The sequence below is a fragment of the Camellia sinensis genome, chromosome 5 (assembly GCF_055761805.1).
Source record: "Camellia sinensis isolate YWXY chromosome 5, ASM5576180v1, whole genome shotgun sequence".
Lineage (NCBI taxonomy): Eukaryota > Viridiplantae > Streptophyta > Magnoliopsida > Ericales > Theaceae > Camellia > Camellia sinensis.
Window position 1 is genome coordinate 7,929,499 of NC_138965.1, and position 72,089 is coordinate 8,001,587.

Genomic DNA, 72,089 nt, shown 5'->3' on the forward strand with positions numbered 1-72,089 from the left:
ACCCCACCCTAGGGCCGTCCTGAGTTGAAGAAGGGCTTTGTTACTATAAATGAGAAGATGGTTATAGAATGAGAGATGGTTATGGAACAGACAAGCAACCGACACACACATATACACATACACGATGTGAGTCTCGTCTCAACTCATCGAATAATGTTATATACATCAATTAAGATATCAATTAATTGATAACATAATATAATTTAAAAAGTCTTTAATATTTAAAATTTGTATAATAAATGAGGTCAATAATAATATAATAATATTATTTGTACTAATTAATGTATTAACTATCAATTGATGATGTGACATAATTTAAAAGATTTTGATATTTGTAATGCGATTAATGAGTGAATTAATAATAATATTATAACTAATATTGATACATTAATTAATACACTAATTTATATATATAATACTATCAATAATAATATCATAATATATACTAATATACTAATTGATACACATAATATATCGGATCTCATCTCATGTCCGTAAGACTCGGAAGGAAGGAAGGAAGGAAGGAAAAGAAAGTCGTGGGTAATATACAAAAGACAAGACACGTTCGTGCGAAGCCAACTAGCTGGTTCCAATTCATGCATATACACGCTGTGGAAATCCCAACTAGCTGGCTGGCTCCAATTCATGAAATACAACTCTGACCCAAATCAATGCATTGTAGTTACCTGGGGTGGCAATGAAAATTTCTAGTTGCGCACGTTTAACTTTTTTTTTTTGAACAGTCGCACGTTTAACTAATTAATTTATTTATTTTTATATAATTCCTTGCAGTAATATTTGCTAATTTATAACACAAATAAATCAAAAATAATTTAAAGAAATACTCTCATATCAGATCACAAATTTAAAAAAAAATAAATTAAAATCATATTAAATAGGTACATAATATTTATTTGGGTACACGATATTAAACTAATCTATTAATTAATTATGTTATAATTATTAGGACAATCTATTTTATAATTCAATTTATTAAACTGATGTGAAACAAAACCGGTAAAAGAACAAACTCAATTTTGTAGTTACATAAAATTTATTTATATAATGATAAAGATTTATTTTTTCTTCTTATTTAATAATTAATTTTATGAGAATATTTATTTATTTTTTATAGACAGAGGGTGAAGTATAATGATGACTTAGAAGAGATATAATACCATGATGGGAGATTTTAATATGCATTCTTTTAAAAAATGTGTACTATATATATTTTTAATTATTGTTTTCTTTAGTTATAATCAATTTTTATTTTTAGTTATGATATTTTTTTAGTTATGACTCATGAGTTCTTTAGTTATGTTTTATGTTGTTTTAGTTATGATTTTTTTTTTTTAAGTTATGACTTAGAAAATTAAACTTGTTTAATTTTTATTTATGATTATAAGGTGCATATGATGTACACGCTTTGAAAGATTTAGGGTGTGTGTCATAGTATTTCCCTACAATGATAAAGAGCATTTCTAATTTGCTCGTTAAAATTATTTGTTAGTGTTATATGACAAAAAATTGTAATTCATTTGTGTTAAGTGTTTATTAATTTGAAAAGGTAAGGTCTCGTTTGGGAATATGTTATTTTTAGTAATTTTTTAGCTAAAATATAAGATAAAAAAATAGTATGTTTGGAATGACTTTTTGATTTTTTACGAAAAAATGTGAAAAGTATAATAATAATAATAAAAAGAAAAGAAAATAAAAAGAAAACTTTGATTTTTTTATATATGTTATAGACTTTTTGATTTTTTTTAACAACTTTTAAACTAAAACTGTTACATACCGAATGAGGCCTAAGTATATTCACCAATAATATAACTACAATGTTGGTTAAATGGATATCTAAAAATTAAAAAATAGTAATCACTTTATTTGTTTCTAGTATTCAGAATTCATTTTTCAAAAAATTCAACTTTTTCGTTTTCTATATTTTTTTGTTTTTACTAATTTTTTTAAATATTTTAAGCAATTTTTTTTTAAAATTTTTAGACACACCTAATTAACATAAATATACTTAGAAAGTATAATATTTGTGAAAAAAATATTTTAAAAAATCACCAAATACAAAAAAATAAAAAATAAAAAACGAAAATTCGGTATATTTTTCCTATTTTTGTGTATTTATTAATTTTTTAACATATTTTTCACAAATAATTTACTATTTAGATGTATATAAGTAAAGTACATCTAAAAAAGTAAAATAATTATTTAAAATTTAAAAAATATTCACTAAAAACAAAAAAATACAAAAAATAAAAAACTTCAATTTTAAAAAACTAAATTCAAAAAATTAAAACTAAACGCACAGAATAATATTAAGGGTAAATTACACTGACACCCCCTGAGGTTTATATTTATTACAGTTCACCCCTCACATTTGGAAAATTACATTGACCCTCCTATTAATTTAATTTTATGTATGATGATCATTATGGTAAGGGGGGAACTGTTATGAAACTTTAAATCTCAGGGGATAATCTGTAATAAAACTTTAAACCTCAGGGAGGGGATGTAATTTTTAAAAGGTGAAGGGAAAAACTGTAATAAATATAAATCTCAGGGGGTGTCAATATAATTTACCCTAATATTAAACATCAACTCAACCTTTACACCATTCTCTCCCTCCTCTCTCCTCTCTTCTCTCATTTCCTCTCTATCTGGAGAAGTTATTAGTTGGTGTACACATGTTTTAATTGGTAAAGAGAGTAAAATTTATAATTTGTATTAAGTGATTGAGAAATGTAAAGAAATATAGAGATTTTAACATGTATTATGATTGATGAAGAAAAAATTTATAATTTTATATTAAATAATTAAAAAATATGAAAAAATATAAAAATTTGTGATTTACCTGGCATGACTACTAGTATGCACCAATAATTTTTCCTCCAACTATTCCTTTTTTCAGGGAAAATGCCCCAGACCCCACCACCTCCACTGTTTTCTGATTGGTTCAAAAAATTTTTTTTTTTTTTCACTCTTGCTCTCACAGCCCCTCACGTGGAGGTGAGGGTACTGGGGATCACCCCACATGGTTGCTCTTTTCAGTGGCTTGTCAGAAGCTCTCCCCATTCTCTCTATCTCTCTCCTCTGTATTGTTTGTTAGTTGGCTCTTTACAGTTACAGTTAGCATGAGTTAATAATAAAATTTGTAAGAGCATCTCCACTGATTGTTGCTATAATATCATTGCTATTGTTATAATTTGACAATGAATAGTATTATTTTGTCAAATTATAGCAATGGTGTTTCAATGATCACTTGCTATTTTGACAATTTTTAACCAACTTTTCCTTCAAGTTTGTAGGTGTTGTTTGGATATAGGTTTTTTTATGATTTTATTTTTGTTTATTTTTTTGTCTTTTGTGACCTTTTCTTAACTATTTGTAAAAAAAATTATATAGTTATATTATTCCCAACTAAGCAATTATAAAAAATAAAAATAAATTGAAAAATTAGAAAAAAAATTAAAATATAATTCGCTCCACCAAAAAATTTAAATATAATTTGAGGCAAACAGAGCACAACGGCTCTTTTCAATTCCAACACAGATCCCCACTGTTCACCTACTCTCAACCAACGGTTGAGATTATATCTCTAGAATCATCTTTTTAATTCCAAGACCAACAACGGCTATCTTCACTAGTTCTCTCTCTCACTCTGACTCTCACTCTCATTTTCTCTCACCTCCTCCATAAACGAAGCTTCTCTTTGTCTCTCTGTCTCTCTCTCTGTGTCTCTCTCTTCACTTTCCCTCTCACTCTCCTCTTCTCTTTTCCTCCTCATTTATGAAACCTTCTCTGTCTCTCTGTCTCTATGCTTGAGCTCAAGAGCAGTCAGTACTATCGATCTGTTTCTAATCTGTCTATAGTCGCCGATCTATCTATTTCTCTCTGTCCCCAAACATCTCTGACCTATTTCTCTCTCTCTCTCTCTCTCTCTCTCTCTCTCTCTCTCTCTCTCCTCAAACTAGTGTACTCGTCGATGTGTGTCTCTCTCTCTCTGTCCACAAACTCTCTCTGTCTCTGTCTTTGTCTCCGTCTCCCATCTGTCTCCGATCTCCCTCTGTCTTGAAACTGATCACCAATCTATGATCTCTACAACCAGTCATGTCGGCTAAATAAGATGCTCAATTCCAGTTAAGTCTTCAAACCCATTCTAGGTATTTATCGGTTAAATTCGTTTATGAAATTTATTTCAATTTGTAAACTCAAATTTGCTCTGTGTGATTTTGAAATTGATTTTGAGATTTGTGTGATTCTGAAATTCAGAAATTTATTCTGAAATCCTGAAATTGATTCTAAAATTGTGAGATTTATTGTGAAATTGTGAAATTTTTTGTGAAATTTGTGAATTTGGCTGTATATTCAAATTTTGGTTTGACTCTAGAAATTGGGAATTGATTATGAAAATTACTTAGTTTTCTACTGTTTCAATTCAGTTTTTTCAACTGAATTTGGAGCCACAAATCTGTTCATATTTGCTGATGTGACATGTTTGGTAATTGCTATTCTACTTGTCAAATTTGATAACAGAAATGGCATATGTCATCTTTGGCAAGTAGAATAGCAAGTCATTGGAGACCCACTTTTTGTCACTATTGCCAAATTATAACTTTGGCAAGTATTTTGAGAGCCATTAGAGATGCTCTAACTTAGTTAGTGCCTTAGCTTATCCATGTGGCATATGCCATCTTGTTTAGGAATTAAATATTTTAATTAAAAAATTATTATAAATTATAATATTATTTTTTTACATATTTTTTTATAAAAATTAAAAATTAGTAATAATTTATTTTCAAACGAGATCTTAAAAATTGACACTAATGAGTGTTTAACTCACCACTGGTGGTTCTCTAAGGTAGTTTGTTTTTACATATATGAAATACAACTTGTTTAGAGATTTTTTTTTTTTTTTTTTTTTTGCATACTTATGTTTTTTCTTCTTCTTTTTTTTTTCCATTGATTTTATTTTTATTTTTTATTTTTATATGAAATATACATTGTATATTAAATGCATATAAAAAATGGGGCCTCCTTTGGATGGAGCATTGGGCAAGTGCCAAACTTTCTGATCGAGTCACTGAATCGTCCATTTCATTTATTTATTGATGAATATTTTTGTATGTTATCTCTTAATAAAATTTCAACAAAAAAGGTGAAATATTTTGATCAATAACTACTTAATTTGATTTTGAATATTTTTATTTGAATAAATTACAAATACATCTCTTAAATTTTGTTTAAAATACAAATTGCCCCTATAATTTTAAAACTACAAATACATTTTTATCATAAATTTTTATTTAATAGAATTAATAGATAAAGTGAAATTCCTAACTGTTGTCTTATACAATAATAAAATAATTAGAATTGTTAATTGAAATGTATTTTTGACACTATTAAAAATTGTTAATTAATTTAATAATATATTAATAACATGAGTCATTTGTTATGGCATTATATATTTAAAAGGATAAGACATAATTTCTAAAATTACAGAGAATAACTGAGGGGTGTATTTATATGAGTGCTGCTATTAACATCTCATTAATTATTTTGGATCTCTCATTTTTTAGATTTTTTATTTGTTACAATAATAACCTCAAATAAAATTACTAAAAAAGACATCAATAATTTTGGAATACCCTACCTCACAATTAAGCTCACATGTCCACTATATTTTGAATTAGGATTTGTGAGAGAATTCACCTCCATCACCACTCATCTATTTCCCCCAAATCCCACCTTCAAAACCTACTTACTCTCAAAACCTTGAAAACTTTTTGGCGGCAATATTCTGGCGGTAATAATGGCAATTATGAAATCTCGTATTTTTTAGTTATTAATATTTTAGTAAAAGATATTGGTGGTAGTTTGGTGGTAAGATTTTTAGATGAAAAACTAACTTATTTTCTCTATTTATTTTATCTCTTTTTACCTCCATTTCATTATTATCGTTATCCATCTCTTTTATTTATGTACTAGGGATAACCCGTGCTTGAAGGCACTGTGAACAATTTTTGTTTAATACGTGCTACAAAATTCAATTATAATAAATTAATTTAAAATGATAATATCACTTCAATTTAAAATTTCACATAAAACAGGAACAAAAAATATAAAGAAAATTGAAATAAATAACTAATAAATTTCAAATTTTTTATTTTTTAATGAATTTATCATGAATGTAAGTTTCCTACCTCATTCACATAATTGGGGTGATGACTTCAAGAGTTCCCACCTCATTCTCTAACATATTTTCAAAATCAACCCTATTTAAGAAATAATTCAAATCAAACAAATAAAACATCAAATCAATAGGAATACTTCAAATCCTTCAATTTTTTTCACAGTTTCAACTAACTACTTATAAATAAATGAAATAAAACTAACCCAAGTTACTTTAAAGACTAACCTTATTGTTAATACCAGAATATCATGGATGATACAACAAATCCAAGCTAATTTCACAACCAACTGTGTTGGAAAGTCAGTGTCTTGAAAAGAAAAATGAATTCATAAACAAACCATGAAAATTCATAACCATGATAAGGGGAATGGGGAACTAAAGTATATAAAAATTAAGAGGCAATAATACTATAACATCCTCCTTCAACCCACTAATAAATTATTCATGCACAATAGACACTAAATTTTCACAAAAATCCATATCAAGCATATGTAACTTCCACCAAAATATGCAAAGATACTAAATTTAGTGAATTTTCAAGGGCACTTTACTGTCCACACTCAATAACCATCCATAAGATCCAATCTTTTACATTGATAAGACACTTTACAAAAATATTAGAAATTCAATGAAGTACATATTAGTAGGAAGCTTTACAAAAGTGGTTAATATCAAGGATATACTTTACAAAATATTTGTCAACTTTACAAAATGTAAGCCGTATAATATCTTCAAACTTGTTCTTTTACAAAAAGTACTTGGCCGCCTCTAAAGCGCTTGGACACCTTCTGTTGGAGAAAATACCAGAAACTAAACAATATTATTGATAAATGATGCAAAGAAAATGAGATACAAATAGATCAGGCTGAGGCACGGATATCTCGTTTTCTTTAAGGAGATCAAGCCCACTACGGTAGGAAGAATCCAAATACCGATGCAGCAGTCACAACACTATGACTTGTCCCCTCCAGGATACAACAGCCCGACTACTTGTCGTATGGTTCAGGCCAACTCTGCACAAGATGGTGAACCCAAAGCTCCACCAATAAAACACCATTCTTTGCTAGTAATCTCTCTTGTATAGAAAATAGTTGATCTCTATAGATAGAAAAGAGTAGACTATATATATAGGCTATAAGGACCTTACAGTTACACCAAAAATAATGACCATTAAACAAGAAAATGGTTACACCAAAATAATGACCATTAAACAGGTTCATGAATTCTATTTAACCTCCATTTATGACCAAGAGGTTACCAAAGTAATAAAACCCCATTTATGAAAAAGATAAACCAATAAATAAATATAAGATATTAAAATGGTCCAACAATCCCCCACTCATTTTAATATCAACAAGGATAAAAGAGATTACCAAACAAAGATAGACTAGTATGCATCATGAAGGTGTGCTCTGCATTGAACCTTCATTAGTGAAACAACAACCTCTACTCCAGAGTCAGTAGTGGTCTCAGACTTGAACTATGACTGCTTAGGGGAAATAAAGTATTACCGCTCACACATAATAATCCAGGTGTTGACATGAGCTTTAATAGCCAGCACATTACGGCCTTGTGCTAATCCCAGTTTTCATGAGCATATTTGAGAATAAGCCTTGTTCTCATAGAAAGCGGCCACACTTTCATGCTCACATAGGTGAAATCTGTCAAGGATGTTCCTGTAATTTACACACCCCACTCAACAAGAGCTACAGAATTTCATTAAGAGTATAAAAACTCAACCCTCCAACATTACAGGACAAATGCACTTACATCATAGGGATGGATAACAAAATATTAAAGGGTGCATTTTTACAACCACCATATGATTCGTTCTTCCCATTGAACCTAGTTACAAGATCTCTGGTCCCTAGGTTGGGTATCCTCATACATGGTTTTTGATTTTATAGGCTTCAAACCCATCCCCCTCGATGTATTCCAGACCCTATCTCTCGCCAAGGCCTTGGTTAACGGATCCGCAAGATTATCACAAGATCTTACATAATTCACAGTTATGATGCCATTACTCAAATAGGATCTCACATTACTGTGTTTCCTTCTAATAGGTCTGGATTTACCATTATAAAAATGATTGTTCACTCTACCAGTAGCAGCAGTGCTATCACAACGAATTAACACAGAAGGAATTTTTTCCCAAAAAGGAATTTCATGTAACAAATCTCTCAACCAATTCGCTTCCTCACATGCTGAAGCTAATGCTATAAGCTCAGCTTCCATTGTAGAATTAGCAATTATCGTCTGTTTTTTAGACTTCCAACATATAGCACCACCACCCAAGGTAAAAATAAAACCCGAGGTAGAGAGAGAATCACCTGACAAAGTGTTCCAATCGGCATCACTATATCCCTCAAGTACCGCAGGACACTTGTTATAAAACAAACCATAATTTTTTGTTCCAAATAAATATCTCATAATTCTTTCCATGGCTAGCCAATGATCTCGACTTGGTTTGCTAGTAAACCTGCTAAGTACTCCAACAGCATATGCAATGTCAGGTCTAGTACAGTCAGTAGCATATCTCAAACTACCAATCATGCTAGCATATTCCTTTTGATTAATCACTTCTTTGTCATTTGTTACAACAGATAAGTGTATGCTTGCATCAAAAGGAGTAGCAACATGTTTACAGTCTAGAAAATTATATTTCTTTAAAATTTTCTCAACATAATGCGACTGATCAAGAAAAATGTCATCCTTAGTCTTGGTAATTTTAATTCCCAAAATAAAATTAGCTTCACCAAGATCTTTCATATCAAAGTGGCTATTAAGAATATTTTTAGTCTCATTTATAATATGCAAATTAGAGCCAAATATAAGTAGATCATCCACATATAGGCTAATAATCACATGTGCATTCTCACAAGTTTTATAATATATGCACTTATCACATTCATTAGTCTTATAGCCATTCTCAAGCATGCATGAATCAAATTTCTCATGCCACTGTTTAGGAGCTTGTTTTAAACCATAAAGGGATTTAGTTAGCTTACACACTTTGCTTTCTTGGCCAGGCTCCACAAAGCCTTCAGGTTGGTCCATGTAAATCTCCTCATCTAGATCTCCATTTAAAAATGCTGTTTTTACATCCATTTGATGAATTTTTAAATCATGAATTGCAGCCACTGCAATCAATAGTCTAATGGATGTTACTCTAATAACCGGAGAAAAAGTATCAAAGAAATCAAAATCAACTTGTTGCTTAAAACCTTTAGCGACAAGCCTCGCTTTATATTTATCTATAGTTCCATCCGGTTTAAGTTTTGTACGAAGGACCCATTTACACCCAATAGTTTTACAACCTGGAGGTAAATCCACTAACTTCCATGTTTTATTTGAAAGTAGTGAGTCTATCTCATCATTTACAGCCTCTCTCCAGAAAATAGCATCAGGTGATGATAAAGCTTCTTGTACCGTATGAGGAATTTCTTCCACATTGTAAAGATAATAGTCAGGGCCAAAATCTTTTTCAACTCTAGCTCATTTACTTCTTCTTGGTTGGATTTGAAAATTTTCTTTTTCTTGAAAAACTTGAGAAGGAGTAGAAGAGTTAGGCATAGATAAAATATTTTCAGATATTATTTGACCCCCACCATTTCTAGATTTGAAATGAAATTTATTTTCATGAAAAATAGCATCACCTGATTCAAAAATAATATTATTTTCCATATCAAAAAATCTATAAGCTGTACTATGCAACGCATACCCAAGAAAAGCACAAGTGGTAGCTCGTTCACCCAATTTAGGTCGTTTAGGATCTGCAAGCCTCACAAAAGCTAAACAACCCCAAACCCTCAAATAACCTAGATTTGGTTTATGCCCCCGCCACAACTCATAAGGGACAATTTTAATCTTTTTGTGTGGCACTCTATTTATCACATGGCAAGCTGTCAAAATAGCCTCACCCCAAAAATTTGAGGGAGCACCTGAATCAATAAGCATAGCATTCGTCAAGTCAATTAACGTTCTATTTTTTCTTTCAGCTACGCCATTTGATGAAGGTGAATATGGTGGAGTAGTCTCATGAAAAATTCCCAATGACTGAACAAAAGAGTTGAATCCTAGAGATTCATACTCCCGGCCTCTATCACTTCTAATTCTTTTAATCTTTTTACCGAATTGATTTTCCACTTCAAGAAGGAATTCTTTAAATTTCTCAAAAGCATCACTTTTATTTTTTAATAAATATACGTTTGTATATTTTGAAAAATCATCAATAAAAGTGATAAAATATCGGTTACCACCCCGAGTTAAAATTCCTTCAAACTCACACAAATCAGTATGAAATAATTCTAGCAATTCGGTATTTTTTTCAACACTTTTATGAGGCCTCTTTGTAATTTTTGCTTTACTGCAAACTTCACATTTCTCAAAAATTTTTGTCACTTTAGGAATTAATTCTAAACTATTCATGATTCCCACATATTTACTATTTATATGACACAAGCGAGCATGCCATAAATTAATAGAAGACAACATGTAAACCGAATTAGTAGATGGTTTATTAATCTCAACATTCAATTTGAACATCCCATCACAAGCATAACCCTTACCCACAAAAATACCCTTCTTGGTAATCACATATTGATCAGATTCCATAGTTTGCTTAAAACCAGCCTTATTCAACAAATAACTTGACATCAAATTCTTCCTCATGGACGGTGTATAAAGCACATCTTTTAAAGTAAGCACACGTCCAGAGGTGAATTTTAGATTAACCTCACCACTCCCAAGTATCTTGGTTTGACTAGAGTCACCAAGCATAATTGTTTTCTCATCATCAAAGGGAGTATACACCTTGAACCAAGTTTGATCATAACAAACATGTCTATTAGCACCAGAATTTGCCCACCAACCGTCCACATAATTAACCATGCAAATGTCTGTAATCATAGCCACAAATGGCTCCTCGATAATGTTAGCCTTTGGGGCAGGTGCACGTTTTCGGAATTTGCAAGTTCGAGCAATATGCCCACTTTTGCCACAGACAAAGCATGTAAAATTTTGTGGAGGTGATGGACCTTGGTTCTTATCTGGATTAATCCACTTATTGTGAGGTTTACCATATTTCTTCATATTCTTTTTATAAGGCTTCAAATAAGCATTCTTGGAATTATGACCTTTGGGTAAGTTATTATTTGCAGAAACAAAGTTTACCTTTGTGGTAGAATTGCCATTACCCGCTTGTGTTATTAATGCATCTTGGCCTCTAGCCTCCTCTTCTACTCGGATGCGAGTGATCAACGTCTCTAAAGAAGTCTCCTTTTGTTTGTGACGCATACTCTTTTGGAATTTTCTCCAGGATGGCGGTAGCTTGTCAACAAGTCTTGCAACTACCAAGTTGTCACCAATCTTGATGCCTTCAGATCTTACTTCTGCAACTATCATTTGGAAATCTTGTGCTTGCTCCACAACGGATTTTCCATCTACCATTTGGAAGCGGAAAAACTGGCTAGCTGCATACTTTTTTGCTCCAGCCTCTTCGGTATCATACTTATTCTGTAAAGCTTTCCAAATTTTCTTTACGGAAGTGTAAGTGGTGTCATAGTAATCATAAAATTGATCAGCAAGGCAATTTAAGAGATAAAAGCGGCATTTATACTCATCTGTATTATAGGAAGCCACTTTTGCTTCATGTGCCTCATAGTCTTCATCATTCATCTCCTCGGTTGGGATTTTGTTCGGATTCTTTTCGGTAAGAACATATGCAACTTTCAAAAGGCTAAGGTAAAAAAGAACATTTCCTTTCCATCTCTTAAAATGAACTCCTTTGAACTTGAAAGGTTTGTTGAGATCTCCAATTTCATCATTGGTTTTTTCTGGTACTTGTTCCATGGTTGATCTCCTTAAAATTGTTGGAGAAAATACCAGAAACTAAACAATATTATTGATAAATGATGCAAAGAAAATGAGATACAAATAGATCAGGCTGAGGCACGGATATCTCGTTTTCTTTAAGGAGATCAAGCCCACTGCGGTAGGAAGAATCCAAATACCGATGCAGCAGTCACAACACTATGACTTGTCCCCTCCAGGATACAACAGCCCGACTACTTGTCGTATGGTTCAGGCCAACTCTGCACAAGATGGTGAACCCAAAGCTCCACCAATAAAACACCATTCTTTGCTAGTAATCTCTCTTGTATAGAAAATAGTTGATCTCTATAGATAGAAAAGAGTAGACTATATATATAGGCTATAAGGACCTTACAGTTACACCAAAAATAATGACCATTAAACAAGAAAATGGTTACACCAAAATAATGACCATTAAACAGGTTCATGAATTCTATTTAACCTCCATTTATGACCAAGAGGTTACCAAAGTAATAAAACCCCATTTATGAAAAAGATAAACCAATAAATAAATATAAGATATTAAAATGGTCCAACACCTTCAAACTTGTTCTCCATCACATTCTGAAATGTCTATGTATCAACTTCTGTGTACTTTTTTCAATGAGGAGCATGCACAATAATCTAATATTTAAAAAACAATAACATTAGCATATTGAAACAATACGAAAAATAAATATTGAAACAATATGGACCAAAGATACCTTATGACAATTCCATCGGAGCAATATAGACTTATTTATCCTCTTGAGCTCTAGCTTTTTCAACCCAATCCTATAAAAGTTTGACTTGATCATAATTTAAACACAATTTTAATTAAAATACACTTTCAATTTATTTCCTTCTTTCATCATTTGTGATCTTTTTTAAACTTTAGTTACTTCTCTCGTCTATTTGCAAAATTTTATATATCTTTGTAAAAGATCCTTTATAATTTTTTAAGGATGCATAATTTAGTCTGAACATCATTAAAATCACCATGTCCATCTTCACAAACTTTGCAATAAAAAAGAAATTACACAGAGATTATGCATCCTCCAAAATATCACATTTTCCCATGATTTTCTTTATACATGTTCCAAAACAAACTTGAAAACAATCATACCATTTGTGTATTTTTTATTCCCTTTCTTGAGTAGTTTTCTTTCCTTTGGGTAGGTGTTAAACTATCCTTTGGGTAGTTTTCTTTCCTTTGGGTAGGTGTTAAACAATCATACCATTTGAAAACACACATCAAACTATTCAAAAAAACACATCAAACTATTCAAAACAAAAAAAAAAAAAAATCACACAAAAGATTCAAAAATCTTCAAACTACAATCTGAAAAGAAAGATTTCATAAACTCACAATTAAGATCCAATTGAGAGCATTCAAACTATTTAGAAGTAATGCAAACAAAAAAAAAACAAAAAAATGCTAATTTTTTTGTCTTCCCCAACAATAAATAATAATAAAAATAATTAGTAAAGAGAACATCGTCCAAAAAATAGATAAATTCATAAATTCAACCTAATCAAGTAAAGGGAACTTTTTCCTCACCCTAGTCAAAAGTTTAGCAGAGGGGAACTTTTTTCAAACCAAAAGTTTAATCATTCAATCAATCTCCTTTCACCTTCCATTCCCTGTGAATTAACAAACACATCAAACAAATCAAATAGAGAAACAATTTATGAAGCATTTGGCGAACATATGAAATGGTTTTTTATCAAACAATTTATCAAGCATTTGGTGAACTTTGTAGTAGCAGAAATTATGTAGTGGCAAAACCAATTATTTTGAACTTCAATAATTGTAAAATTATACCCAAATCTTTACAATGGAATGCATAACAATAAATTTAATTAAAATAATAGGAAATAGGTTGTAATTTATGCCAAGTGACATGAAGAAGTTGGTCTTTGAACTATGAAAATCGAGTAAAAGATTAAATCATCAACTTACGACATGAATGTACAAAAAATAAAAAATAGAAGCAAAAAAATGATGGAATCTTCGTTACCTCTATTCGTAGAGCCTTTAGAACTATTCTCCTTACCAAATTCCAATGCCTCTGTTATCCTTACATGCATTGATAATTTCTCTACAACACTCCAACTCAACATAAAATTGTGCATTGATTTTAGAAGAAAAGATCTTTCGTACTTAAAACTAAAAAGAAAAATTAAAGTGAAAGCAATTTCAAAAATCAAAACACATTTAAAAATGAAACCCATTTCACATTTTAGAAATCAAGCATGTTTAATTTTTCCAACACAAATACAATTTCAATTTGGAACTTTGTATATAATATTCTTCATTGAGCTAATAATATGTTACCTGTAGATCAATGATCTGATTTTGATAAGAAAAATTATTGTACAATAGAGTTGAAAATGCAGATATCAAAATCTAAAACCAAACACAAAATTACTATAAATAATACTTGGAATTCGAAAATAACTTCATAATTGAAACAATAAAAAATGGGGGAAAAATTTTAAAATTTGAAATCATATTAATGGAGAATTCTAAGAAAATAAAAAGACCTTCGCTAATCAGTTAACTGAAAATAGCCAATTAAGTCATGAATTTCAAAATCAATTAACTGAAAAAGATTTAAATCCTAACAGTTAACAGAATAAAAATTTAAAGCCATGGTTTTTTTTTTTTTTTGGTAGGTGTTAAAGCCATGGTTGTTTAACTTGACTATACAAATCCTAACTATTAACACATTCATTCATCAAATGAATTTGTATTAATGATTTTTTTTTATTTCATCATTAACACATGACACATGACACACAAAAAAATATGTATTTTTATTGTGTTCAATCATATACCTACAAATCATACCTATAGCAAGCATGATGGATGATAAAATTCCTAGATTTGTATAGTGAAGTTAGACAATCAACCAAAGAAATAATCACTAAATAACAATGATCAATCACTGCTTCAGTAAGAATACAAATCAAATTCTTACCTCAATGTTTGGAAGTCCTCAAGCTGTCTAATGATCAATCATTGTTCTTAGGAAGTATCAAGCTGTCTAATGTGAGCCTATTAAGCAAACACAATGCATTTTTTTTTTATTTTTTTATCAGCAAAAACAGAACTGAAGCAACAAAAATAGAGCTACAAATTAATTCTGGTGTATTTCAGCCCTTCTAGAGAGTGTAGAAAATCATTCATGTTGCAATGATAGAGATTGGCCCACCCATTCACCTAAAATGCAATTCTAATTTTGATAAATTCCACGATTTCGCACCAAACTGGTTAAAGATTCATTTAGCAACCAAGGGTTAGTTTCACTTTTATCCCCCTTACAATGTCACTATTTTTCTACTTCATCTCTAAACTATCAATCTCATCTAAAGATTTCATCACATTCATTTCAATTTCAACAAACAAAAAAATTCTAATCTTTGTTCATATGGTCCAAACACCCATTAAATTTGTTGAGGGTGTAATTTGTTCAAAATAGTAGGAAAATTGAGTGTATCCCCACTCCCATATCAGTATTTCAAGAGTATTTAGCAAACTCAAAAGTATTTAGGACCCATTTCATGAATTAGCACCCATTTCCCATTAAAGAATCAAACATTTCATAAATCAAACCCATTTAAACTAAAATAAACACAGATTGGGGCATCTGTTTAAACACATATTGTTTAAATTGAAATAAACATAAATCAAACTGAAATAAACAGATTCCTGAATCTAAATTGGGGCATCTTCAGATTTAACTAATGAAACTCATGGAAACCCATTTAAAAAATGAAACCCATTAAAACCCATAACATCACAGATTTCAATTTCAACAAACAAAAAAAAAAACAACAATTAGCAACCAAGGGTTAATTTCACTTTTATCCCCCTTACAATATCACTATTTTTCTACTTCATCTCTAAACTATCAATCTCATCTAAAGATTTCATCACATTCATTTCAATTTCAACAAACAAAAAAATTCTAATCTTTGTTCATATGGTCCAAACACCCATTAAATTTGTTGTGGGTGTAATTTGTTCAAAATAGTAGGAAAATTGAGTGTATCTCCACTCCCATATCAGTATTTCAAGAATATTTAGCAAACTCAAAAGTATTTAGGACCCATTTCATGAATTAGCACCCACTTCCCATTAAAGAATCAAACATTTCATAAATAAAACCCATTTAAACTAAAATAAACACAGATTGGGGCATCTAAACTGAAATAAACACAGATTGGGGCATCTAAATAAACACAGATTGTTTAAACTGAAATAAACATAAATCAAACTGAAATAAACAGTTTCCTGAATCTAAATTGGGGCATCTTCAGATTTAACTAATGAAACCCATGGAAACCCATTTAAAAAATGAAACCCATTAAAACCCATAACATCACAGATTTCAATTTCAACAAACAAAAAACAAAAACAAAATTTAGCAACCAAGGGTTAATTTCACTTTTATCCCCCTTACAATATCACTATTTTTCTACTTCATCTCTAAACTATCAATCTCATCTAAAAATTTCATCACATTCATTCCAATTTCAACAAACAAAAAAATTCTAATCTTTGTTCATATGGTCCAAACACCGATTAAATTTGTTGTGGGTGTAATTTGTTCAAAATAGTAGGAACATTGAGTGTATCCCCACTCCCATATCAGTATTTCAAGAGTATTTAGCAAACTCAAAAGTATTTAGGACCCATTTCATGAATTAGCACCCATTTCCCATTAAAGAATCAAACATTTCATAAATCAAACCCATTTAAACTGAAATAAACACAGATTGGGGCATCTAAACTGAAATAAACACAGATTGGGGCATCTAAATAAATACAGATTATTTAAACTGAAATAAACATAAATCAAACTGAAATAAACAGTTTCCTGAATCTAAATTGGGGCATCTTCAGATTTAACTAATGAAACCCATGGAAACCCATTTAAAAAATGAAACCCATTAAAACCTATAACATCACAGATTCCTAGGGCTTTTTAAGTAACTATTTAAGTAATTCAGGAGAAATGTAGAACCTTTATATCTCTCAAGAATAGCTTTAGACATACCTAGATCAGGAATTTGTCTGGCAACATAGTCTTTATTCCCCAGTAAAGGCGATGAGGAAAGAGTATTCACCCAGTAGTTATTCCATAGCAGATCCAAGAGGTGGCAGTCAAGTGATGATTTGAAATACGTGATGTCCAATGAATAATACTGCAAAAAACAGCCAGCTTAAGTTATCCAGCTTTAAACCATCATTTCCAGAAAGGAGTTGATGGAAAACAAATTAACCTGTTTGCAATGTACACCAAAGTCTTCAATCTTGTTTAAAGGGATGGTTTGATACTCAGAAACAGGCTCGTCTGGAGGTTTATATCCTTCTGGGTGTGTTCTGAATGCCCCAATCTCAACTTTTCCAGCCGAAACAGTCCTTGTTAGATCAATAACAACCCATTAAAACCCATAATATAAACCCATCATATTTGCAACTCATTTCAAATTTATTTTATGAAATCCATCAAATTTTCAACCCATCACATTTTTTGAAATACATATAGAAATAGAAACCCATTTCAATGATATCAAAACCCATCATATTTGCAACCCATTTCATAGGTTAGAAGAGTGAAAGGGCAAAGGAGAATAGGAATGTCACCTGTGAAGAGTTATTGGAGATTGCAGAACCGAAATCGAGAGAGAAATTTAAGCTAAAACCAGTGAGGAAAATGGAGAGTTGCTGGAAAATTGAGAGTTGCTAGAGTTGCTGGAGTTAAAACCAGAGAGAGATATGAATCTATCTCTTAACATGGGAAAGGGAAATAAAGGAAGTGAAAAGACACATTTTGGGGGGAAAAGCAAAAACAAAGAAATTATCTTGACCCTTAAATACTTGCCAAGTATGATCTCAACCCTTAATTCAAAATGTATCTCTCATACATTTAAGACATTTTCAAAAAGTCTCTTGCCTTATTATATAAATTTTTTTTAGTTTGCTTGGGTTTCAAGCAAAGGTTCTTTTCTTTCCCTCCAAGCAACCTTTCTTTGTCTCCAAGACAATTATCTTTCTTTTCCTCCAAGTTTACTTGGAGACGACTCTTGATTTTGCCTATAAATTTGAACTCATTCTCTCAACTTACTTCTATGGTTTTTCTTCTTGGTCCATCTCTCTTTCTTTATGAGCCAACTTTTAGAGTGAGAGTTAGCATTTTATTTAAGAGGAGAATTGTAGATTTTGTTAAACTTTACATACCTTTCAAATCCACAACCTTTTGAGATTTATGGTAATATAGCAGATGATTACAGCATTGGTGTTTGTGGGACTTTGCATCAGGTGATCATGGAATTGTTTTGAGGTAATCCGGGTAATATACAATATGTTTCCTCCAATTCTCTTTGCAAAGAGTTTTTATCTTAATTACTTCACGTTTATACTCCTCTTGATTATTATGGTCATATGTTAAATTCTGTGGAATCATTCTTGTTGATACGTTTGATTATCCTAGTCATTTGATAAATTCTGTGAAGTTGTTCTGTGTAGTTAGTATTGATTTGTTTGGCTAAATGACGTGAAAATACTCTATACATGGATTAAGTGGATCTTGCCAATAGCCCAGATAAGCAGTTGTGCTTGGGTGAGGTGGGTGAGGTCGGTCACTAGTCATGTACTGAGTAGGACCAAGTATTTAGTCCTGGATAAATTATCATATGTCGAGTTGACTTATCTGTGCAATTTGGTAAATTGTTTGGTATCTCAAATCGAATTGTTTGTGCCATGTCGTAAATTGTTGGATCCCTGTTGATTTATTCTCTATCCGAGCATTGTTTTTCCTGTCATATTGTATACTTCTTGAATTAATTTATTTTTCAAGTATAGAGCAAATCTAGTGGCGATTGGAGTTGAAGCATTTAAAAGATTATTGAGTTGGAGATTTTTGGGCCCATCACTATATATTATTTTTTGTAGATTTGTATAAATTATAAATTATATACATTTGTGTAATTATTTTGGAGTCAACTTGTATTTTTGAGGTTATTAATTAGTTAGAATTTTAAATTTGGGGTCGATCTAATTTATTAACGGCCTGGAAGTTGGGGCGTTACAACAACCATTTGATTATTTACACTTCTCCAGCAATAATAATGAGTGGAAGTTTTTCCGACAACCACAACTCCATGAGCCGAGAGGAGTACAACAATAAAAGCTTAGAGGATGTTCATAATTTTGATGGTATTCTTAACTTAGAGAAGATTTACATTGTAAGGGTAAGTTTCTTGAAAAAAAAATAGCAAAAATAACAAAAATGGTTCGTAATTTTTTCCAGACTAAACTCCCGAAGATATGATCAAAATTCGGAAACACAGACCCCGAACATTGTTTATTTGTTCGGGAACAAGTAACCGAACATTTATTATTTGTTCGAGAACAGATAACTAACTCGGACAAAAGTCAAACCGAAGAAAGAATGAGGTGACATAAATCACAACCCAATCCAGTCTTGTCAAGGCAATTGACAGTAATCACACTTGGCTCTTCTTCTTCTTTTTCAAGTACAAAAATCTCAACCCAATTTCTTAATGACATATTCTAAGGATTGAAGATTAAAAACCCTATATTTATTTTCTCACTGAAAGGTCATGAATAAGTATGTGAGATGAAATAGTAATCACCTTCGCGGGTTTTGTTACGATTTTTAGAAGAGAGATTTTTTGGGATGCGAGAGTGTGCATTTAATTGAATGGATAAATGTTTTCACAAGGATAAGTTGGTATTATTTGAGAGGAGAAAAGAAATTTTAAAAGTTTTAAAATTTATAAGTGGGGGTCTAAAAAAATGGGGGGTCCAAAATTATTGATGGGGTGTTAATAGCAGCACTCATTTATATTTATGCTTTTTATTTTTATTTTTTTTATTATTGGTGCATTGAATATTGGAAAAATTCTTTATAAGTTCTATTTGAAAAACTTATTTAATGTGAAGTCTTATGAATATTCTTTTAGAGTTTGAAATTCTATTTAAATATGAATGTGTTCCATAAGGTCTTATGAGTTGTAAATGAATGATATTAGTGTACTTTTATATCTCTAATTTGTTTTCATATTGTATTTTATTTTCTCATTCATCATATCACGTTTGGGAAGATTTGTAGGAAAGATAAGTCCATAGGCAACGACCGTGCGAGTTTTTTTCGCCTTGATCGTGGGATTCCAGTACATTTTCAAAATGTTGCTTAAATGGATGTGGATATGGTCGATGATATGATGAAGTTTGAGGCTTATGTGTTGATTTCTTCGCCAGATTTCGACTCCATCGGTTGAGGGGAAGAGGTATATATATATATATTTTTGTGGTTAAAGTGTGTTGCTATTTGTTAAAGTGTGGATTGTTCATATTTAACAAGGCATTGACAATCTATTATACTCATTGATAGGCACACTTTGGCCAATTTCTAATTGAATGTGTGTATTTGGCATTGTGATGGTTGATGTGTTTTGATATGATCGACGTGTGGGGTGGTGTATATAGGTTTAAAGGTATTTAGTTTTGATTGTTAATTGGATGTCGAATGTGAACCATGTCATAGGATGGCAATTGTGCATTAGGACCTGGATGATCGTGTTACGATGCATGTTACATTTTGTGTGTAACGCTAATCTACATACACCATGTAGTAGATGACATTTGTGTGTTTGTTTGGTTGTATATGTGTTTGAATGTGCATCGTGTCTTTATTGTAATCAATGTTTATTGGGGATTTGGGTTTGTATAGATTGAATCCCATTGTTCGATATTGAAGTTATGCTGGGTTGGGGGTGATGGTGGTTCAATACATGAGTTGGGTTAAGATGTTACATGTTACATTTAGGAGGTTACATTATTCATAATTCAACGATGAAGCATTGTAATATCACGTTGGGTTTGAGATGAGAATCATATGGGAATGTTACGGTAGGTTTGTGATATTACATGTTACATTTATGTTGGGTTTGGGATGAGAAGCATATGTGAATGTCATGTTGGATTTGAGAATGTCACGTTGGGTTTGTGATGTTGTATGTTACATTTATGTTTTGAATTTCAAATTTTCAACCATATAGATATGATCACAATCTATGGAAACATTAGATTTCTCATATATAGTATTGTCATTAATCAAGTAATTTTGAATTTCATAAGCATATGAGAATGTCACGTTGAGTTTGACAATGTCACATTGGGTTTGAGATATTATGTTATATTTACGTTTTGAATTTTAAATTTCGAACCATATAGACATGATTACAATCTATGCTAATATTAGATTTCCCATATATAATATTGACATTAATTAGGTTATTTTGAATTTCGAATTTCTAACCATATAAATATGATTACAATCTATGATAACATTAGATTTTCGATATATGGTATTACTATTAATTAAGTTATTTTGAATTTTAAATTTCTAATCATATTAATATAATCATAATAATTTATGATAACATTAGATTTTTCATATATGGTATTATCATTAATAAGATTATTAATTAATTAAAATTAAAGGTAATTGTGTCCACAAGAAAATTATAGACGTATTGAGTTATAAATTTTTTATAAGACGGTATAAGTTATTTCGAAAACTTATAAATAATTTAGACTTAAATATTTTTATTTATTTATTTATTATTATTATTATTATGTGAAGTAAGGAGGAAAGTAGTCGAGAAGTGGAAGTGGAAAAAGGCTCACGGCTGTGCTCAAAGCACACTAGTGATTGTGTTACGTCCGTTTGAGGTGTATTATGATCTTATTTTTATGATCCAAATTGTTGTTTTGTAAGGTTTGTTGAGTACTTCATGCCTATCAAAAATCATATTAATCAGATATTAACAACTAGATGATCGATAACCAAAAAAAATAAATAATAAATTTTTCTTTTGAAAAATAGCATAAACAATATGCAATTCGATCATATAGTTATTGATATCCGATTAATATGATTTTTAGTAGGCATGAAGTACTCAACAAACCCTATAATATAAACGGTTTAGATCATAAAAATAACACCATAATACACCTCAAACGGAAAGCACAGCAGGGACCCTGTTCCAAAGTAATGGGGGGCCATGAATGAGAGATGAGGTGAGAGTGAGAGTGAGAGTGGTTGGCATTTGTGAGGCCAGCGCTCCCCAGGAAATAGATATCCTATGGCTATGCTATGGGGGGGATTATTCCAATCATTGGATTGGTGAGTCAGAGAGAGTAGTAAAACCGAGTCCTCTCTGTTCTCCCTCCATCTCTATTTATTTTATTCTTCTTGGTGGAATTCTGTTTAAAAGACCAATTTCAATATGGCGCTAATGTTGTATCCAATCAATACTAATACTAATAATAATAATAATAATAATGATAATAATATTAAGAATAGGATAGTCGTCGTCCCCAACAACAGAATCCTAATTCATCCTCCTCTGGGTTTTCCCTCTTTGTTCCAAAGAAAACCCCCCATCCATTCCCATAAATTCAAACTTGTTTATCACTATCACAATCCTAATCCCAATACCAATTTAAGTTCCATACATAATCATCGAATAATCCCCACCGTCTCTGCCATAACTTCCTCAGCATCAGCATCAGCATCAGCATCAGATGTCATTGAAATTGATGGGGACAACACCACCACCACCACCACCACCACCGCCACCGCCACAACCACCGTATCCTCCAGTAAGTGCTTTGTTTTTTCAGGGCTGGCTTCCACCTTTTATATATATGAAGAACACACACATGATTCATTTCACTGGAATTTACTTTTTTATCTTATTCTCAGTTTGTTGGCATTTTCATATATGGAAGTTCAGATGATTATATATATATATATATATATATTTTTTTTTTTCTGGGTTTCTTCTTATTTACTAGTATAGTAAATCAAATTTGCTTCTACATTTCCTGCACCCAATCTTGCTTTTCAAATTGATCCATGTAATAATAATACCCTTCTCTATGGTCTGCCCTTTGCCTCTACTAGTACTAGTACTAGTACTAGTCTTTGATTTGTGGATAAACAGAAACCAAATTAACTTAGACACGGCCTATCCCCAAAAACCCACAATATTCTATATGTATTATTCCAATACATGTAAACTAACATTAACATATATCCATTAATTCCAACACCCAAATTCACTATTCAACACTCTCAATCAATTCTTAGGAACTAAGCTGACCTCTGTACATAGGCCTTGCAGTGGCTGGATGCATCATCTGAATCAAGTTTGATGTCATCACTATGCTTTCCCTAGAATTTGCTTTCTTTTTTCTTTTTTTTGGGGGGGGTTGTTCTAATTATCTTCATTTTTGTTCTTCTCCATTTTATCTGGTCAAGAAGAGTGGCTGGAATTTGCGACAAATGTGTCAGGAGAATGGGATGGATATGGAGCTGATTTTTCCAGCCGAGGGAATCCAATTGAACTTCCAGAATCAGTTGTCCCCGAAGCTTACAGAGAGTGGGAGGTCAAGGTGTTTGATTGGCAGACTCAGTGCCCCACCCTTGCAAAGCCAGAAGATTCCATTTTTTTCTACAAATCAATAAAGCTACTTCCCACTGTTGGATGTGAAGCTGATGCTGCAACACAGTACAGCATTGATGAGAGGAATATAGGAGGTACAGATGACTCTGCCTTTGCCTTTGCATATCAATCCAGTGGATGTTATGCAGCAGTTTGGCTGATGGAGGACCATGCCACATACAGATTATTAGAGTTAGAGCATTGCTTGATTGATCCTCGAAATCGGGAGTCACGTGTGCGGATTATTCAGGTTGTCCGTGTTGAAAAGAGCAAGTTCATGTTACAGAACATCAAGGTCTTTTGTGAGCAGTGGTACGGGCCATTCAGAAACGGGGAGCAGCTAGGTGGATGTGCCATCCGTGATTCTGCATTTGCTTCCACGGATGCCTTGAAAAGTTCAGAAGTTACTGGTGTTTGGCAGGGCCTTCATGCTGTTGCCTGCTTCCAAAATTCTCAGACCGTGAGTTATGAAATTTATGTCTTGTGATATTGTTATCAGACATGAATTAGTATGTGATCCTTCATCTGCTTTTTGGTTATAAATTATCCTTATAGTTTTGCTCTATTGAATTTCTTATAGTTGGTGTTGTTCATTTGACAAAACTACTAGTTCAGCTGATCATGCCTTCATTTGCATGACTTTTCCTACTAATACGTGTCATCAAGTAACTCGTCACTTTGGGTTAGCCAGCAAATAAGTGATTTGGCCAAGTATACAGGTGATCCACTTAAACATTGCAATACATGACGGATAACTGGTCCTTGATATAGTCCCTTTCTCTTTTAGGCTCTCCACTTACGTAAGATAACTGGAGAAAAATAAAATAAAATAAATTTATATGCCAAATGATTCAATAGAGAGTGTTCGTAGTTGTTCATTTACACTAAAATTAAAGTTCTCAAAGCTGGTGGTATGTGGGAAAGTTAAAAGCTTTTAAATGTTGTTTTTATAACTTCTTAATTATTCTTTCTTCACTAGGATTTGAGTTGTATCTTGTATAGCCTAAAATTCTCATGTTAAAATATAAATTTTCATCCATGCAATTGATGCTCATGAATTTGATGCATATAAACATAACTCCATAGTCTGATTCGTTAATTGTTTTCAAATTTCAATTGTTTCAGAATGTGCTGCAAGAACTTTTAGATGACAGTGTGCAAAAGTCAGTGAGAGATGACCAAAATCTGGTATTGCTTCCAAAGCAATTGTGGAGTTCACTGAAGGAAAGAGAAGATGGACAAACTTGCTGTGAGGTGGGATGGCTATTAGATCAGGGGCAAGCTATCACATCAAAATGCATCTTTTCACCTGATGCAGGGTTAAAGGCAAGTAATACAAATACACACTCCCACATTTTTAATTTCTTCTGTTTTAATGTTGTTCCTAGTCAAGTGTGTTACTGGCTCCAAATTCTGAGGTGAATCATAAGTTAATCCTAAAGAAGTTTGACTGCTCTATCAGTAGCCGCATATACGGCAATATTCTCATTGGTTTCCATTCTTTTTTTGGGGCCATTTAACGGGTTTGCACAAATGACCGATTCTAGACTTTTTTTTTGGAGTGTCTTCATTTTGTTCTAGCTGTACAAAAACATTTAAGCACAATAGATGGCTTGGTCATCTGACCTGGTTAGTTACCCGGTGTTCCAGGACCCTACCGTTGAAATTTTTGCTTATGCTTAAAAATTCATATATCTCAATAGGGTATAGTGAGCGATCTTGGGAAGGTTTGAAATTAGGAGGAACTTGTGGTCGGTGATTGAAAATATGGTTGGAGTTGGATTATCCTTTAACCCATTTGTGAGCCCCAACTGTGCAACAAAAATTAAACATGTTAAGGGTTCTAATTTGAGCATGGTTTTAGTTATAGAGGGAATTACATCATATTTTCTTTAAAAAGTTTGGATTGTAGCAGTGGGATTGAACTTGATTTGATGGGTAACTCTGTAAGATTCTTGAAAGCTCTTCTGTATCTTGTATATTCAATGTGTGAATGATTACAATCAGACCTTAGATTATATAGCCCTAAATCCTAAACCAAAAGGGAGAATACAATTTTGCCTCTAATAGGACTCTAACACAACCATACCTCTAATAGGACTCTAATTTGTACAACCATAATCATGCCTAATTTGGAAAATAATAGAAAATACACAATATATTCTTACACCCCCGCTCAAACTCAAGGTGTTTTAGCAGAAAATACTGAGAGTTTGCTAAGAAGAAACTGAAACCGAGCGGTAGTGTGAGTCTTGGTGAAGAAGTCCACAAGTTGCAAAGCCCAAGGGATGAAAGGAAGCGAGATAGAGGCAGACTGCAGATGTTGGCGAACAAAGTGACAATCAATCTCAATATGTTTCGTTCGCTCATGAAAGACAGTATTGTGAGCAATCTGAACAGCACTGCGATTGTCACAATAGAGAGAGGTCGGAGAAGATTGAGAGACACCCAAATCAAACAAGAGACAACGAAGCCAAACAATCTCAGCAGTGGCATGAGCCATAGCACGATACTCAGCTTCGGCAGTAGAGCGAGCAACGATTGATTGTTTCTTGCTTTTCCAAGAGATTAAGGAATCTCCAAGAAACATACAGAAACCAAACGTAGACTTACAATTAGTAACATCACCAGCCCAATCAGAGTCAGCATAGGCCACCAAGTCCAAAGAGGAAGTAGAGGACAACAATAAGCCCTGAAAGATAGTACCCCTGAGATAGCGAAGAACGCGAACCAAAGCAGCCCAATGGGTAGAGCGAGGAGCAAAAATAAACTGACTAACCACATGAACAACATAAGCAAGGTTAGGACGAGTGACAGTCAGATAAACTAAACAACCCACAAGCTCGCGATATAAAGTGGGATCATCCAGAGGGACACTATCAGTAGAGTTAAGCTTCACATTAAGCTCAATAGGTGTATCAGAAACCTTAGTATCAGTAAGACCAGCACGATGAATGACTTCATTAGCATACTTAGCCTGAGACAGAAAATAGCCCTTGGGAGAAGAAGCAACCTCAATACCAAGAAAATACCGTAATGGACCCAGATCCTTCATTTCGAAGGTGCGGAAAAGATGCTGCTTGACCTCAGAGATAGCAAAAGAGTCCGAGCCAGTGATGATCATATCATCCACATAGAGCAAGAGAGCAACAAAACCAATTGAGGTATGCCGCAGAAATAAAGCAGAGTCAGAAGCAGAAGGATGAAACCCAAGCTCGGTAACAGCAATCTGAAATCGATCATACCAAGTACGAGGAAACTGTTTCAGACCATACAGAGCACGCCGAAGACGACAAACCTGTCCAGAGGGATGGTTAAGGCCAGGGGGAGGACGCATGTAAACCTCCTCAGTGAGATGGCCATTAAGAAAAGCATTCTTAACATCCATCTGATAAAGAGGCCAAGAACGAACAGCAGCGACATAGATCAAAGTACGGACAGTAGTCATTTTGGCAACAGGAGCAAATGTCTCCTCATAATCAATACCATACTCCTGAGAGAAACCTTTGGCAACCAAACGAGCTTTGTAACGCTCAAGAGAGCCATCAGAATGAGTCTTGACTTTGTAAACCCATTTGCAACCAACCAGGTTCTTACCAGCAGGTAAAGGAACCAACTCCCAAGTACTAGTTTTTTGTAAAGCAGACAACTCATCTTCCATAGTTTGAACCCAAGGAGGCCTGTGAGGATCTTGACAGGCCTCCTTGTAAGACTGAGGTTCTACAAAAGAGTGAATAACAGACAAAAAAGTACGATAGGAAGCAGAAAAACAAGTATTAGATCAACCCAACCTGTTTGGAGGATAACGTGCTCGAGGAGGATATTGATGTGCAGTAGGATCAAAGTCGTCAGAAGCAGGAGGATCAGCAGTAGGGGTGGAGACAACTGGTAGAGGAGGAGCCTTATGACGAGAATAAACTAACAACGGAGGAGGAGAAGAAACTGAAGAAAGAGAAATAGCCAGAGGTGAAGTAAGAGGAGAAGATGAAACAAGCTCAAGAGGAACTGTGGAGATGTACTCATCAGACGGTACCTCAGAAGGAAATGGGTCAATGTGAACGAAATCCTCTTTGGAAACTGGAGCAGTGACAGGAGGAAGTTGAAAGTAAGGCAGACGTTCGAGAAAAGAAACATGACGAGAGACATAAAGACGACGGGAAACAGGGTCGTAACATCGATAACCTTTCTGAGTAGGACTATAACCCAAAAAGACACAGAGGACCGACCGAACACTAAGTTTGGTCCTATCTTTGCGGGAAAGAAGAACAAAACAGGCAGACCCAAACACACGAAAGAGGGAATAGTTAAGAATTTGGGAGAACAAAGCCTTATAAGGAGACCGACCAGAAAGAAGGGGAGTAGGCATGCGGTTGAGAAGAAAAGCAACAGTAAGAACTGCTTTCCCCCAGAATAGAGCCGGAACTGAGGCAGAGAAAAGAAGAGACCTAGCGGTCTCAAGAAAATGACGGTGTTTACGCTCAGCTCGACCATTTTGGGCAGGTGTATCTGTACAGGAAGTTTGGTGAATGATACCCAAATTAGCCAAATACTCACATAACTCATTTTTAAAATATTCCCCACCCAAGTCAGACTGTAACACTTTAATTGTAGACCCAAGCTGAGTAGTAATCATAGACTGAAAGGTACGGTATATCTGATAGAAATTGGATTTATGAGTCATAAGATAAATCCAAGTGTAACGGGTGCAGTCATCAACAAATGACACATAGTATGCAGAACCCCTTTTGATGAGAACAGGAGAAGGGCCCCAAACATCAGTATGAACTAAAGAAAACGGTGTATCAGATATAGAAGTACTTTTACAAAAAGGTAAAGTTGTCATTTTGGCAAGTTTACACCCCCGATATTCAATAAGTTCACTAGGAGAAACTTTACCCAAAATACCTGACTGAGCTAAAGACCATAAGCGGTCAGCAAACAAATGCCCTAATCGAGAATGCCATAAGTAGAAAGGACTAGACAGAGAATCTAACTGAAAAGAGGAAAAGGTAGTCAAAGAGGTTGCTATAGGCAGATCTAAGCTATCCACCACATAGAGGTCTCCAATTCTACGACCGATCCCAATCTGCTGCTTAGACATTCGATCCTGTACAGAACAGATAGCAGAAGAAAAGATAACAGCAAAACCAGCGGCATCAAGCTGACTGATAGATAATAAACTGACAGATAACTGAGGAACATAAATGACAGATGGAATAGAGACAACAGACATAGCAGACGGTAGGATAGACCCAACAGATACAACAGACACAACAGACATACTAGATCCATTACCCACATTGACAATAATAGGAAAGGGAGGAGGAGTACAATTGTGAAGTAAGGAGAGATGGGGAGTCATGTGATAAGAGGCACCAGAGTCAAAAAGCCAGACAGACGAAGAGATACCTGAAGAAGACCCAAGCAAACCTGAATGAAGAGATGAAACAACGGAAGCAGATGGAGATGGCTGGGAGGTAGCCAATATATGCTGAAGTTAACTAATCTGAGCAGTCAAGGAAGCCAAGTCAAGATCAGGAGTCGGAGCAGATGCAACATACGCAAGTAGACAATATGTGTGAATGATTACAATCAGACCTTAAATCATATAGCCGTAAATTCTAAACCAAAAGGGATAATACAATGATGCCTTTAATAGGACTCTAACACAACCATACCTCTAATAAGACTCTAATTTGTACAACCACAATCGTGCCTAATTTGGAAAATAATAGAAAATACACAATATATTCTCACAAACTCAACATACTTCTGTAATAAATATGATATAGGTACATGGTCACATTCTTCCAGAATTCTGAAAATTTTAAAATAGGTACATAAGAATGTTTGGTTGCTTACCTCAAGCAAATGGATATGCACACCCCCTTTAATTTGGAAATTTTAGTAACATATATATATATATATATATATTTGGCCTGTGATATCAGTGTTCCAAGCTAATATGCAGAATAGCCGAAGCAATCCCTCTTATGTCAGGCCATTTAACAATATTTTTCATTTATGGGTGCTTAGTAATTCATTGTGCACAGACCATTATACATCAGGATGTGCTAGTTTTAACATCGGGTATTGTTTCTTTTGCAGGAAATTGCAGTAGCACGCGAAACTGCAGGTATGGCACAGTAGCACGTGAATCAGCAGGATTTGGACATCTTATTTATGCAGATTGATCGCCATTCCCACCAGCATAAAGCATTTGCTTACAAGTATAGAAAGGAAATAGAACCGTTACCCTGGCATGCCAACAACAATTTAATTCTGATTCAACTACAAGAAAATAGTTGTGATACAAAAAACGTAATATCATGGTTTGAGTAACTATGTACAACATATTACACATGTTAGATTAGGCTACAGCTTTGTTGTTCCCAACAAAATGTGATGTTGGTATGGAAGAGCACCTTCTACACAAATTTGCTGCCAGGAATATGCATTCTATCTTCTCAAATGCCTGCAGGTATTTGTTTACTTCACTTATTGCAGTTCCAATGCAAACATGTATTTTTGGTTGTTTTTTCGTTGTTTGTTTTAAAGGGTGTATCTTTATATGTTTGTCCAAACCTTGAAATCCGAACCATCTCACATCCTCATTTCCACATTGTCTCAGTAGATGTTTTGGTTTTATATTTACTGCCCATTTGATGGGAATACTTGTTAATGATAACATGTATTGTTGATTCTTCTGTTTTTTTTTTTTTTTTTTTTTTTTTTTTTTTTTTTTTTTCAGGGATATGGTTGATTCATTAGATGGCTGAAAAACTACTGAATCATATCAAACAGCATCACCATGCAAGGAATTAAATATACCACAATGATCAATGCAACTGGGCTTCTTTATCTTTAATTCTTTTTATTTTTTGGGGGGTTAATTTCATGTTCCCAATGACTTTGGTAAATAAACTTCCACATGCAGTCTCACAACTTTCATTCCTAGAAAAAAAACAAGCGCAGCTATTTTCAATCATCAAAGTGCTCTCAATTGACTAATCCATACAAACTAAAAAAAGTCAACATTTTAACAACACTTCGATCCTGAGTAGCAAATGCACAACCGAAAAAGCAGAGCCCAAGAGAAAGAAAGGCACAAAATAATTTGGCAGCTTAAATAGCTGTATTAGTTTACAATGCTCACAAATCACAACATTTCCAGTCATACAACAATTTAAAAGGAAGACGGACGAATGCTCAACCGTTAAAACCCCAAATTTCAAATAGTTGGGTAACAAATGTATCAGATCAAGGGAGCATCCAGAAATTCTCTGAAGAAGCTTTACCACTGAACCTCCTCTCCTTGCTTTGCTGTACAACCTGCAGATATGTAAGAATATGAAATCACAAGTCAATCACATAGCTCAACAACAAAAATCATTTGACGGGTGAAGATGGCCTTCCCAAATGACAACACAATTTACTGATGCAAAATTTCCCTCTAAAATTTGATTAGTTGCTAAAAACATAGGCAAAAAAATGCCGCAATGTTGGGGTAAGTTTGGAAAGATGTGGATTCCAAATCAATGGATTGGAGTTTAATTGAATAGAAAAACAATCAAAGAAGATAAGTTCAGATAGATTATATATATATATATATATATATTAGTAGGATCCTTTGTAATAGCTAGAAAGAGTATGCTTGGCATGATTTCAAATTACTTTTATGTGGTGATTTCACATCCATCATGATAAAGCTATTTAATTCAATCTTGAAATTCATGAGTAAATTATCATACCAAAATTTGAATTATTGTCCTCAAATGATTAAGGTTAAATCCCTTGATATGAAATCTACATCCATCCAAACAGACCCTGATCTTTGAAGCTTCAACTTTCAAAAATGGATGAACGTTTTTAGTTCTTTAGTACAGCTCAATGACACGGAAAGAAAGTTTCTTCCAATTATTTATTCTAACTAATATCCATAAATCATCATAATTTTACATTTTTCCCCCGGGGCCAATAGGATGCTTTCTAACACTCTGAACCTCCAGCCCCTCCCTCTCCTCAAATCAAAATACGGGTAAATAATAAATAAAATATAAAAATGTAAAAGCAAAGAGAAAAAAGGAAAACAACACTTACAGCAAAACTTACAAATATTATTTCAGAATTAATTGGATTTTCCAACAAAATTCTTCATTTTCAATCAAAGTATAAATTGTGAAGTAACAATTCCTAATAGCATCAAATGCATTGTAAAGGATCCTGAATATAGAATAAGCATCATAAAATTGAAGGAACCAAAACAACAAAGTACAGAGCCATTCATATTTTGATGCGTATGCCCGCCAATAATGCTCTACAACAAAATGCGGAAGAAGTAATTTCACAGCAATTTGTCCAAGCTCACTTTCAAATGCTAAAAGAGACCTGCTAATTATCCATCAACTTGTTGAATGGTCACAAAAGAGTGATGGAACAAACTGAGAGAACTTATCCACTGTATGTTGAATTACACCTTTATAGACCTACTAATTATCCATCGACTTGTTGAATGGTCACAAAAGCGTCATGGAACAAACTGAGAGAACTTATCTACTGTATGTTGAATTACACCTTTATAGGACCTCTCAACCAAAATAAAAAGGCAAGGCTGATTCGGAAAAAAAAGGCAACAAAATTGTTCGAACTAAGGTAACATTCTACAAACAAAAGGATTGCATCATTTATCCGTATTGCATCGGTAACATTCTCACCGCAATCCTTCATGATGCAAGACAATCTCAACACAAGTTTGGATTTGCTAAAGTTGAAGATCTCAACTTCATATGTGAAGTTGGCACATTGTGGGACCAATTTGTACCCGTCTCAGTGATCTAAACCGTTTATCTCATATGACAAACTGAGAATAGCGTACATGCAAAAAATTAGGTTGATCAGACGTAAGTAATCATATGATCAAATCACATATATATTATAACAAATAATGGTATGCCAATCGATGTTGGATCAACTTAATTTTTTGCATGAATAAACTATTTAGATCACCGAAGTGGGTCCAAATTAGCCCTATAATGGGTCAACTTCACCATGAAGTTGAGATAATAAACTTTAGCAAATCCGGACTCATCTCAACACAATGCATTACCAAACTTAAACTAGTACTCGTCTGACAAGCTGAGTAATTAACCAAACAAAATCATTAAATTTGTTGTGTCAAAGTTGGTATTAATGCATGGTTGACTTACTTCATTAAATGGTATCGTAAGTTAGAGATTAAACATTTTACCTTCCATCAAGTATGCAATGTATTTTTTTTTTTTTAATTAGTATCAAGTATGCAACTTCGTATTCTAACACAGTTCTATAATCTGAGAAGTCACTATTTTTCATAATCAGTCACGCCTACAAAAAATAAAAAATCATTAAATTTGTTGTGTCAAAGTTGGTATTAATGCGTGGTTGATTTAGTTCATTAAATGGTATCGTAAGCTAGAGATTAAACATTTTCTCCAAACTTAAACTAGTACTCGTCTGACAAGCTGAGTAATTAACCAAACAAAATCATTAAATTTGTTGTGTCAAAGTTGGTATTAATGCATGGTTGATTTAGTTCATTAAATCGTATCATAAGTTAGAGATTAAACATTTTACCTTCCATCAAGTATGCAATGTATTTTTTTTTTATTTTTTTTAATTAGTATCAAGTATGCAACTTTGTATTCTAACACAGTTCTATAATATGAGAAGTCCCTATTTTTCATAATGAGTCACGCCTACAAAAAATAAAAAAAATTATGGGGAATGGGGTGGTTGAAATGCATAAAGTTGAAAATTACCTGTACATTGTCTCAATTTAGAAGCTAATGAGCTCCTGGTGCATCTCTCATGCTCAAATTCACACTGTTTCGCATAGTTCGTCTTCCAATTCCTGCATTGCCTTTTTGCATCATAGCAACAAATTCCTGATAATCAATCCTACCATCCTGAAAGAACACATCCATCAGAATCTATTAGTTCAACTAAGGAGAGAAACAATTCCCCCATCCCATGCAACTATGTGTTTAATGGTTACACAATCATTTAACTTTGTGCAATATAAGAAGATATCAAGTTGTTTGCAAGCAATCCATATCAGAGTTATACACGCTTGAAACATACAATGCGCCATTGAGAGATGTTAAGAGTGAGTCCAAGCATCCTAGACATTGTTTGGGTCAATCAGTTTAGTTTGATCAGACATGAAGGGAATAATTGATGACTCTATTCTGTAATCAAAGAACAGCTTCTCAATAGTTGCCTAAATCTTTAGACAATATTACAGGAATTATGTGATTCCATCCGTAAGTATGAGGACTTACATTATCTTGATCACCTTCTCGAATAATATCTTCAAGTAAAACATCGGTCATGTTATGTTCTGCACAAGCCATCTGGAGCTCATCGACTGTAATATAACCGCTTCCATCTTTGTCAAAGTATCGAAATGCTGCCACGAGATGTTCCTCACGCTCTAGTTTGTTGAGGTGAACTGTTGCAGCAATGAATTCCCCATAATCAATGGTCCCACTGTTGTCCACATCAGCCTGGAAACAACAATGACTACTCAGAAATTTTAAAAGGGTTTAACATATAGAGCAAGCATGATAATGTGACAGGCCAAAAATCACGCTCATAACTAAAATCCTCAAGGCAATTTATAGACAAACATGAAAGGCAAATCTAAGATCCTTGAAAAAGGGGGGTGTCTATATTATAGAGCATAATCAACATGTTGGTTTTACCATGACATAAGAAAAAATACAGTAATTTCTCTTTATTTTTAATTCCTAGTCTATAAAATGCTTTCAACTCAACAAGACTTTATTCCAATTACTAGAAATTGGACACATGGATCAATTTCCTCTATTGATTCTATTCGAAGTCATATCCTAAGTTTAAGTATAAAATAATCATGTCATTTCTTATCAACTCATCCTATGTTCTCATTTGACTTGCTCTATTTCTTTTACCACCCTTCACATGGACCAAATCAGTCCTCTTCACGGCCTCATTAATCAGTCTACGATTCACATACCATACCATCTCAAACAAACTTCCCTTATTTTATCTTCAATTGGTGTCACTTTCTAACTTCTTCCTAATTGATTCATTCCTTATTCTATCTATCTATCTATCTATCCATTTCACTCATTTTAGGAACATTTGTTTTCTTAACCACTCAAGGTTTGGTACCATACATCAAAGTAGGTTTTAAAGCATTCTTATAAAATTTTATCTTCAACTTAATAGGAATCCCACGATCACGCAACACTCCCAATGCACTCCCTCCATCTCATCCATCTCATCCATCTCATCCATCTCAGTCTAATTCTATGTTGCACATCCTCTTCAATCTCTCCATCTAAGTGATCCAAAATATCAAAAATGGTCACCATTGGTTATCCCATCAACTTTCTAGTTTTGCAGAAGCTTCATTTCATCTATTCTGTTTTATTCCTACTTACCTTAAAACCTTTAGATTCTCTTCATAATTTTGGCTTAAATGCGCTTGTTTTGTCAACTAAAACTATATCATCTGCATACAACATACACCAGGGAATATCCTCTTGAATGTTTCTGGTAAGTTCATCCATGACTAATGCAAAATGCTTTAAAAGGATGAAAACCACGTCAGGAGGGAGATGGACAGGATCTTATTCAGGTGTGACCTAAACAGGCTCCCCATGGTTTACAAATGCATCATAACTCAGAAGATCTTCCCTATCCATATAAAATTATTGACTACATTGCTGACTAGATTTTTTGGTAACATCAAAATATTCTAAATCAAGAAACAACCAATTATTCCTACCACAATATCTAAGACTTCTCAGTAAGTTCTCCAATCTCCATTTATGCAACCTTTTCTAATCGTCTTATCTACATCATCACACCTGTTACCGTCCCAACCTTAAATTTTATTGAAGAAAGTTAAATAAAATGACACTGTTTCCAATCTTCCAAAATGAGAAGGGTTATCTGAAGGCTATGTGCACTTCATTCCAGCGAATCACATAACTTGACCTTGTCATCAAAAATATTTGAGCAATAAAATAATAAAGAGACAGAAAACTCACGAAAAAGAGAAAAGAAAGAAGGAAATAATATACACAAGCCCTACAAAACCTACAACAAAGCCCCATTACCTGACATTATCAAACTTATTATTGTCACAACTATAAATTTTATTGAAGAAAACAAAATAAATGATACAATTTCCAATCTCCCGAAATGGGGAGGGGTCTAGCTCAAGGTTTATGCACTTCATTGCAGCGAATCACATAATTTAACCTTATCATAAAAAATAAAAATAAAAATAAAAATGACCGACAAAATTGAGAGAGAGAGAGAGAGAGAGAGAGAGAGAGAGAGAGATAAACAAGTGAAACAGAGAAAAGAAAGAAGGAAATGTCAGACACATTCCCTTCAAAACTTACGACAAAAGAACACACCAAGCAAACTTTGCAACAATTGTCTTACCGCATCCATAAGGTCACGTATCTCCGTGTCCTTTAAGGTAGAGCCATATCTTCTCAAACCAGCTTTGAGTTCATCAAATGTGATAGCACCACTATTATCAGTATCCATTGCCTGAAACATCTCTTTCAAACCAGCAATTTCTTCCTCTGACAGGCTTTCAGCTATCACCTGGTGGCAGAAAGTATGCAAAGTTGGAATTTTTAGATGAAGAAAAATGCTACAAGTGTTAAAATCAAGTAAAAATTGCTTTCTACATAAATAGGGCAAACAGCCTGTTAAGTGAATCAAGCCTTTAAGAGCTCCTTCTATGGTTTTATAATTCCAAAGAATAGAAACATATAAAGAGTGAATGAAAAATCCAAACAGAAGAAATCCAATATTCATATATGTGTAATACATGCATGAGTAAATTTACAATATTCAATAAAAATTGTTGCTGTCAGCCACCATTTGGCTCTCCTATTACTTGCCATTTAGGAACATCATGCAAAAATAGATGCCAAAATACTGCTGCGAGATGTGTGATTAAGTTCATTTGACTGTCATGGCAATGTAAACCCTTCTTATGAGGTAAAAAATTAAGAACAAGTTGAAGAACATAGCATCCAAATCACTCAGAAGCATGGAGAGTGCGGCATTGTTCCATGCAGAGGGTAAAGCATAATGGTGGTTTGGTATTCCTACCAACTTTGGATCACCTTTATGCAAGACTCATAGAATCATCCTTGGACACAGACATGATGCATGCTTACAAACATTTGGAACGAACATAAAAACTATCCAATATATAAACATATCTTGGTATTTATGAATTTACTTTAGAAAACAGGTATATAATGTGTTTAACCATTTACAAGTAAGAGCCAGATGAGCAAAAAATGGAGTAAAAAATTTGTAAGCAAGTTAAACTTGTCCACCATTTTTGAAGAAATAATGGTGAACTCTGTTAAGTATCCAAATTAGTGTCAGAGACACATTAACAAAGAGTCACATGGGCTGATGCTGGCCTCCACCCCTCAAATGGTAAAAGTATCCTACATATCACAAAATGCATACTATATAACTATGTCATTAATGAACATACCCGTAAAGCCATCTTCTTTAACTTATTCATTGCAGAGAATTGTTTGAGGCGAGAAAGTACAGCAGGATCCAAAGCTCTATCAGGAGCAACTCCATTTTCACCAATCCAAGGATGACCTATAGGATTGTGATGAAAGAAATATAACTCAATCTGATCAGGAAATAACAAGGTCCATTGGAAAGTGCAAAAGCAAATCTAATTCAACATCCCTGGGGTGCAAATGTCATTCTAACCCATTGCCTGCACCTGAGAGCGCACCCATAATTTCACCACAATCTGTTATCTAAGTATAAATTTAGAGGTATTATCGATACTTTTTGCTTTCATTAGCCTACAGGAACACCCTAAATATTATGCTCCCTTGGAATGCATACACTGGCCTTCACGCAATTATGCTATTTCCAAGCATCATGCATGCAATAACCATAAATTGGTTACACAATGCATGGTTTGTATTTCAAACAGAATTTCATGCCCCATACTGAGAGGCAATCACCATATGATTCCAACTTCCACATATTCTTCCAAAATAGAGATGGCCAAAATAACAACCTAAGATAAATTAGGAAGGAAGGTAACATACACAATACTTCATGAGCAGTTAACCGTTCTGAAGGTCGAGAGCATAACATCTTTCGAATTAGATCCTTAGCACTGTCGGATATTAGGGGCCATGGATCTGAATCAAAGTCAATGTGTCCCTTCAAAACCGCATCAAATATCCCCTGTTGTGTTTCTGAATGCCAAATAGAATAAACTTTTAGCACAATGCATACACAAGTTGAACATTTGTACATATAGTTTAACAAAGCAAGCACACCTGCCCAAAAAGGTGGTACACCACTTAGCAGTATATATAGTATGACACCTGCTGTCCAGACGTCTGCTTCTGGTCCATAATGCTTCAAAAGCACTTCTGGAGCAACATAATATGGGCTTCCAACCACATCAGTGAAAATCTGACCTGAAGCAGTAGCAAGTACCACTAGTTTAAAAAAAAAATATATATATATATATATAAACTGAATCCATGTTTTGCTGTACATTCTATGATATCTGAAAACTATACACAAAAACACCACAAGAATTGGATTTTTCATCCTTTCTTCACAATCTAGGGACAGTGGATTTGACTTGAAAGGAGCAGCCGAACAGGCAGCGCAGTCTTACTAAAAAGTGCAGGCTCTGCTGTTAGGCATTCACAAATAAATTCAACAAGTCCTAAAGTAGGCCATTAAAATGGGGCATGTGTTCATAGAAACAAAACATTGGTCGAACAAAAAGGACTAATTTAAAAAATTGAAAATAAACAACAGAATTTGTAATTCGGTTCATTCGCATGCTTTCAGTTCATTTGGTGAGTGTAAGAACAAAAAGGTGGAATATTTGATTTTTTTATTAATTGCCCCAAATTTACCTGGCTTGAAGAAAACTGAAAGTCCAAAGTCGATGGCTTTGAGAGAGAAATCATCATCCTTGTTAACCAACAAGAAATTCTCTGGCTTCAGATCTCTATGCATAACCCCAAGTGAATGGCATGATTCAACAACCCCTACAATAATCTTTGTCAATTCAGCAGCCTTCCTCTCACTGTAATGTCCCCTGTGAATGATGCGATCAAACAATTCGCCCCCACCACAGAGCTCCATCACGATATGAACATACAAGGAGTCCTCGTACGCCCCCTTAATGGTCACAATATTCTTGTGACCCGCCAAATGATGCATAATCTGAATCTCCCTCCTCACATCCTCCAGATCTTCTTTTGATATCAACTTCCTCTTGGAGATAGATTTAGATGCGTATTCAATGCCGGTGGAAATCTCAGTGCACAAGTAAGTAGTACCGAACTGTCCTTGCCCTAATTTATGGCCCAAAGTGTAAAGATCGCGAATGTTGGCAGTCCTATGACCCAAGACATAAAAATTCTGGTTATCGGTGCCGCGTCTCATGGTGATTTCTTTTACAGGACCAACAAGAGGAAGATTACTGTTGTTGTTTTTAGAGTCTTTGTTAGGGTTATCCTTGGAGGGTTGTTGAGGGTTGAGCTGTTGAGAGTTGAAGGCAGAGGGTGAGTCAACAGAAGAAGAAGAAGTAGTAGTGGTGGTGGTGGTGGTGGTGGTGGTGTGCTGCTTGGAAAGGGACTGGTCTAGGGGCTGACTGTATCTGTAGCCCTGAAAAGTTTTCACTCCAAAAGATCCACGGCATGTGTTGCCCATGAAACCATAAACCCTTTCCCTCTATATACTTGTATTGTATATATTCAGAGCCCCTCTCTCATCCAGTGTTTCTTCATCAATTACACTGTAGTAGCAAATACCCAAAAAAAAAAAAAAATTAAATTAAATTAAAAAAGGGTGCCTGAATCTCATATCAAAAACTCAGAAACATCTCAGCATAATATTTTTCTAGCTATTAGAAAGAAAGAAAAAGAAAAGAAAAGAAAAGAAAAAAAAAAAAACACATACAGATCGGAGCAATTGGCAGCTACAAATTACAAAGGATTAATTGCAAACAACATTTCTAAGTAATCAGGAAATTGTAAACAGATGATGCAGGGAGATAGATGATAAACAAAAACAGGGGTGTGGTGAAGGTTGTGTGTGAGAGAGAAGAGAGAAACACCAGATCCAGTAGAGGTGGTGGTGATGGTGGGAAGGAGTAGAGAGAGAGAGAGAGAGAGAGAGAGAGAGAGTTTACATTGGAGGATAATGGTAAATGGATGATTGACATCAACTACTCCGCCTTCAATATAAATAAATCTTAAGATCTCCTTCTCTTTTTCTTCTCTTCTTCTGCGGTTCCTTTTTCCTTTTTTTTTTTTTTGTTTTTTTTTTGCCTTATTGCTTTGCTACTTCAGATTCCAGAGACAAGTGCTTTCAGCTTATGGCTCAGTCCCTGTTTGCCATTAGCTTTTTTTTAAGTTTGAGATTTTTTTTAATTTGAGATTAAAAAATTTAGGAAAATGATTGAGAGCCCTAAAAAAGTTGCCCCTAATACCCCTAATTTCCAATTTTAGAAACTGTTTTTTTTTTTCTTTCTTTTTTCTTTTTTTTTTTTCTTTCTTTTTACCCGAAATGGAATTTCGAGCCATTCGGGGCTTTCCATTTCGGGCCCTCAATCACCGCCCAAAAATTTATTTGGTTTGGTTTTTTATTTTTATAAAAAAATAAAATAAAATAATTATAATTTAGATATAATATTTAATTTTATTATTTTTTATTTTTTATTTTTTTAACCTAATTAAATTAGCAAAACCCTTCTTTTTATTTTGCATTATTATATATTTCCTTCAAAGATAAGATTATCGATTGGTAATCTACTTGCTTCAACGATGGAGAGGGTACGACCCACTTTTACGTAGAGGTCGCCATCGCTCAACTAGAGGTTTTATCAAATTTAAATTTGATAAAAGAATATTAATATCAACTTTGTCATTAAATTACAATCAAATAGACAAAAAAAATTAAATATTTCATCAAATGAAGAAGTATTTATCCTTCATTAAATTTGAAAGTGATTATTAGGTCAAACATCCTATCAAATGTCCTCTCGAATAACTGAGTTTTCATTATCTAAACCCAATTTTGCCCATGTTCAGACGCCTTCTCAAACAATCAAACGTTTGACGAAAATTTTAAATTAAACATTGGAATGTATTGTATCAGATAAAACTTTTCATCGAATTTTTACTTAAATTTAATGAAACATTAGAGATGCTCTAAAATACAAAGTTGGGTTAGATTGGACAAAAAATTCTACTCTGTTTAATTTTCAGATTAAGATTGGGATAAAAAATTTTAGTCCAGTTCAAATCGGCATGCCCATTTAAAAATATTAATTTTATATTTTATATTATTTAGTTACAAAATTTTTTAAAAAAAATCACCAATATATGCTCCTTTCTATATCTTAAACTAAAACATTTATTAAAAGATTATATTTATTTTTGGGTAAATTACATTTACCTCCCCTGAGATTTTTGACAAATACAGGAAATCTCCCCTATGATTTCAATAATTACAGTAACCTCTCATACTTTACCTGACAATGTCAAGATTCTCCCATTCTAACTATTTTGCACAAACGATGTTAGTAGCATATACAAAATGACTATATTACCCTTTGCTTTTGCCTACAAAAATGAGAAAACGCCTTTAGAAGAGAAACCAATCTAATAAGAGCTTTCACTCCTCATCAAATATGCCAAAGAAGCCGAATCCTTCAAGCCCGACTGTGTCGATCTCGCTAAGCAAGCCAACTTCCTCTCTCTCAAGCTCTGATCCGCCATTTGTCTTATGACCACGACCACGACCATGGCCCAGTTATTTCTCTACAAGCGCCCCATCCGTTGCATAGCCGCCAATATCTCCAAAACCTTGGAATGAGCCTTAACCTTATTCCGCAAGTGCAAGCGGAATGGCGTTCTCCAGCAGGTGTTTTCCATCACCACCAGTGCCGACGTCCACAAGGTCTCCAGCCTCCTGGAATCGTTTATCGCTGACATCAGCTAGCTTCTCTCCATCGCCAGTAATGACCCATCCTGGCCATGCTCTGGTCCTCCATCGCCTCCGTCTAAATGGGATGCCTCATCCGTGACCATCTTGACGCCACCAACAACTTGGCCTCCTTCACCCGCGACAACGATCGTAACAAAAAGATAATGGTTAAAGAAGGTAGAGTTGTACCCTTGCTGAAGGTTGTTGAAATAAAGGGCTTCTCTTGATGCTCAATTGGCCGACTACATTGTTTTTTTCTACTTGGTTAATGATTAGAACAAGGTCTGATCCATCGCCCGCGAGTTGGATGTACCCTTAATTGTTAAGGTTTACATTTAAAATGTTTGTGAATTTTGTGATTCCAATAAGAACAGATATATATATATATATATATATATATATAATATAAAAGGGTATTATGTAAGGTTTTTGGGGGATAGTGGATTCTGAAACTGAAAATAAAGCAGTGTGAAGATTAGGAAAAATTGTAGATTTTCCAATAAAATTTAGGAGAGGAAAAATTGAAAAGGAAATGAAAAAGAAAATCTACATAGAAATGAAAGGAGAAGATTGTGTATATATTGATATACAGTGAAACAAAGAAAACAACTCTGTCTCTTTGCCGTTCTCTCTCGCTGGCTTCTTCGTCTTCTTTACACAGATCAACCTTCTTCGCGTTGCTTACTGTCGTCTCTCTTTCTTCTTTCTCTCAAGAATTCAATGTGTATGAATGTAGCTGATTAGGGATTTTGTGAACAAAGGGCATTTTTGTTTTTTCACAGGCAAAAGAAAGGGTAATATGATCATTTTGTATAGGCTATTAACGTCGTTTGTGCAAAATAGACGGAATGGGAGAATCTTGACATTGTCAAGTAAAATAAGGGGAGGTCACCGTAATTATTGAAATCACAGGGGAGGTCCCTGTATTTGTCAGAAATCTCAGGGGAGATAAATGTAATTTACCCATTATTTTTTAATCAATTTTGTTTTATATTATAGTCTTAATTGGACTCCTTCAATTGGATTTCTTCAATTTTAAATAATGAATAACAATCCCAATCAATAACAAATCGATTTAACGTGGGAAAAAAAATCACAATTGGACTCCTTCAATTGCAATAAAAGTTATGCGTCAAAGTCACAAGATAATCTACTAAGAAGACAAAAAGAATTATACACGAGAACTCTCAATTACCTAGCGAATTCATGCCCGAATTGAATTAAATCCAATGTGTCTCTTCCACTTAGGGTTGTGCAAAATACCGTCCAATCCGCTAAAACCGCACCAATTCACATCAAGCCGCACCGCTTTAACTGCTAATCGTGGTTTAAACTTTAAAATTTATAATTCGCCAACCAAACCGCTCCACAATAGTTAATGCATATATATTTTTTAACCTCCAATGAAATATCAATGTAAAAATGAGTGTGAGAGATATTTAAGATATGAAATTTATTACAAATTAGTAGTTAATAGTTATATATATGAAACATATTATATAAAATTACTTTATGTTATATATCTAAAAAATATTATACAAATTAGTGTTATATATTATGCAACAACAATGATTCATCCCCCCTTTTCCTCCCACCCCCTTTGACCCTCTCTCTCTCTCATTGGTTACATTTTCTTTTGTTTTTTCTTTTTTTTCCTGCTCCTCCAATCACCACCCGCCACGTGGCAAAGGGGGGGGTGAGGGAGTGACCCCCAAAAGAGGGTCCCAAGCATTATTCTATGTATGATAATTAGTTAGAATATTCTTCAATCCGCTAATCCGCCAAAAACGCATTTTGTCAATGTGCTAATTCGACAACCCGCCATTTAGTTTGTAATTTTACTCTCAAACCACCTGTGCCATACCGCGCACATCTCTACTTCCACTACCGTCTTCACTTCAGAATTATTTTGTCTAGCATTGAATCCACAATGCCGATGTCGAATCCACGACGATGAGCCACTCTGGAACCTATCAAACTTTTAGGTCCAAGTTTCTCGGAATCTACCGATGAATACCTCACTCTTTTTGTGATTGAAAAAACAAAACAATCCTTGATGTTTGTCCATATGTAATTCGTTGATCTAGCGATTACTTTCTATACATCAAGAAAAACTCACATATAAACGCCCTCCAATATAGCACAATTAGTATTTTACTCCTATTTGAGAATCTAGATGGGTTCCACCCTAAAAACAGCAAACAACGCATTTTATACTAAACAGAGTCGTGAAAATCTCTTGAGTGCTCACTTTACCCCTCGAGTAGTGTGACTAAAGGCGATGCTCAAACCAACCATTCGAGCGCAACATCTACCCTTCAAGCGAGAAAACATGTTTCCCAAAAGTTCATAATGCAGACAAAGATATTTGATGAACAATTTCACCACTTGAGCACACGAAAGACCGTTTGAGTAGTCAAACTACATTGACTTCTTTTTGGCTTCGGGGCGCTGCCCCAAACCAGGTAGTTTGATCCCCGTGCTTAATTAGTGAAGTGGCAAATAAAGAATGCTCGAGTCAAGATACGAAATGTCAGCACAAACTTCTTTATACAGACACAACTCAAGCTGGATTCAAATTTAAACTCTCATAACTTACAGATATAATAGAATGAATAAAAATACAACTGAAAATAGTTTTTGTCCAATAAGATTCTCAATTACAAAAACCTATCACTCTTACTATATAATGCCGATTTGACCCAAACTCCCGCCCAATTCGATGGTAGTCTACCATTTTTCTACATACTTTGACCTTTGATTTCAAAAAAATATTTCACATATCTTGGTAACAACAGTGTACAAGAAAAAGAAAAAGACGACAAAAGAAAAAAGAAAAAAAAAGAAGACATTTTTTCATTAAATTTAAAAAAGTTCATAATTTTTTTATGTACATTTTTTTTTTCTTCTCAATCTTAATATTAATTCATGTGTGACGACATTAGCAATTATCATATTTCACCGACATTATTGTTTTTTGGTTGTATATAAAGAGAGTATGCGTTGGAAGAGTAAATTGGGATATTAATATTTGATTTTACAAATTGATACATTTAAAATGATTATTATTTTTTAATAAAATTATAAAATATAATATTATTTTTCTTTGTTGTTAATGTCATGGGCCAATCATCTGCCATCAATTGTTTTGTGAATTATCAGTAAGGCGAAAGTATTATATTTAAATACTGCCATGATTGACGAAAGTATATTATATTTAAATACTGTTTATATTCTCTCTCTTTTTTTTTTTAAACATTAATAGAAGATAAGTGATAAATGTATTTGTTCACGTGAGATTTTATAGAATTTTATAAAACTCTTAAAACTTTATTTGATTTAGTAATTTACACAAAATTGAAAAGTAACAAGCGATCATTTAACCAAATTGAAAAAATTGATTCGTGCTAAATTTTTTCAAAAAATATAATCAGATTGAATCAATTACGCTCCTAATTGTGAGTGGGATTCTAATGATTTGTTTCACTTTTTAAAATGGGATGAAAAATGAATGACACTTTGTTTTGAAAAACCAAATTTGTGACTATGAATTTTAGAGCTACTTTGGTCTACTCCCAAGTTTGGGCCGAATTTAAAAGCTTATTGAAATTCCATGTTGAGCTACAATTTTTAAGTCTTCAAATGCGTATTAGTTGTAATCCACATTCCATTTCTTTTATTTTTTCTTTTTTTACCAACCCTTTCAATGTCAATGTTGTTGACAATTCCAAGTTCCTTCATTGTCCAAAGAAAGAAAAAAAATTTGAGAATCTAAGACTTTTTGAAAGTAAAGTTATACTTTTAACAACAAAAATAGAATTTTCGAAATATGCTATGCACAAAAATGATGTATGAAGACCTTTAGTGGATTTTCTATAAACAAAATTTCATGTCCTAAGAAAATTATTGATTGTTCTTGGAGTATTATTTAACACTATTCATACATTTTACTTTAATTATAAAGTAATACGACATTTTACTTTGGATAAAATATGAAGAAGAAATATATTTTGTTCAAAAACACTAAATATCTTCCCATGCTCACACACGCATCATGAAACACATGCATTCAGTTCATTTCAAGCTTTGTTTTTTATTTTTTTGGAAACACCCATACCCTTCTTCCTCAAATGAACTTGCATTGCATGATGTAAAACACTCACCACACAAGACCTACAATGTGCTCTGGATTTTAATTAAGAAAGACAGGAGAATGACTTATTTGAGAAAGATGATTGAGAGTCTATTAGACTGTCTATATATATTACTACTAATATTTTTAGATTTTGAATTTAGGCAAAAAAATTATATTAGAAAAATGTGAATGAAATATAATATTTTCTTCACATTTTTTTTTTGCAATTTTTTTCCAAATTTAAATTTTAAATATAGCTTAATAGTTAAAAAATAAGGATTTAAGGAATAGGTTTATTTTTAGGCTACATGTGAGAAATTTTTTTTATTCTTAAAAAGAAAGGAAGAGATTTTGTCAAACCTTTGGCAGCCAAGACTTAAAGACTTTGAAGAAGATATTAGCAGCCATTGGGCACTGGTTGAGAGTTGAAATGTATTACCTAAAGTTGACCACGTCAACTCCAAAAACCAAAAAATAAAAATAAGAAAAAGAAAAGAAAATGGTGATGGTGGTGGTGTCGTGATTGTTGACTGGCTGACCAGAATGGAAAAGGGTCCATGTGGATGTGGATCATGTTAAAAAAATTTATATTTTATAATGAAAGGTATGAATGAAAAATAAAATAATGTTAGGATTCCTATATTTTATTAAATATTTTATATGGATATAAAATTTATTTGGGCCTTACATTTATGTAGAAATATTAGTAAAGCATTTAAGATCATTAGCATTTCTCTGAAAAATATGAAAAAGAATTTACGTATAAGTTTATTTATTGTCTAATAGGTCTTTTAATAATTAATGACATTTTTTATCAAATATTATTAAAAAACGTCACTAGTTATTAATATTCAGCGATAGTTTAAAGATTTTGTTACAAAAAATGTCGTTAATTATAAATTTTAGCAATAGTTTAAAAAAATGTCACTAATTTTTAACTTTCAGTAACAGTGTGAAAAATTCGTCATGAAAAAATGTTATTAATTGTAAATTTTATCGATAATTTATAAAAATCGTGACAAAAAAAAATTACTAATTGTCAATTTTTAGCAATATATGCAAAAAATAGTTACAAAAATGTATTTTTAGAGATTATTTTACTAAAACTTATTTTCAATAAGATTTAATGGAAATTAAATCTAACTATTAGAACCTATTAGTAGTTTACTCATAATATAATATTATGAAAGAGTAATTTTTCAATTCCGGCAGATGATTAGAATCTCTCCAACTTTACCAGTGAATTTTTTTATATCATTTTATCGGAATGAAAAAGCTTCCAAAAAAGAGATCAAACAGAAGAACAAAATTCAGAAATCTACCCCTCCATTAACAGAATTACAAAAAAAAAATGCTAATGTCAGCAATTTGATTATTTAAAATACCTATTTTGCGGTTGCATCACAAACCAAACTCATCACCTAGCCTCACAACCAAACAACCCATACCTAATAATTATTAACTCATCTAACAAGCCAAACGACCAAAGACCTGAGCCCACATAACAAACACAAATCATGCTCATTTAGATGGGGTGTAAGATCTCTCCTCTCACTAAAAATATTGGATTCGGTTGTTATATATATATAAAAACTTGTGATCAAGGCCATTCCTCTGTTACAAGTGTCGTACAAATTCATTCCAGTTACCTTGCTCTTGGAAAAATAGCACACTGCATATTTACGAACCAATATATGGATCGTTGAACATTAGCAGTTCTCATTCCTTAGCCAAACAAGTATTCTATGATAGCGATCATGGTACATTAGTTAAATCCTACCACTCATATCAGAGAAAACATGTACAATAAAAGTTTTTGACAGTGCTAATCAATAACTAGAGAATACTAACATATTTCCATGAAAAATGTGTTGTTTATAGTTTCTCTTACACAAAATCACTGCATATATAGTCACTAAAATCAATTTGCAGTATATCTATGTAGCTGGACTGCAAATTCACGCAGACAACAGCTAAACTAGACTTTACAAAGGAGCAAAAATAAAGGGAGGTAGATCTTGTAACAAGATATGAACTGCAGAACAAAAAATAAAGGGAGATAGATGTTACTAAGTAGATAAGCCATCAATTTCTGTTTGTGTTACCGAAATATACAATCACTTGCCATTATTTGATGCAGGGATGATGGATTTCCCATGCTCGCAAATGATTGAATTATTGTATTTCATTCCAGTACTTTGATCAGATAGCTTTTTCCAGATCCATGCTATACCCTCCACTGGTAGGCCTGAATATTTTCAAACATAAATCAATTTAGGAGAAAGAAAATATACTGAACTACAAATTTAGGGGGCATCCCTTAGAAAGAAGAAATTCCACTTCATTCAGAACAACAGGGTTAACTTTATCAGTGTTACTTTCAGAGGTAGAAATAACACTAAATCATATCCCACCAATTATCCTCTACAGGATAGTAAAAAATATCTTCACTGACATTTTCTGTGATCACGTCACAACCTAAGCCATATTCAGTTACTCCATTTTCATTTCCTAATGGATCCAATGTTTTTTTAAAGGACTTCAGCCATCAACTTTCATATAAACAAATGTATGATCTCTCACCATAGCAAACCAAACAACACTGGTTTGATCACTTGCCCAGAAAAACTTGTTTGATGGTTTACATGATTATTTTGAAACAACTTTAAACAAAAACAATGCAAGTTTGTGAACGTGTATTTTCATTTTAGATACCACACCTAAACAGTCATATGGCACTTATATTAATGCAATGGGAACACACATGCAGGCTCTACCACTATATATAAATTCCCACAACCCCCCCCCCCCCCCCCCGAACTGTCAGCAAAGATATTAGCATTTGAAGGTCAAAGCTAACACTTCAAGGATGATTAATGAATTACAAAATGAAGTGTTATTTTCACTGTGTGTGCATATGCAACTTTCTAAAGGATTGGGACGAGTGGTAGGAGCCAACAAATAGTATTGCTGGTTCAGCGAAGTCAAGTCTTTAAGTCTATAGGGGCTTTGGCTTCATTATTTTGATGGTGGAAGCCAATGTAGTCCCCCAAAATTCTGAGTAGTTAAGAGAGGAGCACTTACAATCCACTTAGAACTTTAATGGTGTCATAGAAAAACCATTGCATAGTTACAACAGGCCCCACAAGTGTGATTCGAATAGGAAGACTTCTAGTAAACAAATTGACAAACCCAATGTTCTTCACAGCCTGAAAGACAAAAATCAAACTAATGCAACAAACACTATGAAATTTAGATGACCTGAATTGAACCAAAGAAGAGCTTCAACAAAGGCAGTACCTGAAGCACAGTGTCGGCCTTTTTGTTGTAAAGAGAGGAAACAACATTATCAGCAGGGTTAGAGATAATGGTACCAACAGCCCCAGCTGCATAGCCTGCTAAACATGTCACACCAAGTTGCTGGGCTCTCGAGCAATCTTCCTTTCTTCTTTGGGTAACATTGCGATATATGAAGCCCACTGAGTGCTCAAATGTTGAAAACATTATCATAGAGACTGTCAAAGAAACGTTTAAAAATAAATAAATAAACAAGGAAAATGGGTTTAGAAGACTATGTAGGTAAAAACATATATGTTTTCGCTTAATGATCAATTATTACAACTGAAATATAAACACAATATTAGGAGCCAAACACACTGATTGCTAACCCCATTAAATGACAAAACATAATGTGCCTTGAATTTTCAGGGGTTGGTTTATAAATGAAAGATTATCACAAATTCCATGTTTTCAGCACTAACATTGACCCAAAATGCTAAGTGGCCAACCAGTAAGATATTTTCAGCATCACACCATTATCACATGGTTCTATGTGAAAATAAATGACATCAGAAAGATGTTTTACTGTATGGGTTAAGGCCAGAAGAAGAAGAAAAAAAAAGAAGAAGAAGAAGAAGAAGAAGAAGAAGAAGAAGAAGAAGAAGAAGAAGAAGAAGAAGAAGAAGAAGAAGAAGAAGAAGAAGAAGAAGAGAGTTTCCAAGATGGAACTTAATCAGTCATTTTCTCACAATTATAAATTAAATTCAATGATTTCCTGGCAGAAATTAACAAAGAACCACAGGGAAGAAAAGGACACAGAAACCATGGGGTTATGGACCATGACAAATGTAAGAATTTATGTAATTTATGTATTATTGATTGATTGATTATTTGAATGTTACAATTGATTCCTATATATAGAAGAGTAGGTGGTAGATGGAGTAGGTAAAGTGGAGGTGGTAGTGGTGTAGTGGGTTAGGTTTAGTGGAGTAGGTGAGGTGGTAGTGGTGTAGTGGGTTAGGTTTAGTGGGTGAAGTAGGTGATAGGTTTTAACAGCCCCCCGCAAACTCAAGGGGGATAGGAACTAACCAACTTGAGTTTGGAGAGAGTAACAAAACAAGAAAATACATTAATACATAAAATAAAAGAGGATAGGAGACACTGTATGGTGGTGTCAGACCGTTGGTGAAGATACTGTATGGTGGTGTCATAACGGTGTAGAGGACACTGTATGGTGGTGTCATAACGTTGTAGAGGACACTGTATGGTGGTGTCAGACCGTTGGTGAAGACACTGTATGGTGGTGTCATAACGTTGTAGAGGACACTGGATGGCGGTGTCAGACTGATGTAGAAGACAGTTTATGGGGTCATGTCGGACCGTTGTAGCAGACAATATTGTGACAGTTGTTGTGACAGTTTACAGAGTCTTGCTGGACCCTTGTAGAAACTAACCGGAATCAATGTCGGGACAGTTTACAGAGTCTTGTCGGACCCATAAAGGAGCTAACCGGAATCAATGTCGGGACAGTTTACAGAGTCTTGTCGGACCCATAAAGGAGCTAACCGGAATTAATGTCGGGACAGTTTACAGAGTCTTGTCGGACCCATAAAGGAGCTAACCGGAATCAATGTCGAGACAGTTTACAGAGTCTTGTCGGACCCATGAAGGAGCTAACCGGAATCAATGTCGGGACAGTTTACAGAGTCTTGTCGGACCCCTAAAAAGTCGCACCCTCAAAAGGTGTGCCCAATATTTCAAAAGGCGTGCCATCAAAAGGCGAGCCCAATTCATCAAAAGGTGTGCCGTCATGATGGCGAGGCACGTGGGCGCCTTGGCTTGCGCGCCCGTGTTGTCGGCTGGTGGTAAGAGGCGCGCGATGCGCGTGGCTGCCCCGGCTATAAGACAGAGGCTGAGGCTGAGGCATAGAAAAGCTGCGAAAAACCTCTGAAAAACTTCGTTGTGCTGAGAGAGAGTCTGAAAAACTCTTTTGCGAGAGATATTCTGTAACACTCTGTTGCCTAGAAAATGGCCTCGTCCTCGTCTTCCCGTGGACTGCTCACCCTCTTTCCCGACCTCAACGAGTCAACGAGAGAGAGAACTGGTGCGGTGGCACTGGAAACTCAACCAAGCGCCCCGGAGTTTGCTCCGTTGAACTTTCCGATGCGGTCGGTGGAGCAAAGAATGGCAGTGCAGTCAGATGTGGAGGCCAATCAGTATGCTTTGAAGGCATGTGTTGAAAGCATGACGGCGGTCACAAACTTGTCGAACCGGCTGCAGAGTAGGACAAATGAGGTGCAGCATTTAAACTCCCAGCTGGCTCTGCTCCAACGCATGTATAAGGATGCGCGAGCAGAGATAAGCGTGCTAAGGGCAGAAAACAAGGAGCTGAAGCGGAAGGCCACCGTGATGTTCCGATTTGGAGGTCCTCCATATGCTGCAGTGGAGGAGTATGGGGGAGTGATCATGCCCAGTGGAGTGGGAAACACGGAGGCAACACCGGCAAGGGCCGCCCAAGACGGAGGCAAGAAGAAAAGGCCGGCGGAATAGGCGAAGAAGTGAGGTCGATTGGTGGCCGGCTGCAAAAAAGAAAACAAAGCTGTTGGTTTTTTTTTTTTTTTTTTTTTTGGTGTAAAATGGTGATCGGGTTGAACCCCGACATGAATAAAATAAGTTTGGTGTGCAGTTCTTCCGCTTCTTCATTCGTTTTTTTTTTTTTTTTTTGGAATCAGAAAAAAAAAAAATATATATATATTCTATAGACTCTAGTGGAAGGAATGATGGGTGTGGTTGTAAAGTAAGGGAAACGTGGGTGGAAAAAGGGGAAGTGGCTGCAGAATAAAAAAAAGAGGTATGGGTAAGAATATAATAAACAAAGACAGAGAGAGAGAGTAAAAGAAAAGAAAGGTAAGGAAGCATCAAAGTGGCGGATACATCTCAAACCCTTTTAAATTACTAATAAAGACTGGGAAACTCTGAATCAAACCCAACCCAGTTCTTCACAATTCAACTGTCATTATCAGCAGAGGGCTTCGACGACCCACCAGTCTTCTTCGGAAGCAAAAGGGTGTGAATGTTTGGCATAACACCACCATTCGCAATGGTCACATCTCCAAGAAGCTTACTGAGTTCTTCGTCATTCCTCACAGCAAGCTGGATGTGCCGAGGCACAATCCGAGTCTTCTTGTTGTCCCTCGCAGCATTTCCAGCCAATTCAAGCACCTCAGCGGCGAGATACTCGAGGACGGCGACGAGGTATACCGGAGCTCCGGCGCCGACTCGCTCGGCGTACTTACCGGCTTTCAAGAACCTGGCGATACGACCGACCGGGAATTGCAGACCGGCCTTGCTGCTCCTCGATGTGGCCTTCTTGGCAGCTCCAGATCCTAGGGTTTTGCCTCGGCCGGCCATTGATGATGATGGTTTCAAAGAATAGGGATTTGTATTTGTAGAGAGATAAAGATCGGAACTTTAGAGAGAGAGAGAATCAGAAAATTTGGGTTTGTCCGGCGGACGGCCAAGGCGAGGCTGCCGCCCGCCGGTGAAGCGGAATCACTAAGTTCTTACCTTGCTCACCTTGCTCTGATACCATGTAAGAATTTATGTAATTTATGTATTATTGATTGATTGATTATTTGAATGTTACAATTGATTCCTATATATAGAAGAGTAGGTGGTAGATGGAGTAGGTAAAGTGGAGGTGGTAGTGGTGTAGTGGGTTAGGTTTAGTGGAGTAGGTTAGGTGGTAGTGGTGTAGTGGGTTAGGTTTAGTGGGTGAAGTAGGTGATAGGTTTTAACAAATATGAGCAAATCATCGTAACTAACTACATGACTACATAGCAAGCTTGAATGTCAGCATGCTTCCCAATCAGTATGTTATGCACACGATTAACAGGCCTGCACAAGTTTAGAGGATTAGTATTGTCTATCAAATAACATTCAACTCCAAACTGACTGTTTCTCCTGATATAATTCTAGCTTTGCAACCATGCATGCCATAGCAAAGTAGATTACCATATTATCCCGTGCATCAACCAAACAGAAAAATATATGAGCTAGGAAAGTCTTAAAACATGTAATGAGAACTTCAAAAATTAAATGCAGTTAGGTAGAGATATTACATGGGATATTACGACCCCAAAGTGGAATAAGTCCCCTATAAAAGCTGCAATAAAGTATAAATGCATTCCGGCTTTAGTACAATGGAAGGTGAGCATAATAAATAAAGGAAGAGAAGAAAAGAAAATCATGTTATTTGGTAATATACCCAGAAAGCCCTTCAGATGCATATAATTTTGGAAACCCATCAAGCAAGCCCTTCGCAAAATTGGGCTGTGTTTGAACACGGACTTTGACTGCTTCAAATGGACAGAGAGCCACATCAGCAAATACTTGAGCAGATGCACTGCTGGCAAAGAATATGACACTCTTGTTATGATCTACCAACACATTGGAGTATAGCTTCTTAAAGTATTCATAGAGACCAAATTTGCATCCGCCTTGAACACCATATCCACAGAATTTGCCAGACCAACCTCTCCAAAGGCCAGAAGGGCCTTGTTCCTTCCACAGAGTACTCAAACCTGATGAGATGCCGTGGTACTTCACTGGGTTCACCTGAAGCAAACATACAGTCAGATAAACAGACTACTAGAAAGATCCAATTGAAGAGAAACTCGGGTGCTCCACGGAACAACATGGCATGGGGCTGAGGTAACCAGCCCAAAATATAAGAATGCAAAATTGGAACAGTTAAATCGCAAAAGTAATAAATATGATAAATACATATTAGATTAACAAGAAAACGGCATATCAAATTCGAAGGGAACAAATCTTTCTCTTCCAATTTTTCAATGCAGAAAGAAGTAATCTTATTACCAAATATTGATGGACAAAGTGGGGATCATACCATATTAATAGTGGAACCTCTTGTACTGTATCTCACCTTGGGATGGTGAGAGACATTCCCACACAATGAAGATTGTGTGGAAGAGTTTGTTTTGAAATTCAAAACACCATTAGTCACAACAGTTTGTTGGGTCATGTTCATTCCCATAAGAGTTGTGGTTGTTGGAATAAGTTATCACTGTTGGAATGGTCAGAACATTTTCACTGTCCTTTTCTCTTGGAATAGTTGCACCTAAAACCATCAACCATTGGAACATTCAGTAATTTACTAATCTTCTTTATCCTGTCAGAAATATCTCCAAAATTCAAGTAATTTACTAATCTTCTCCAAAAGGAGTTCTTGCAAAGAGGCCAGGACAGGCTTCTTCTATCACTTGATCTGACGTCAAGACTTCAATTTCAATAAAGGGAGGAACCAGCAGATTTCGCTCATCAAGTTCTTGTTTGATCTGCCGCTATTAGAACACCACAATATTCGTCCTTTGGGGGTTAATGCTCTCAATGGTGAATCAATCATTCGATATTCTTTTACTGAAGAATATAAATTGATGTGCTCAATCCCATTTGATAACTTCAATGAATTCTCTCTCTCTCTCCTTGATCAATAGTTATTGTGAGTGATAAACACCCTAAGAGGAAACTCTTAATGATTGCCATTGTTTTACAAGCATGCCCATTGAAAAATATGTGAAGAGAAAAACTAAACTTGAAAAGACTTAATCCACTAGTTGGACAATGAATGAAATGATGAAACACGGAAAAGTATAATTTCAACAATCACCTCACCAAATGGCAAGCAAATAACAACCTCAAAGATTAAAAAGAAGTCTGGGGAACAAGTCGCTTCTAATGGAAGTGTCCTCCAGAGGACAGGCCAGCAGCGTAGGCCACATTCTCCCAATAAAATGACTCAAGTTAGGGTCACCTTACCCTACCCAGTGGTAGAGCCACCAATGGACCGGGAAGGGCATGTGCCCCCCTCAATTTTTAGGAATATATATTTTAATCTAAGGTTTTGAAAATGTTTTCAAAATTTTCCCTTTAAAATCATATAAGTACCCTTCAAATTTTTCTCATTCATCTTCCAACAAACTTGACACACTAATAACTAGAACATGCACTAAAAATGAATAAGGACTAAAGAATAATCTCTTAAACCCTAAGAGATACCTGAGTGATAAATTAAGCTGTGATAAGTGCCTCAAAAAGTGTAATTCACAAGTTCAAATCTCATTATGTGTTTTATTTCCTTGGGGTCACTCTGCCCCTGGTTCTGCGCTCGGTAATTACCTAGTATGTGTGGGATGGGTGACTATATGCAACTGAGAGATTAGTCAGGGAAAAGCACCAGATCTGCTTATAAAAATTAAAAAATAAAAATTAAACTAAATCCTCAACTGAAAAGTAAATAAAAAGAAAACGTCATGTAGCCTTGTAATTAAACATTTCATGGGTTCCTCGTTTAGTTTTGAAAGCTGACTTTGTACAAAACTAGTAATTCAAATTCGTATGCATCCTATGCTCACATTTATATATATATACACGCAAACATATATGCAACCAATACACTGCACCGCAATACAATTAGTATTGCTCAAGGTTTTTAGGCCTTTCAATGGGTTATTGTTTGTTGACTCTCTTTTCTTTCCTCTCTCTAGAACAGGGACTAAAAATGAATGAGGACACACAACCGAGAAGGGAAAAATATATATCATATCAAATATGTGTGGCAATATGATAAAATGGTAAACAACCAAGTTTCAGAAAGTTCCAAGTAAGACCATCTCCAAACCAGTACCTTTTCTTTCATCAAATTTAAATTTGATGAAAAAAGGATCTTTTTGTTGCTCCAATGGTTTCATCAAACCAATATCAAATCTAGGATATGTTGCAGTTTTTCATCAAATTGAGGATGGATGTGGTTTTCACCAATTTACTGTTTAGAGACATTGGAGTTGCAAGTAGTACAACACCACTGGACGACTAGTTTTGTGAAAAATTGCCCACAACATATTTCAAATTTTAGTGAAAATTACATTGGCCAGTCGACCGGCCAGACATTTGTCCAGTTGTCCTCTCGGTCAGTGGCGGAGCAAGGAAATTAAGTTAGAGGGGGTATTATTAATTATAATTTTTTTTAAAAAAAAAATATGATCAACATTAAGATAATTATAATTTTATGAGCTAAATTTAAATATAAAAAATTACATATTCATTATTAATAGGAATAAATTAAAATTCTATAATAGTATAGAATAGCTTGGTGCGGGATGGTGATGTAAGTTTGAAATTTTAGCACAAAAAATTATGGATCAAAATTCCTAATTTTAGAAAATAAAAATACATCATTTATAGCACAAATTATTATAAAATCTATTTAATTTTTATTTGACAGAAAAATATTAAAGAGATGACATTACTTATAAATGATGTGTTTTGAATGAAAATTATTAAACCGCCTTAGAATACCATATAGCATTGCCTACGTGATGCTCAAAGCATGAAAAATCACAAATCACACTAAGTAGTCTGTCAACTGCCTGAAAATAATGAGTTCATTATATCCAATCCATAAGATTTTTCGCTATACTATTAGTTTAAACTATTACATAAAAAATACCACATAGTGCTCTCAAAGTATCAAATAACTACTTGTTACGAACAATATAATAAACCCTTAGTCAAAAAAACATGTTAAGAAGAAAAGAAAAAAAAACATTTTGAATAGGACAACAACACAAAATAAATAAATAAATAAATAAATAAAATAAAATAAAAAAATCAAAACTGAGGGGGGACACGTGACCCCCTGGCTCTTTTTTCCCTCCTCTTCTGCTCTCGGTCGACTGGTGATTTGATGACAATCCGTTAGAGCATCTCTAACGATGCATCAAATTTTTTATCAAATTTGAGTAAAAGGTCCATTTGATATCAAGTGCTCCAATGGAGGTTTTTGAAGTTTTATCAAAACACTGGTCGATCGGATGGATGACCTGCTGGATGTCAGGCTGGTTGATCGGCCAGTATAACTTTTTCGCAAATTTTTGCCTTGAGGTGGTCATTCAGGGGTCGACCGGGCGGATGTCCAGTCGGTCGACCGGCCAGTATAAATTTTTCACAAATTTTTGCCTTGAGGAGATCATTTGGGAGACATCCAGGGGACATCCGATGGTGAAAATACAACGGTTATGAACAGTGATTCGATGAAAGACACATTCATCCTCAATCTGATGAAAAATTTGAGAAATCATGGATTTTGGAGCAGCAAAATTTAAGTTTATCAAATTTAAATTTGATGAAACATTTGGTAAACCTTGGGGATAGTCTTAGAACGCACGATATCAAATAGAGTTTTTACTCAAATTTGATGGAAAAAAAATACAACTTTGGAGATGCTCTAATTAACTAACAAACTAACATAGTGTGACATAAAGTCACCAGAACAAACGGGCAAAAAACCAATCCGAGAAATCTCATAAGAACATTTCAATTTCACCCAATTATATTACATACATACCAAGCAAAACAGCATTACTGTATGACATTGACTACCCAATGAACAGAAACAAACAAAAATCAATTAACTGTTGAGGAAATTTCAAGGAAAGAAAAAATGATGGTGAATGGAACAGCAAACAAGTTACCTGCATATTGACTTTGAGAACATCAAAGGGAGTGGTGGCGAGATGGGAAGTACCAGCACTGAACATACCCCCGACAGTGCAAAGCCCATAATACCCAGCTGAGAACTCCTCACACACCCTTCCTGTTCCTTCAACCACCCCTCCTTTCATTTTTTTGTTTCGTTTTCCAAACCCAACATTTCAGTCTGTATATATTATATACTGATATTCGCACCTTTCAGAAGAGATGTTAAATTCAAACCCACCTACACAAATTTCTCATAATAATAAGACTTCATCCTGGTTTTTTTTTTTTGGGTGGTGTTCTTATAGGAGGTGCAGGAGGCTTTGAGGCTACGCAATTCCATTCCCATTTTTCTTTCTTCTTCTTCTTCTGAATATATTCGGCGCGTCTGACTCAACAGTTTGTGAGTTTCGCTTGCTGGCAATACGTCCACGTTTCCACTGCTAAAATACAAGGCCCAAAGCAGAGCCTGCAGAAAACGATTTTACGTCCTCGGGTCGGGTCATGTCTGGTGGACCACATAAGGCGAACAGCAACTACTTTCTTATGAATCCAATAAATTTGGAAATAGACTTTAAACCCCCAAATCCTGGGGGGTAAGATCTGGCTTTGGGTTTGACCGGTGGTTTTGTAGTTATACATACGTGACTTCGCAATGTGATTCGGATAATTTGAGAATAAAATTCTAAATTATAATTTTTAATAAATTGATGAATTAAAAAATATTTTAACTAATTATCACATTGTAGAGGGATAAAGCGTTGGCCTAAGTCCAAAAGCAATTAGGCAAAGTAACCCAAAGGAAAAAGTCCTGTCAAATTACTAAGTGACCCATTAGAGACAATTGGTGGAATAATGACACGTGATTGAGCATATTAGTAGTGAGATCTTCTTCTAGAATGAGATTAGCAGAATGCTAGAGGGTCGTTGGATTCTTCTTCATCTGACAATGGAGACATCAAACAATAAATGCAAAGGTCAGGTCTACTAAACGACACAAGTATTAAGTTGCCACAAGCATCTGATGCAATCTAAACCATCTAAGAAAGAATGATCCAATGATTAAAGATAAAAGCAACATGACCACTTGCCTGGCTAGACCCAAAAGCAGGCATAACTTTTTGATCAAATATCGATCCAGCGGATGAGATTTAAGTCAAGAATGTTATAAAAAGCAAAACGGCTGAAGCTAAGAGGACAAATCAAAGGTAATCTAAAAACCCTCTCTCAAAATAAAACTCTCTCATGGCTGAACAGTATTTTGACTTGACCGTCGGAGGGTCCTCCCGATCAACCATGGTCAAAGATGATCACTGACAATTTGGTTACTCTTTGCAAAGTATAGAAAGGAACACGTCATCTCGCTTTTCCTGTGGAAAAGAATTCTACCTTTTACACGAACATTTGCATAATATATAATACTAATTTGTTTAATATGTTTCATATATATAACTATTAATTTATAATAAATTTCATATCTTAAATTTCTCTCATACTCATTTTTACTTTGATATTTCATTAGAGGTTAGGAAATATATATATTAGAGCGGTTTTTAAAGTGGATTATAAATTTTGAAGTTTAATCCACGGTTGGTGGGTAGAGCGGTACAAATTGATGTAGAGCTGATCGATGCGATTTTAGCAGATTAGACAATATTTTTGCACAATCCTAATTATACATTACGCTCAATTTGATTAGGATAAAAATGGTAAAAAGTGAAAGAAACGGAAAAAAAAAAATTAAAAGTTTGTTTAACATGAAAGTGGTAGTAATTACGAAAAAGTAAATTTTTTTGTATAACTCATAATTGCAGCTCTCAGTTTCTTACAAAAAACACAGGAAAATACCAAAAACAAAATAAAAATAAATTATTATTATAAAAATAGTCACTTATAATTAGAATTTCTATTTTTTTATAAAATTTTCATTCTAATTAAATTGATACGAGAAAATATATTTGTGTTTGGTTTAACTTTTTAAAATTAATTCTACCCATATTATGTTTGATTTGAGTTTTCAAATCATGATTCCAAAGCAATTTCAAAACACTTTCTGAAAACATGTTTGGTAAACAAGACAGTTTTGGAATTTTTGGTCTATCCGAATGTCTGACCGGTTGATCGGAACAGTACTTTTTAAAATTTTTATTTTCAATTGTCAATCGTCATTTGTTATTTGGAAGGAAATTTTTTTTATATATTTGTTATTGATATTTTTTAAATATAAAAAATATTTTTTTAGACCAAAAATGACACATTATTTTTTTGAATTGAATTTTAAAAAAGTTTGGTTGTGAGTTTTGAATAGAATTTTTCATAGAGTTTTGAGTTATAAGCTTTTCAATTAAGTTTTGAAAACTCTTTTTAAAATTTATAACCAAACAACTTTTCTCATTTCATATGTCATATCAAAAATTCAAAACTCTATTCAAAACACATAACCAAACAAATTTTTTCTTTTCAAATCATAATTTCAAAACTTACAAACTTAAAATATAATTCTATTCTCAAATCATAATTGTAAAATTCTACCAAACACTACCTATATTTTCCTTTCCTTTCCTTTTCTTTTACTTTCTACTATTTTTACTTTCCATCATTTATTTCTTTCTAATCAAACGGAGCCAAAGTGTAGTGAAGGGAATGTTAGGGATTCAAGTTGATGAAACAACGGTGACCCTTTATTGTAATATAACTTTACTAACAAACTAACATCTCATAATCTTGGCAAATAAAAAAAAAAGGAAAAAGATCTGGCTTGGAAAGTGGTTTCATATTTTAATTTATAAAAAATATTAATTTTCAATAGTAATTTAATTATTAACTTGTTAAATTTCTTCTTGTGCCTATGGGTGAGTATATGGAGAGATATCAGCTTATCAGCTGGTGTTTATCTAGCTACTAATTGTTAATATCATATCTTGTATCAAAAAGTAGAAGAGAGTAATTATACAGCAATTCTCAAGATTCATTGTTAATAATAGATATCTTCGCATGGTTTGTAAAATAAGAAATATTATAAACAAATCATAAAATCTCATTGGTTGGACAAACCTTCACATAGTGACTTTGGTCTTCGAACTTCCTATGATAGTAAAAATTCAATTGATTTTTAATTTTACAATTTTAACCACTCAATGAAATTTCACTAACTCAATCTAAAAAGTAAAATTTCATCAAGGTAAAAAAATAAATAAAAATCCTAACACATAAATATTCAATTGACTTTTAATTTTGTAATTTTTAGCAATTAATTGAATTTATTATTATTATTATTATTATTATTTAATAATGAAAATTTAGTAACTTAGTGTAGTGAAATTTAACTCCATCGGAGAGTCTCTAAAAACAATCGTCGAAAAATTTCACTATGCTAAATCAGTAAAATTTCACTTTACTAGAGAGTTGTTAGAAAATGGTCATTAGCAACTGATGCTGGTCATCAAGAAGTTTTCGTCAGTGATGGAAAATGGCAATGTTAGTGGTAGTGACAATCAAAAATGGTAGAATAATGAAACTATATTGAGGGCATTTGATTAAAGAAAAAGATAGTATTCTTAAACTAACAAGCATATTTTAATTATTCTTAAACTAATATAAATTTTTTTCTTGAGAGCTAAATAAAAAATATCCCAAATCACATTAGAATAAAATTAATGTGCTAATATTATTCAGTCATTTGATTTGCTATGAAAAAATAATTAAATTGTAAATGTATGTGGATTCAATATTTTTACTCTTAAGCCATATTTATTTGGCTGACTCAAAGTGGGGGAATTAGGAACGCAGTGGACCCACCAGCATGCTTCTGAGGCATCTGTTTCTAAAATTAATTTATTACTTGTTTTAAGAAGATAAACATCTGGTAAAGTTTTAACAGTTTCTTTAATTTGTTTAATTAAAACAACATCTTCTGCTGTCTATTCAAAAATAACATTTTTTTTTTAATTTGGTTAACCAAGAAATTTCTATTTTTGAAAGATTTTTGATAAAATTTCGTCCATAATTTAAAATGCCTAATAAACTCTGTAATTGTATTATATTTTCAAAAGTATCAGGAAAATCTTGTACTTTGGACAAAATATGTTCTTGTAACTTTAAACCTTTCTGGTCTAAAATTATTCCCAAAAATTCAATTGATTCTTTTTCTAGTTCAATCTTTTTTGGAGACAAAATAATTCCATGTTTTTGGAATTTTTCACAAAGTAGTTTTAAATGTTTCTTATGCTCCTCCTTGGTTTTAGAGAAGATAAGTATATCATCAATATAAACTACACAACAATTTTTAAGGTCTTTAAAAATTGTATCCATCCACCGTTGAAATACCTGTGGTGCTATATTTAGTCCAAAGGGCATAACATTCCAGTGGTAATGTCCTCTAGGTGTACTGAAGGCTGTTAATTTTTTTGACTCTTCAGTCAATTGAATTTGCCAGAATCCACTTTTACAATCAAATTTGCTAAAGATTTTTGATCCTTTGGTTAAGTTAATCAAAACATCTTTTCGTGGAATAAAATATCCATCAAATTCTAAATTTTCATTTAGCCGTTTATAGTTGACTACCATTCGGGCTTTTCCTCTTTTAATTTCAGTATGGTTTCTTACCATAAAAGCTGGGCTAGAGTGAGGGCTTTTAGTTTCTTCAATTAACTTCTTGTCTGAAAGTTCCTGAAGTTGAATATCAAATTCATCTATATCTTGTCTAGTATAGATCATTGGTCTTACTCTAATGATAACATTAAGGTCTTTTAATTTTAAACTACAATAACGTGGACTACGTTGCCATAGTTTTAATGGATGTTCACTAAAATTTTCTTCTAAAATTTTATAAATCCAGTGTGATTCATCAATAGTTTTGATGATGGGAGTTAAATCACCACGCGGCACGGGCGCAAACTCTTTATCACAAATGTATTTATGTTGTTCTAACAAGGGAAGATGAATTAAGACATTGTTTATACTTAATGAAATAACTTTTTCATGTATTTGCATTGAAAGGTATTTATATATAAAATTATTGCCAAGAAAGAAATCTCCATGCATATACGGAAAACATAAAATTTTTGGTATAATGAATTTGCTATCATTTAACCAAATAGCTATATTTTTAGCTTTGAATTGTTTGGAAGTATGGTTGCCATCTATTCCAGTAACTAAAATTGGATGTTTCATTAATATCCATTTTTCTTTTGGTATGGCATTCCATTTACATGAGCTGACTGTAGCTCCTGTATCTATGAGAACACTGAGGCTATAGGGTTTATAACCTGCAAAGTTAAATGTTCCCAATACATATGTATATCTTCTTTTTCCTTGGCTAGGAGAAAAAATAATATTATTATTTTTTGTTTAAAAATGATACATATATGCAGACTTAATATGTTCAAGTTTTCTTGTTCTTGGAAAAATAGGAATCTGAACATTGTTTAAAGTAATAGATTCTTGATTAGAATTATTACTTGATTCTCCCATGCTTAACTTTGAAAATGATTTGTTAGAAAAATCTTTTTCAAATACAGAAGTTGATCTTTTAATTTTTGGAACTGTATTTTCAATATATAATTTTTTTCCTGATGCCTGCATTTGTAATTGTGCAGGTTTTTTTGTTTTAGAAGATTTTCCTTGTCCTACTAGGTCTTGGATTAACCATTGTCGAGAGACTTCTAAATCGCTCCAATTCATTAGACGAGGTTGTATTACCGTGTCAAATGGTCTTGGTTCAAAGATCCCAACGATTTTATTATCGTTTGATCTTGTTTTTGTTTCAGGAAATTTGGTTAATTCGTGAATTGTTTTCCAACGAATAGCCAAATCATGAGAATTTGATTTCATTCCTAATCCTTGTGTTTTAATTCTTATTCTGACTGTATCTTCAAGATTAGGATCATTTATGGAAATAAAGAAATTTGGTCGAACATTAAACCAAACTACTCCATTAGCCAAATTAGATTGAATTCCTCCAATGATTGCTTTCATTGGGTCGGAAAATCTTTTGTCAAAAATTACTGCCAAAATAGGAGTATCTATCCATTGGCGGAATAAGGCTGTTATGGTTACTTGAATTAATCCAATATGAATATATTGAATTTCAGAATATTTCTTTTTCCATATTGCAACCTTTTTCTTATCAAAAAAAAGAATATCAATATTTCCTTCTTCTGACCATTTTGCTTGAGTGTTACCACTATATTGTTCGAACACTCTTGCTGAAAAGAAGTTAAATTTGGAAAGTTTGTAAATTTCTGGAACAGCAACTTCTTGCATTTTTTCAAATTTTGCTAATTCTTCGTCGGTAAAAGTTTTTTCTTCTCCGATTACATCCCCAAGTTGAATTGCCTGTAATTCTTCTTGAGATTTATTATCTACTTCTTGAGATATTTCTTGACTATTAGTAGTCATCATGAAGATTAGTTCTTCATCTGAACTTTCTTCATCACTAGAAATTTCATATAAGATTTCTTCTTCATCAGAAATTTCTTCTCCATATATTATTTCAAAATCTTGTTCTTCAATGACTTTGATCATTTTCTTTGCACTTTTTCCCTTTTTGGGCATTCGGGTGCATAGTGACCTTCTTCGTTACAAATGTAACATTTACAAGTTTTCTTTTTTGAAACACTTGTTGGTTTCTTTTTTCGAATATACTTTTTCTGTTTTGAAAAAGTTTTGTTCTTTTTCCAAGGTTTCCATTTATATTTTCTACGCTTTTTGGAAAATCCTTTTCTTTTAGGAAATATATTACAACCAATTTTCTAATTTTCTTTTAAAATTTTATCACAACATTTTTGACCATATGGTGAGTTAGAAATTTGATTTTTTATTTATTTTTTCGCCTTTGTTTCTAGACACCGATCTGCTATCAGCCTTAGAACATAATTAATGCGAAAACCAAGATTATCATGTTCCTCCTTCCCCATTTTTTTTGAGAAAATCAAGATATGTTTTAATACATAACTCATCCCATGGATTAGGGAGTTTATGAAAAAATTGATCTAACCAGGGTTGATTTGCTGGTGGATCAATAAGATAATAATATTTTTTAAAAATTTGAACATAATCTTCAAAAAGACAAATATTACAAAATTCTAATTTAGTCAAAATATAATTTGCATATGCTTGCAAATTAGTATCTCTGCAAAACCACATAAATTTTCTTTTATGATTTTTGCAAATTCAGCTAAAATTGTGTCAAGTGTGAGAAAATTTGTTAACAAAGCCGTTTTTTGACTTTTTTCAATTTCAGATTTTTTCCACTGTCTTAACCATTGCAACACATCTCCCTGGAGAGTTGCTGCAATATAATCAAGGAATTTTTCCTTTGACCAACTATTTTTTATAATTGGTAATAATGATGGATAAGAATTGTGCCCAATCATCAATTGCTTGTGGTTGATCCTTAAATGGAACATGAGACAAGTCTAAATAAGTACCATTTTGAGCTATTGGATACTTATGATTATTATCTTTTCTAGATATTACTGGCTCAGGTGTAGGATTGAAGGTACTTCCAATGTTAGTATCATTTTTAACTTCATTTATTTGAATAAAGTCAAAATTTAATTCAGGATCAATTGGCTCTTCTGCCTTTCTTTTTCCTTTATTTATTTCCGATGAAATGTCTTGATCTATTGTTTCTTCAGATGAGGATGATTGGCTGTCATCATCATTAGTTGACATATTAATATCATAATTAAAGTGTTGTAAAAGGACTTCATTTTCTATATAAGTTTCTCTTATCTGATCTAGTAGCCTATTTCTTTCATCAATACCTAAGTCTGGGTCTTTATATAATTTTCTCCAATAATCCAATATTTCAACAATATTTTCATATTCAGTTTTATTATAGGTATTGGTTTGAAGTACCATAATATCTTTTGTACTATAAAATAGCCTAGGGATGTCACTATCTCCTGGACTATTCATTCCATCATTGTTTATGAAAGATATAGTTTCTAATTTTGTCACCAAATTGTTTATTTTGTTTTTTGCTTCTTTATTTAAATCAACATTTATTATAGAACCCAAATTGTCTATTTTAGATTCTATAGACTCAACTTTAGTCTCTAGATAATTTTGATTTATTTTTTGATTTTTATCTAATTTAGAAAACCAAGAACACATAATATCAGTAATATTATTTAAACTAGAACACACACTATTTATATTTGCAGATTCTTTAGTAATATGCAAACTATGATCATATTTATTATTAACATTATTTTTTGTATTTCCAAAGCATATTATATCATCAGAATTAATTGCCATTTTAGATTGTTGTTGGTACCTAAAACCCTCCTAGTGTATTATATGGTGCCTAAAACCTCTCTTTATGATCTTAAAGACTTAATTATGGCCAATAGTCAAAAGATTTTAACGAGTATATGGGCATTGACATACACTAAGCATATAGGTTTTACAACAACTAAAAATGAAACAAATAATTATGAAGATATAAAATACAAAAGATACACAAAAAAAACTTAGACGGGAATTTTTTATTTTTTATTTTTTATAACATAAAACACACCATACAAACTTATATATATATCAAAAATTTATACATAGATAGAAATACTTGCATAGCTTGATCTTGCCTTCAAAAGCTCTTCACCAAGTTCTGATACCAATTACAAAACTAAAAAGGAAAGGAGCTTTTTACTATTTTTATTATGGAATTATGGAATAAGGAAGTATGATAGAGGAAAAGGAGAAAGCAAAGAGATGGAGAGAAGTTGGAGGGAATTTACATATATCATTATGTTGGCATAAAGGCCAATATATAGACTTACAAGAGGGGAATACAAACCAAATATAACTTATTGCATATCTAACTTCATATCTAACATATCTAACTTTGTAAGACTTTACGTCTAAAAGTTGCCAATTTTTCTAACTCTTTAGGCAAGCCTAGTCATAGGCTTTTTGAAAAATCTACCTAAAAGTAAATACAAAGAGACAAAAATAAATACAAAAGGACTACAATTATTTGCTCTTTGCTACAGTTTTTACAATTATATACACTGATACACACTGTCTACCCTCCCCGATTTTTAAAGAGATAGATTGTTGTATATAAGCTTTGGCTGAGCTGATTTGTCGTGTAGCGTCGGCTGAAAGGATGTGGCTGATCACTTTCCGCCATATAATGCAGGTTACTCCACGTGTCCTGGATAAGGTTGGAGTCGATCAGGAGATAGCTGCATTTGATAGTGGGGTCTACTATGCTTTCATCATGTTGATGAGATTGTGATATTCTACATTAGTTTCTGATGGAGGGGAATCCAGATCTTAGCTTTATTGCTCATTCTAGAAATGTTCTACATCATCCGCGGTCATGGCTAGTTCCAACGAAAGATCCAAATTATTTCTCTTTTTGAGATTTATTAACATGTCAAGAGCCTCATTAATTTGTGTAGGAGACCTTTGATATGTTATGGGAAAATGAGTTACAAATAATATTTTACCATCTGTAACCATGAATGGCAATTTTGCTGAGCCATGGACGTTGACAGATATTAGACTGTCTATCTAATATTCTGTTAAAGAAAGTTTTTGGATATTTTCCAATCGCTCTCTCTGGTGATCTTCATTTAAATAATCATCTTCAAATTCAAAATCTTCAGTTTCTTTAAGATACCAAATCTGGTATGGTTGGAAAAAATGTTCTCGTTCTCGCCAACCAACAGTACTGGAGATCCAAAAAGTAAAATATTTGCTCCATCGAAAGCCTTTTACTATCCATGAGAGCATTGTTTTGATGATCATTGGATAATCTATCCATTGAATTGGATCTAAAATTTGAAAAATAACTTGATTAGTTATTCCCCAATCTATATCCTCAAAAAACCACATGTCATGGTTTGCCATGATGGTTATTTTGGGAATTCCATCTTTCAAATTTAATTTATCATAAGATCGTTCTAAGATTTGTCTAATCTTATCATGATGATCTTCAACTCGATTTTTGATTAATATAAAAATTTCTTTTTGAAGCAAAGTTCTTGCTTTTTCAAAAAGACAAATTCTTTTTATTTGTTCAAAAACTAGATCAGAAAACTCATATGATATGAGGTCTGATAGCTAAAGAAAATTGTTTATTTTTTCAAAATTAAAATCTTCATTCCAATTCATTTGTTTAAGAATATTGAAACAAAGATTTTGAAAATCTTTTAACTTAGCTGTTTGCTCAGCTAATTTGTTGGCCAGAACTCCCATGTGTTTTCAAAATTTCACATTGTCTTTGTTGTCTACAATGTGAGTTTTCCAAACTCCATTGAGTTCCGTATAAATTTCTCTGGATATACCAGGATTGAAAAAATCTTTTATTTCATATTCATCTGGTCTAGATGTCTGAATATTAGCTGGAACTGGGTTAGTTCTCATTTGACAAAAATTCTTTTGATAAACTGGCATAGCGGGTGCACTGTAAAAAGCTTTTTTAGCTTTAGTCATGCTATCATATGCTTTATAGCTCGCTCCTGAATATCCACAAACTTGCAGATTGGCTTCGTTCCAGTCTGTGTAAATTCCAGGTTGTCTTCCTGCAAACACAACAGAAACTTTTTCTTCTCTGGGGATTGCTTTTTTAGCAATTGTCACCCAATCTCTTTGAGCGGGTTGTTTACCCTTGTCCATTGTTTCCTCTTGGTCTAGAGGTCTTCTGCAAAAATTAAATTTACTTGTTTAGCAATTTAATTTTCTGAAACAATTTCTGCTAAGAAAATTTGCAAGAAAATTTTTAGTACCTTTAAGATGTTCTACTTCAAAAGTATATTCAGAAATTTTATTATACCAGGCTAATTTTTTTCCTTGTTCAATAGGTTTTTTATTGATCAAGAAATCTCTTACTGCCTTATTAATAAAATTTTCGGGGGTTAAATAAATATGAAAACTCTTTATTGCCAATTTTATTGCAAGTAATTCTTTTTCAAAAATAATATATTTCTGTTCATTTGGTTTAAATGTTCCAGAATTATATCCGCAAATTAATTCTTCTTTTTGTAATTTTATGGGTATTGAATTTTTTCTTAGTCTAATCCCATTTTCTGATAAAGGTATCTCTTTATCATGCCATAAATTACTGGGTATAGCTTTAAGAACGGATTATTAGTTCAAGGGAATTGGTAGTCCAACTCTACTGTGGGATTAGGATGCCTTGAATAGAGTGAGATTGAAAAATCAATCCCACGGTTAAGATTGTGCAAAATATCATTTAATATATTAAAATTATACCTATTTATATTAATTTGTATTGCTTTATTCACTAATCGTGAATTAAACTTTAAAATTAATAATTCGCCTCCAAAATCGTTCCGTTTCGCTATAATTAATACATATATATTTTTTAACCTCTACTAAAATATCAAAGTAAAATGAGTGTGACAAAAATTTAAGATGTGAAATTTATTACAAGTTAGTAGTTATATATATATGAAACATATTAAGTAAAATTAGTTTATGTTATATATATGAAAAATATTATGCAAATTAATGTTATATATTATGAAAGTGTTTGATAATTGGTTAGAAAATATTTTCCAATATGCCATTTTGTCCAAAATCGCCCAAAACACGATTTGCCAATCCATTAATCCGCCGTCAAATTTGTAATTTTACTTTAAACAGCTCGAATTGCACCGCACACATTCCTACCTACAACATAGAGTTCAAGGAAGTTTTTCCTTTTTATATTAGTAAGTTCCTTTTTTATTTATTTTATTTTTATTATAATAATATTATATATTATACAATAAAGTTAAATTATAATTATTTATAATAATTTTTATACAAACAATGAAAAATACATAAAAACACATCAAATCACACAAAATTATAAAAAAGACATTTATGAAATCTTATATATTAATCACATTCAAAGATGGCAAAATAAACAACAATCATTGTCATGGTATTACTAATTCGGTAATATACAAATGAACACTTTTTATTTTACATCTCTAACTTAATACTACTGAGAGGGTAATTTATAATGGCTAAGCTAAGACCATCTGTTAGAATGGATTGAGCTAGGTGCAGTCTCTTAGTCATTGGGCTGCGTCGTGGACCAAGGCACTAAGTGGAGTAGCTCGGTCCTAGGCCAGGTGGATATTTGGCTAAAATTTGGACTGGGTTGCTTATACCCAGGACGGACCGAAGTAGGACTAAGGTAAAGGACCGAGTTAGTTTCAGCTCGATAGAGCGTCCTTTGCAATTGTTAAAAACTCAAAACATGGTTTCTTTAGTTCGGTTTACCGTACTACCAATTTGTGTAAAGGAGTGGCAACCATCTCACTTGGTTAGCAGTAAATAAGGTGTTATAAGGATATATGTTATCCTTATAAGAGCGATTTCTAGGAGGGCTCTGTTAGGGAGAATTAAAGTCCTGCTAGGATTGTGCTAGGCAGAATCTATAAAAGCTCATAGCAAGACCAATGTAGAGGTGACACAATTCTCATTCTCAAATATATAGAGCCTTTGTGTCTATTGTCTATTTTGCTGACTTAGGCATCGGAGAGGTTTTCGGTACATCCTCGTCGGTTAGCTCACGTTTGTGTTTTCAGGTAATAAAGTGACGACATTCGGAGGAGTGCAAACTTGATCAACAGGATTATACAAGAAGATTATTTTGTGCTCGTACAATTGGCACCGTCTGTGGGTAGCACAGAGAGAACAAACCTTTTGATTGAGTTTCCTTTTCAATTAAATTCAATGGCACACAATGAAGAATTGCCACATTTTGCTATTGATGGGCAAACCCCGGAAGAGGGCGGGAGGCGCGAAGGTTTACCTTTTATCTCGTCCATAGCAGAATTAGATCCCCAGTGACGGAACCCAAAGAGAGACACACGAGAAAGACGAGGCTCGAGTCCTCGTCGCTCTCAGAACCCTGATAGGCAGAGGCGGATGATAGATCCTCAGGTTCTAGAGGATTGCATAAGGAAGCAAGACAAATTGATAAGAAGGATGGCGGCGGACATGGAGACGATGAAGCGTTAGATAAAAGGCAAAGGGGTAGCAGAAGAAGAGAGGTGCAAAGGCAACACGCACTCTTGCCACTTAGAAGATCGAGACAAGCAAGTCACACCGTCATAAGCTGAAAGTAGAAGCCTCAAGACATGCGACACACAATCAAGGACTTCCAGGACTCGTTTCTCCAGGTTTGAGAGAATGAGGACTAAAGGGTCTTGGACCGAGGGAAGCAGTTATCGGCCTTCACATTCGCACCAAATGACATCTAGACATAGAGAGTTGCCTAGGTCGGTAGACTTGCAAACAGTACTAGATGAAAGGGCTCGAAGAAGGGAGGACACCCAGGCTCGCGACCCTTGTAGGGTCTTAGCTTTACAACGATTGGCTCCTAGGACACATAAGAGTGTTGAGGTCGGGATGCCATTACCACGCCTTGTTTATAAACCAACAGACAAAGTGTTAGCAAGGTTGTAGAGCTCGCCGTTTGTTCCGGTGATTGAGAACGCACCATTACCCTTAGGCTTCCATCAACCTAAATTCACAACTTATGAGGGGAAGTCGGACCTCTATATGCACTTGAGCCAGGTTATGGCCGTATATCGACGAAATGAGGCACTAATGTGTATCATGTTTCCTTTTAGCCTAAGTGACCTGGGTTTGGCATGGTTTGAAAGGTTGCCAGAAGGCAGTATAGCTTTGTGGGCGCAACTTGCAGAGATATTTGTGACCAGATTCAGAACAAATACCAAGACACCGGTGGAGATTTACCAGTTGCTCTCCATAGACATGAGCGAGAAGGAAACATTGAAATCTTACAACAACTAGTATTGGGAGACTTTTAATCAGATTGGGGATTGCCTCACAAACCTCGCTGTTGCACAGTGCAAATGGGGTTTATAGGCAATAAGTTGAGGGATTCGATGATGATGACATCACCCTTCACAATGGAGGCCCTAATGGAAAAAGTGCATCAACACATCTGGGTAGAAGAAGATGGCGCTCGTACGAAAGCAAAATCTGGCACAATAACGATGTCAGACCGAAAACCTGCGGCAAAAGTCAACACAGTCGGCAGGAAAGAACAACTGAACAAAAATGGTAGGGGCAGCCGAGAGGACTCCCAAGCCAGGAAGTTAAGAGTCCGAATCGTTATCACCATAGTGTTTAATAAACCTATCTACTAAATCCTTAGCGAGATACGCGATGAACCCTTCGTTCGGCGGCCAGCCAAGTTGGGAGAAGCGCAGAGGGGCTACGACGATAGGTACCGTTGCACTTTTCATGATGAAAAGAGGCACCGAACTAAAAATTATACGCCATTAAGGCAACATCTGGAAAAGTTAGTGACCACAGGCCACCTGGACCAATATATTGAGGGAGGAGCCCCGCCAGCCCCTCAGGACCGTAACAGGCCAGATGGGATGCCAGCTGACGGTTTGCCCCAAGGTGTAATCAATGTGATATATGGAATCATCAAGCCTGAAT

At 33.8% G+C, this 72,089-nt stretch overlaps 3 protein-coding genes and 1 pseudogene across 11 annotated transcripts; 1 reads left to right on the forward strand and 3 right to left on the reverse strand.

The window, feature by feature from the left end:
• The first annotated feature begins 22,192 nt into the window (after positions 1-22,192).
• LOC114292529 (glycerol kinase) lies at positions 22,193-30,290 on the forward strand. Of its 2 annotated transcripts, none has more exons than XM_028236517.2 (4): positions 22,193-22,757; positions 23,419-24,062; positions 24,728-24,928; positions 29,711-30,290. In XM_028236517.2, the coding sequence occupies exons 1-4, from the start codon at positions 22,382-22,384 to the stop codon at positions 29,750-29,752; spliced, it is 1,263 nt and encodes a 420-aa protein (XP_028092318.2). In that variant the 5' UTR covers positions 22,193-22,381; the 3' UTR covers positions 29,753-30,290. The 2 variants fall into 2 exon arrangements, with proteins under 2 accessions (XP_028092318.2, XP_028092324.2); XM_028236523.2 differs by having other exon boundaries at positions 23,422-24,062.
• Positions 30,291-30,580: 290 nt separating this feature from the next.
• CPK26 (calcium-dependent protein kinase 26) lies at positions 30,581-40,116 on the reverse strand. Of its 4 annotated transcripts, none has more exons than XM_028236496.2 (9): positions 39,867-40,116; positions 38,584-39,470; positions 37,987-38,130; positions 37,750-37,902; positions 37,167-37,282; positions 36,083-36,250; positions 33,922-34,146; positions 33,400-33,546; positions 30,581-30,934 (listed from the first exon to the last, which is right to left on the reverse strand). In XM_028236496.2, the coding sequence occupies exons 2-8, from the start codon at positions 39,383-39,385 to the stop codon at positions 33,424-33,426; spliced, it is 1,731 nt and encodes a 576-aa protein (XP_028092297.2). In that variant the 5' UTR covers positions 39,386-39,470; positions 39,867-40,116; the 3' UTR covers positions 30,581-30,934; positions 33,400-33,423. The 4 variants fall into 4 exon arrangements, with proteins under 4 accessions (XP_028092297.2, XP_028092303.2, XP_082724273.1 ...); XM_028236502.2 differs by having other exon boundaries at positions 39,635-39,904; XM_082868147.1 differs by having other exon boundaries at positions 37,750-38,130; positions 39,867-40,059.
• A 7,513-nt stretch (positions 40,117-47,629) lies between these two features.
• Positions 47,630-58,061, reverse strand: LOC114292495 (mitochondrial phosphate carrier protein 1, mitochondrial). 4 transcript variants are annotated; one of them, XR_003639734.2, is made up of 7 exons: positions 57,632-58,061; positions 53,347-53,696; positions 53,201-53,244; positions 49,101-49,315; positions 48,885-49,009; positions 47,926-48,048; positions 47,630-47,835 (listed from the first exon to the last, which is right to left on the reverse strand). XR_003639734.2 is itself a non-coding variant. In XM_028236483.2 (6 exons), exons 1-6 carry the CDS (start codon positions 57,779-57,781, stop codon positions 48,003-48,005), a joined length of 930 nt encoding a protein of 309 aa, XP_028092284.1. In that variant the 5' UTR covers positions 57,782-58,061; the 3' UTR covers positions 47,630-48,002. The 4 variants fall into 4 exon arrangements, 1 of the variants encoding a protein (XP_028092284.1); XR_014329079.1 differs by having other exon boundaries at positions 48,885-49,028; XR_003639736.2 differs by having other exon boundaries at positions 47,630-48,048; positions 48,885-49,028.
• Positions 51,978-52,593, reverse strand: LOC145790409 (putative histone H2A.1 pseudogene; annotated as a pseudogene). Its single transcript, XR_014329080.1, has one exon. The product of XR_014329080.1 is annotated as a putative histone H2A.1 pseudogene (transcript).
• Positions 58,062-72,089: the final 14,028 nt, after the last annotated feature.

What these genes read in the sequence shown, in the direction of transcription:
- LOC114292529 (XM_028236517.2), top strand. Translation starts at nt 22,382, where the DNA reads ATGGCGCTAATGTTGTATCCAATCAATACTAATACTAATAATAATAAT. An exon ending in CACAACCACCGTATCCTCCA is followed by an intron (nt 22,758 to 23,418) that starts GTAAGTGCTTTG and finishes TATCTGGTCAAG; the next exon opens with AAGAGTGGCTGGAATTTGCG. An exon ending in GCTTCCAAAATTCTCAGACC is followed by an intron (nt 24,063 to 24,727) that starts GTGAGTTATGAA and finishes CAATTGTTTCAG; the next exon opens with AATGTGCTGCAAGAACTTTT.
- CPK26 (XM_082868147.1), bottom strand. Translation starts at nt 39,385, where the DNA reads ATGGGCAACACATGCCGTGGATCTTTTGGAGTGAAAACTTTTCAGGGC. An exon ending in TTCAGTTTTCTTCAAGCCAG is followed by an intron (nt 38,131 to 38,583) that starts GTAAATTTGGGG and finishes CTACTGCTTCAG; the next exon opens with GTCAGATTTTCACTGATGTG. An exon ending in GAGAAGGTGATCAAGATAAT is followed by an intron (nt 33,547 to 33,921) that starts GTAAGTCCTCAT and finishes GTGTTCTTTCAG; the next exon opens with GATGGTAGGATTGATTATCA.
- LOC114292495 (XM_028236483.2), bottom strand. Translation starts at nt 57,781, where the DNA reads ATGAAAGGAGGGGTGGTTGAAGGAACAGGAAGGGTGTGTGAGGAGTTC. An exon ending in TTCTCAAAGTCAATATGCAG is followed by an intron (nt 53,697 to 57,631) that starts GTAACTTGTTTG and finishes TGTTTGCTTCAG; the next exon opens with GTGAACCCAGTGAAGTACCA. An exon ending in ATTAAAGTTCTAAGTGGATT is followed by an intron (nt 48,049 to 48,884) that starts GTAAGTGCTCCT and finishes GAAAATATTCAG; the next exon opens with GCCTACCAGTGGAGGGTATA.